Genomic DNA, 70,994 nt, shown 5'->3' on the forward strand with positions numbered 1-70,994 from the left:
CTATGTTAAATTCATAAACTTTGCTTTTTGGATTAAATGTCACTTTAACGTTGGTATTTAATTTAACAGTATTGTTATCTTCTCGTGTGATCCGTGTGTTTTTAGTATAAATTGTTAGTTATCCTGTAGCAACGCACATTCACGCTACATAGTATTAAATGGATATCAAGACCAAACTATCATTACTATTGACGATCTGACGGACAGATCGAAATAGCAAACTATGTGTGGCTGCCCTCACTTGTCGAACAGCACTTCCATGTCCTCCAAGCTCCGGCCCTTGGTCTCCGGCAGCCTCGTGTACACAAACACAAACGCAGCCGCCGTCACCGCAGCGTAGAGGAAGAAGCACCCAGGCATGGTGATCCCGTCGGCGAGCGAGATGAACGTCATGCTCACCACTGCGCCCGTGAGCTTGTTCACCGCCATGGCCAGGCTCGAGGCCTGTGCGCGGAGCCGCAGCGGCAAGGCCTCCGCGCTGTAAGCCGACACCACCGACCCGTACCCGATGGAGTACGTGGCCACGACGGCCAGTGCCGACGCCAGGCACGCCGCGGCCGTGGCTGGTGACGGCGACGTCGTGTTCGTGCCTACGTACAGCGTCATGGCAAGGGCGGCCGCGGTCACGGCGACGCCCGCGGTGCTGGCGAGGAGGAGCGGGCGCCGGCCGAGGCGGTCGGTGAAGAGCATGCCCACGAGGATGAAGCACGTCTTGACCGCTCCGATGGCCACGGTGGCGCCGAGGACGGCGGACTTGGACGTCATGCCGACCGCCTTGAAAACCAGCGGGCTGTAGAGGAGGATGGCGTCGACGCCGGACGCCATCACGAAGAACTGCAGCCCGAGAACGCACGTGAGGATCCGCCGCACGCTTGTCGATGGCCGGACGAGGAGCTGCTTCCAGACACCAGCACCGCCGCCGCCGTGGCGTGCGGCAGCGGGTGGTGGTGGCTCGGCGTCAGCGAGCGCTCGCTTTATCTCCCCGAGCCGGAGGTCGGCGTCGGCCGGGGCATCCGACGTGCGCAGGAGCACCGCGCGCGCGTCGCTGTGGCGGCCACGTATCACGAGCCACCGCGGCGACTCCGGCATGATGAGGAGCACCCCGGCGGCGATGAACACGGGCGGGATGACGCCGACCCCGAACATGACGCGCCACCCGAGGTGCACCGGCAGGCCGGAGAAGGCGTAGTTGGACACGTAGCTGAGCAGGATGCCGACGTTGATGAACATCTGCACGTTGATGCACGTCTTTTCATTAATTAAAGACGACGAAAACGAGCTTTTTTAATCAACCAGCATGATGTATGCTGTATTCAAAATGCAGACGTCAAGCATGGATGACAGGACGCCGCGCGTGGACGCCGGCGATATCTCGGCGTTGTACACGGGGGCGACGACGCGGGCGAACCCGGAGCCGACGCTGGTGACGAAGCGCGCCGCCATGAGCGCGCCGAAGCTGGTTCCCAGCGACATGGCGAGCGCGCCGGCCATGAGGAAGGCGTTGGCGAGCACGAGGGTGCGGCGGCGGCCCAGCTGGTCGGCCACCCACCCGGCGGCGAGGATGGACGCGAGCATGAACACGTTCATCGACCCCGACAGCACCTCGACCTCCCCGTCGGTGAGCCCCACGTCCTCCCGCATGAACAGCTCCGCGCCGCTCATCAGCGTCAGGTCTGGAAAACACGTAGGGATCGGAAGCATGAGGTAGCATCTCTTCGTGATGTAGTAAAAACTTGCAGCAACGACGTACGTACTGTAGCCATGTAGCATGGTGGTGACGGAGGCGAGCGTGGCGCAGATGAAGGCGAACCAGTTCCTGCGCGGTGTACCTGCTGGCGGTGGCGGCGACGAGAGGAGCAGGGGCGCCTCAGTGGCATCGGCGCTGCTGACAGCCTGAGCCATGGCGGCCGCGTAGCTCCTCTGCTTTGATACTTGGTAGTTAGTACAAGGTGGTGTTGTGATTGTATGTGGTCACTAGCAGCTCGGTCGGTGATATGGGCTACGTTCACTTCGCTCAAAAAAAAAAATTCGAAATATTACTCTGATTGTTTTATCATGAAAAAAAATTATTTTAATTAAAAAAATAAACTGAAAATGATGGATTTCGAGAGAAGCGAACATATAGCTTGATAAACGGACATGAGAAAATGCCAATAATACTCAGCAGCAGTGAGCAGTGAGTGGGGGGGCCTTGAAAGGGACGGCTGCACCAATACAACGTTCAGCGCCACGTGCTGCGCCAATACAACGTTCAGCGCCACGTGCTTATGCAGCTAGCTAGTATGCTCTCTGATGTTGACCACAGGCCTGCAAATAAAGCGACTATTTTAAAACCGGTGTGACGGGTGTCCCGGCGTGGCTCCGAGCGCGTGGCTGCTGGGTGCGGACGCTGGGCACGGGTTTGCCGGACCGCCGGATCTCCGAGGACTTCTCGCGTCTAAGGATGGCAACCGGTATTATCGGAACGTTCTCTTCCCCGCTATGAAAAATTCATTTTGTTTCCGTCCCCGTTAACTGTCTTGGGTATAGATTTTTACCCATCTCCATACCCGTCGGGCATCGGTCGGGTAACATATACCCGACGGGTACTGCATACCCGATAAACAGGGACACTTGGGGTCGTAGCTTTACAATCGAAGACGTTTCTTCTTTACTCGGATATAAGCGTCGGAGCCTCGGAGATGCCGAGGAGAAGGAGCGAGGTTGCGAGGAGGACGAGCAAAGGTGCCAGAGAGACCGAACTGAGGAAGCGAGGGGCACGAGCGCTCGTGAGGCAGGCGTGCTTGTGCTGCTAGCGGAGATGGTGAGAAAAATTGAACTAGGGTTCCTAGAACACATAAACTATATATGATTGTTCAGATTTGGATCAAAGTACCTATGTTGAGCTTCTTTGGGCCTAATACTCGCATGACAACTTAAATAGTCGGGTTCCCCAACGGGTAAATGAGACGGATAAACATGGAACGTTCCTATACCCTCTATACCTGTCGGGGATGGATTCTTGTCCATTTAGATGCCCGAGGGTAAAGATATGATCCCATCCCCGTCCTCTGATGGATCAAATACCCGTCGAGTATCGGGTATCGGGGCCCCATTGCCATCTTTACTCGCGTCTATGCGGGAGGTGAGAGGTTGGGGAGAGGACGAGGAGAGAGAAAATAATGAAGGGGAGGGGAGGAGAAATAATGGGTCACGGTGGGCTGGGTAACGGATAAGGTAAGAAAAAAAAGAAAAAAATAAGGGCATTAATGACTTTTTTACTCTTTTGCGTATCCGGAGAAGCTGTTTTTGTTAAACGGTGCTAAAAGTTAAACGGTGCTAAAAAAACGGCTTCAACTCTCTAAGAGAATTTGCTCCTTTATAATAGCTGTTTTTGAAGGAGATGGAGTCCTGCCAAACGGACCCTATATTATATAACACACTGTTCTATAGAGGCCAGGGCCGGATCCAACATGAATGCAGAGGTGTCCGAGCCCCTGCTCCCTAGGGCCAAGTGGTAGCCTCTTCTCCATTTTTTCTGCCATGGATTTGAAGTTTTGAGTTGAAGAAAGGTGTGGGAGGTCGAAGAAAGAAGTTGTTTATCTAGTACCTTTATCTCTGGCCCCTACTAATTTGTTACTCTGGATCCAGCCCTACAAGCCTAATGCATCGATCTAGCAAAAACTGCATATGGAGGAACCTGAAATCAACTATGCATACAGTGCGACTAGCTAGTTAGACTCAGGAGTCAACTGCAAAAGGAAAAGTTCCACTCCCTCCGTCACAAATTATAAGATATTTTAACTTTTCTAGATACATAAAGTCATATATCTAGAAAAGCCAAAACGTCTTATAATTTGGAATGGAGGGAGTATTTAACATCTCATTACTAATTTCCATAGTCTGATTTCTCCATAAACTACAAAAACCAGTGATCTCCTTACTCCCTCAACTATTTAATACCATGCAAAGTACAACCCTCGGTGGTTTTGATGTTGGTGTAATGTAGAAAATTAAATCTCTGTTTGACATCCCTCAACTTTGTTTCAATGATCTTGAAGGTGTTTTGGATGTCATACTTTCTTGGGGTAGTGAACTCCGCAATACAGTATTGAACATCTAAGGGAGTAAAGATATTTGGTCTTGTGATTGATGGAACCAAATTGCACTTAGTCAATTCTAATGAAGGTTAAGCAAACTTTTTCAATTGCAAAACTGTCTTATGCATGGGGGAATTTGGGTCATAGGCTAAAGCGAGGCCGCTATCTGACGTGAGAGCATTGTTAAGTACTAGCGTGAGATTTTTTTTCTCCTTCCTCACATCACATCGTCTTTTTCCTCTACTCATCTTCCCCAACTGCCCTCACCTCGCTGCCTTGACTGCTACCCAGATTGCTAGTAGTAAACTCGCTGCAAGCCCACCACTGACACTGCAACCCCACCCATATTCCCCATCATCGCCCAGCTCGTCCACCACCCCCGCAACCAATGATAAGCACACCGCCAGTCACTCGCCCAACCCCCGTAATTAATATCGTTGCCGGCCTAATCAACTCTCGACACGTGTTCGCGCATTGCTAAGGTGTGCTGACGCACGCGCACCAAACAAGATTTTGAGGCTAAAGCCCCTATCAGCCTTTGAGCCCGTTCTGAAATTTTGGCACAGGGAGCATCCTTCGTTTTTCCAGCACAAAGAGGCTAGAAGCACCACACACAACACAATGGAATAACCAAATTCTCCTGGTCCCTCCGCCACAACCCACCACAATACACCATTATGCTTGCCTATTGCCTCCCACACTCTTGTGTCATGCTCGGTGTTGAACAATCAAGGCACTAAAGATACTTGGTTCTAGGATTGGGAAACAAAATTAGAGTCGGTCAATATTTGAAAATGGACTTTTTTCCAATGCAAAGCTGTTTAGGATCATGATGTTGGAATTCGGGCCAAGCCAAGCTACGCTAAGGGATTAGGCTTTGAGCCCATTTCACAATTCTGCAAATGGAGGAGTAAAATGCACCAACAGTCCCTAAACATGGTAGAGTGTGTCATCTAGGTCCCCAAACTCCTAAAATACATATCCAGGTCCTTGAACTTGGCACATGGTATGTCATAGGTCCAAACAAGTCCAGACTAGACCCATTTGCTGATGTGGCGGTCCACGCTGGCACCAGCGACGCCATAACAACCCCTAAACTTGGTAGTGTGCCATTTAGATCCTTAAACTTTTAAAATGCACATCCGCATATATGAACTAGGCCCACGCTACGCCATAGGCTCGGTATGCATATTTGTCTTAGTGTCAATATGAATATCCGTATTCGTATTCGATTTTAATCTGTATACTAAGTCGATATTGTTGGGGGAACATCCTCCACGTGGCACCCCACCCTCGCCTTAGCCAGGGCAGGACCCTTGCATGCTTCTGGCATCACAGCACCACTGGTCGGAGGTACGCCTTGCCGCTGCCAATGAACCCTCGCTCGGGGCTTGAATGCCATCCTCGGCCTGGGAGACGTGGGCACCCAGACCCCTTCATCGCCTCACCCCGTGCTGCCTCGCAAAAGCCCCCTACGAGGGATGCCTTTACTCTTTGGCTTTGCAGGACTGAGTACCGCCCGCGAGGCCTAGCCGGCTAGAGAGAACCCTCACAATGTCTGTTCGGTCGTCGTTTGATGGAGAACAGAGAATCGTGGTCCCTTCAAGTGGAGCTCCAGATGGCGTTAGGAGAGTGGTTGGAGGCAAAGGGTCAAAAGACCATAGCCCCCCCTATCCATGTAAGAAGACCCCTAGTTTGTCTAGGGGCTACTGTAATTTTCTTTTGTCCATAGGTATGGCATATAAATACCCTGGAGACGTTACTGTAACGGATGATTAATTAATGGCCGTTTACTCTTGATTTGATTTGGTTGTGACCCGTCGTCCGTGTCGTGTACCTTTATTTCCACGTCACGCTCTCCCTTCCTACCTTCCTGTGGGACACGCTCGACCTCCTCCACTTCCCAAACCAACCATAGTTGACGCCATATCCCAGCGAGGGTAGGGGTAGAGCGAAGCCCCTATAGTTGACGCCATCGGTGGGGACCCCACCTGCCCACCATATCACTTTCCAAACCAACCATTGCTGGCAGCCTCGCAGACTCTACCGCCAGTTCAACATCCGCCGCCGTGGGGCAGGCCGGCCGGCCGACCAAACTGCACCACCTCCGCTGGGGGAAGCACCAACTGCGGACACGGAAATCCTGGGATGGATGGCCGTGGATCAGAGAAGCAGCATGCGACGATGGAAAGGAGCGGTGCCTCAGTGCCATCGGCGCTGCCGACAGAGCAGCCTGTGCCATGGCGCGCGGCGGCGTACATATAGCTCCTCGGCTTGGTTACGTACGTTTCTCTTTGGCACCAACGACTTTGCCGTCCAGTTTGGATACTTAGTACAAGGTCGTTTTTGTGATTGTGATCACTAGCAGCTCGGTCGGTGATATAGAGTAGTATTGGCAAATTATATGCCTTGATGAAAGGGACATGAGAAAATACCAATAATACTCACAGAAGTGGACATGACAAAATAATTGCTGGTGTTGGAACAGTGCAGCTCAACAGCGTTCAGCGCCACACACATGCTTATGCAGCTGGTATGCTCTTCAGTTCACTGCGCCCGTTCCTGTGCCATCCGCAGCCTGATGGTGCGCCCGTTCGATGCTTAAGGAACGGCTGGGCCAATAGTAATTGTCGACCGTACCTGATAAAAGAACAAAGCGATTTACTCCTAATAATTTCTTCGGTCGCGGACGTCAGTGTAGCCTTCTAGAGTTGTCTTAAATTATTTATTATTTATACTCCTAATAATTTTTTTTCAGTACATCTCTATATTAATATCCTTTTCTCGTTTTTTTTGTGCACCGTACTTTTCTCATTTATTCCTTAATTATTAATTTATGTGTCTAGAGCTAAAACGATAAATATTACGAGACGGAGGGAGTATTGTGTTATTTAGCTTTGTTATTAAATAGTAATTGTGTTATTTTGTTTTTTTTAATATGTAGAAAAATTAGTTCTAGTCCAATGATATGGCCTATAGGGAATTAATTGCTAGTTCAATGATAAAGTGTATATACATACGCAAATGTAGTATTTATAACAGGGCAGTGGTGGAGGAAAGCATAGGACTAATTGGACTATGACTTTAGGTATTGCTTCATGTTTTCTATAGTATAACACAGTAACACACTATTCTAGGCCAGGGGCACATCCCACGTGAGTGCAGGGGGTGCCCGACATAGCCTCTCATCCATTTTTGCTGCCATGGATTGAAGTTTGGAGTCGAAGAAAGGTGTTGGAGGTCGAAGAAAGAACTGTTTGTCTGGTACCCTTTGTATCTACAGCCGGTTCGGCAGCCTGTATCTGGCTTATCAGCCAATAAAAAATATTTTTCTCTCACACCAAACCAGCCAGCAGTACTTTTAGCCATGGCTTATAAGCCAATCCAGCCGAAACGAACTGGCTGCTAGCCCCCCACCCGGGTCCCCTACATGCCTAATGCATCTTGCAAACTCTGCATGTGTAGTGACCCTATGCGTTGGGCTAGTCTAGCTCCGCTACTGCAATCACCAGAAACACAAAAGTATACCTAAACCGGAAAAGAGCTATGCAGAGTAGCACTAGCTCGTTAGACTATTAACAAATTTCTTGAAGATCCAGGAGTTAGCTGTAAAAGGAAAAGTTCTATTAAACATCCCATAACTAATTTCCATAGTTTTATTGCTTCATCAATTGCAAAAACCAGATCTCCTTACTCCCTTAACTATTTAATACCATGCAAATCACAACCCCCATTGGTTTTGATGCTGGTGTAGTGTAGAAAACTAAATCTCTGTATTTGACATCCCTCAACTTTGTTTGTTTCAACGATCTTCAAGGTGTTTTCGACATCATAGTTTCATGGGTAGTGAACTCCGCAATATGACATACTTTCTCTCCCTCTTATGTTTGTTGTGCTAGGATGACCCACTAGAGAGAGTGAGTTACATTGGTGGGAAAAATATCATCTATTTAGCACAAATGTTGACGTAAGATTATTAAAAAAATATTTCACACATATCTAATCATTTTATTCCTCTGTTACATTGTACAAAAACAAGCAACAAGTCGCTGTCACAAACGACAGTCTTTTCTACCACTAAATACAAAAAAAAAAAAATGAAACATTAAATCAAGTCATTAGGTACAGTGGATCTAGAGCACTAGTACTCAATGAAATGACACCAGTAGTATCAGGAACGCAATGATAAGCTAACCTAACAGTATATATGTAACACATCCTACGGAACCACCTCCAAATTATAAAGTGATGATTTGCTCGGTATTAAATAGTCAAGTAAGCATTATTCTAAGGTTAAGGGAGAAAAGTTGACCATGGTAATGTTAAGAAAGGTGAAATCCATCTTTCTCACCTAAAACCACCGAGGGCTGTGATTTGCATGGTATTGAACATATAAGGGAGTAAAGATATTTGGTTTTGTGATGGACAAAACAAAATTGGACTTAGTCAACCCTCACCTCGCCGGCCTCCACCGCCACCCAGGTTGCCAGCGAACTTGCTGACAGCCCCCACCACTGCCACTGCAGCCCCGCCCATCTGTCCCGTTGCCGTCCACCTCGTCCACCACCACCGGGCCAGCGACGAGCACGCCACCATGCCGGTTCGCCCATCTCTCACTCCACCCACGTACTCACCATCCTACCCTAATCTTGTTTCTAGCCGAATCAACTCTTGATACGTGTCCGCGCGTTGCTTTAGTGTGCCGGCGCACACGCACCAAAACAAGGATTTGGCGCTAAAGCACCTATCAGCATTTAAGCCCGTTTTGCAATTTTTGCATAGGGAGCATCCTTCAGTTTTCCAGCACAAAGAGGCTGGAAGAACCACGCACAACACAATGGGAGAAAGAACAAAATTCTCCTGGTCCCTCGGCCACCACCCACCATAATACACGTTATGCTTGTTTCCCACACTTTACAGCTAAGGGAGTAAAGTTATTTGGTTTTCCGATTGGGGGAACAAAATCAGACTCCATCCATATCTGAAGAAGGTTAAATGGGATTTTTTTTCCAATGCGAAATTGTGTTTTTTTTTGTCTTAGGATCAGGATGTTGGAATTCGGGCCGAGCCAAGCTGGGCTAAGGGCTCTATCAGCCTTTCAGCCCGTTTTGCAATTTTTTTTAAACCATATTTTTTTAAACCACCCGTTTTGCAATTTGGTAAAGGGAACCGCAACGTTTGTTTTTTCAGCAAATCAGCACAATTGCACAATCAAGCTGCCACTTGGCCACGCACCCGCCGCCCTATGTGATGGAAGCACCACGCACCCCACCATGGAAGATTGGACGGAGAACCAAATTCTCCTGGTCCCTCCGCCGCCCGTGACAACAATAGAGCGTTCTGCTTGCTTCTCCCACTCTCTTACCGGCGGCGACGCTGAGGAAGCACCTTAACAGATCAGCCACGCACGGCCTCCCGCCAGCCATGGCTCACGACGGCAGTGAAGACGGCCACGCCGCGCCGCTGCTCACGCCACGCCCGGAGTCGGCCGTGCCCCGGTGGTGGAAGTGGAACATGTACCCTTTCGCCTGCGCCACGCTGGCCTCCATGACCACCGTCCTCATGGGCTACAGTTCGTTCGTCGTCCTACTACTGTCCCATCTTCATCTTCAACCTCTAGCTAGTTAGCAGATGCAAGGATCTACACCATATAGGTGACGTGGGGACTGTTTCTTTTCTACCCTTGCAGATCTCGCGGTGATGAGTGGCGCGGAGCTGTTCATCAGGGAGGACCTGGGCCTCACCGACGCGCAGACCGAGGTGCTCACGGGCTCCATGAACCTGTACATGCTCGTGCCCATCCTCGCCGCCGGATGGGCGGCCGACCTGCTGGGCCGCCGCGGCACGCTCCTGCTCGCCAGCGCCTTCCTCGTGGCCGGAGCGCTCTCCATGTCACTCGGCCGCAGCTACGCCGCGCTCATGGCCGCCCGCTTCGTCACCAGCGTCGGCGTCGGGCTCTCCCTCGTCGTCGCGCCGGTGTACAACGCCGAGATCTCGCCGGCATCGACGCGCGGCGTCCTGTCCTCTTTGCTTGATGTCAGTATTCTCTATTCTGTGCATGGACGCACACCTTCTAGTTCTGCCCATGATTTCGAAGCTTTATTATTAGTTTGCATTGATGGATGTGCTCTGCTCGTGGCATGCAGATCTTTATCAACGTCGGCATCCTTCTCGGCTACGTGTCGAACTACGCGTTCGCTGACCTGCCGGTGCACCTCGGCTGGCGCGTCATGTACGCCGCGGGAGTGCTGCCACCGGTGCTCCTCGCCGCGGGGGTGCTGGCCATGCCAGAGTCACCACGGTGGCTCGCGATGCGCGGGCGCTACGCGCACGCACGCGCCGTGCTGTCGCGCACCTCGGACACCCCGGCCGAGGCTGACCTCCGCCTGGAGGAGATCAAGCGTGCCGTCAGCGTCACCGTCGTGCCACGATCCAGAGACGACAGTGGCGCATGGACGGAGCTGCTCGTCCGGCCATCGGCATTCGTGCGACGAATCCTCATCTGCGTCGTCGGGCTGCAGTTCTTCCAGGAAGCGTCGGGCATCGAGGCTGTCGTGCTGTACAGCCCGCTGGTGTTCAAGCGCGCCGGCATGTCTTCGTCGGACCGGGCCGCCCTGGGCGCCACGGTCGCCGTCGGAGCGGTCAAGACGCTCTCCATCCTCGTGGCCACGTCCCTCTCCGACCGCCTCGGCCGGCGCCCGCTACTGCTTGCCAGCACCGGCGGCGTGGCCGTGGCGATGGCATCCCTGGCCGCGTCGCTCCGTCTCGGCGCGACGTCGGCGTGCCTCGCGTCCATGCTGGCCTTCGTCGTGGCGTTCTCTGTCGGGTTCGGGCCGTTGGTTCCGGCGTACGGGGCGGAGATCCTGCCGCTGCGGCTGCGCGCGCAGGGCACGAGCGTGGGCACGGCGGTCGGGCGGCTGGTGTGCGCGGCGGTGAGCATGACGTTCATTTCGCTCGCCGGTGCCATCACCATGCCTGGGTGCTTCTTGCTGTATGCCGGCGTGGCGGCGGCTGCGTTTGTGTTTGTGTACACGCGGCTGCCGGAGACGAGGGGCCGGAGCCTGGAGGACATGGAGGTGCTCTTCGCCAAGTGAGGCATGGGTGTGGGGTGTGCTCTGTCCGTGCCAGCGCGGCGAAACGCGAAGAATGGATTGGTTATTCTGGTTGCATTGGTTTGTCCGGTAGCTTTTGAAAATGCATGCCATGTATAGTGACTACTGCAGTGCTAACATGGGTGCTGTCGAGGTAAAGGTGCTACATGCACAGGATTTAGGCTCCAGATCTAAGAGTATAAACTTGATCGGCATTACAACACCAACTTTGTGTTAACACCAGCCAAGAGTCTAAAGTTCAAAGAATGTTAGAGTGCATCCGTGTATTAAATATGGTTCTAAGTATCTATTTGGATCACTTAAAACTAAAGTTTAGATAGACTAAAACTTAGTTAGACAAAAGTTTAGGAGACCAAAGTTTAACAAGTGTTGTTTGGTTACACGGACTAAAAGACTCTATCTATGTATCTATCTATATCCATATCTGTCCCTGCAACTAAAAAACTTCTAAAGTCCTCGTCAACCCGACAGCACGAAGGGGTCCTCGGTCGAGCGGTTCCCGGGTTATACGAAAGTTTTTCCCTCATCGCGTGCTACCCTAGTTATACGAAAGTTTTTCACACCAGCAGATGGCCCTCCGTGCTCTCACACATGCTCACGTCAATCCCCATCCGTCCCTGAAATCAGGCCGGCAATGACGCAACGCTCTTGCCATATAACATGTCGACCAAGATCCATTCCTTACTTACATGGAGGCCCTAAACTATCTCGCCACATCTTCAACCGAAGCACCCGCCGGGAGGACATAGCAGAAGCGGTGAGGCGGTGGCAACTCCTCTCGTGCAGCGATCTGATGGTGAACGTTCACCAACATGTAGAACATCTGGCGGCACTCTGACACAATGGGGTTCGGGCCCATGCCGACTCAGATCTGCTAGGCGAGGACCTCCATGTTGGCTCCCAAGAGCCAAGAGGCCCAGCAGAGGGTATGACGCTGGGGACTCGTTGTCCTTCGACGGAGACTCCTCGAGGGGGTGAAGTTCGTCGTTGTAGTCAGTGACGTAGCCCAAGCTCCCAAAGCTGAGAACACGCTCAAATATCTAGCGCACCAGCTGTCTTGGGTTCGTAACTGTGGCAAGCATTGTGATTGTTCATCGGAAGTCGGTGTGTGGGTCTGTAGTGGCTCGGACTCTCAAAACATGGAAGGGACACAGCTTGATTTATCCTGGTTCGGGCTTCTGAGCTCTAAGTCCAGCATTATAGTGACCTTCCATGTTTTGAGAGATTGGTAGGGGATCGCTCAGTGCTATCTTAGAGTTCGTTGCTATTCTTTCTCGGGCCCTTCTCAAGTGAATTGGGTCCGACCCCCTCTACAGGGAGTCGTGCCTCCTCTTATATTCTAAGGAGGACATGATGTATAAGTCGGTTTGGTTCTAGTATATGGTCTATGCAGTGGGTGGATGAGTCCTCTGTTGTGGCGTTGCTGGACGTCACTTTGTCGCGTAGGGAGGAGCTGACAGCACTGCAACCGCCTCCTAATGCTGCTACCTCCGTTCTAGCGCTTGACCGTCAGGGGCTGGCTGCTGCGGCTGAGCTTCCCCCAGGTCAGCCTTCTTGAGGCTTTCTTGGCCTGCAAGGAGCTTCCGCCTAAAGGGGCTGATGAGCGGGCCGGGGCCCTTTGCCCCTAGAGTTGGTAGAGTCCCTTATCTTGTTATGTCACGCCCGTTGCGTGACCTTGCCAAGAGAGCTGTGGACAGGTCCTCGTGCCCGTCTAATAGGCAGATGGTGTCGTACTCTGTACCTGCCAGGTTCCGGGTGCCTGACCGGTCTGAGTCGGATGCCGTCCTGTGGCTTGGGGCGCTGGTTGTCGCCTAGGCTCTGGCTTGAGTATGCGCTCGGTGGAAGTTGGGCTGGGGCTACCATCGCTCGGCAACCCGGGGCCGTTGGCCGAACCCCCGAGCCATGAGTGGTGGTCGTGGGGGCACTCAGGGTCGCCCTGACTCCCCCCAGAGGGTGCGTGCAAGCGTACCCGATGGTGGGTATAGCCCCCGAGCGATCCGTGGGATCGGTCGAGGGGTCCATCCGTTGATTTCTTCTTACTGGTACTTAACATACCCCTACGTCAGTCGGCATGCTTGTTTCGATAAACGACAAAAATATAGACACATTGTCTTTTTACTATGTCATAAAATAAGCTCTAGTAGAGGCTCTACTCAGGACCTCAAAACAAAATTTGAAGGCAGATCTAGAAGGGTCGCTACTCAAACACCTAAAAGTAAGACCGTCTCCAACAACCGCGACCTAAAATACAAGACACATTCGTCCTTTGGGTAGCGTTACAGACAAAGGGTTCAATACCTATTTTTGGTCTTCTCCAACAACAAGACCCAAAAGACAACCCTTTCTACAAATATGTCTCCAGGAGAGAGGATACTCAGATTTAGGTTATGCCTCTCCTGACACCTAAAATGGGTCTTCCATATAGGTACTCTGTTAGAAGCTATAGGTATTGTGTTAGAGACCTATTTTGGGTTTGGGTTCCGCAATGGGTCTCCTGTTGGAGACATACTAAGGAAGCCACTCAAATCCTCCTTCTCGACCCCATTCCAAAGGACTCTCTTACAGCCCATACTTTTCAATTGTGTTGGTTCCCCACGGATTCCACATGTGCACCCGCATGAAACATGCCAATGCCTCCCATCTGTTCACTGCATCCTCCTCTGCCTCCACTGATTTTGATCACTAGACATTGGATCCATACTTCCCCGCCAACTGAAAAGGAACACAGCTTTTAGGAAGTCTATATAGACGACGTTACTTGTACTATAAATTGTGGAGGTCCCATACTAACTTGAAAATGATAACCATTGTATTACCTCTATTAGAGCTTCTTTGATCTCGTTCTCATAGTAAGAATCTGAATTCTATGTAGTGAATGTAGATTCTTGATTTTTTTGTGAGGATTGTTTGGATTTCATACTAGTTTTGTATTAAGTCAAACATTTATATCTTTGACCATCGATTTAAAAAAAAACTATATAGATTCATAACATAAGATTTATATTTTAGATTCACCGAGAAATACTTTCATAATTTATAAATTACATATAGTGAATCTATAAGAAATTTTAAAAATGGATAGTCAACGATAGTAATTTTTGACTTAGGACAAAGGTAAGGTAACATGTAAAAACAAAGTGAGCAAGTAGTGTCATTTACTATCATCGCATAGTAAAAATCTCTAAATAGTATGCGTGCGTAGTAGACTGTTTGGATCTCATTCTGTTTTTCCCACCTCTTTCTTATTTCTCTTATGAGATCCAACCAAAGCCTTACATACTTCAATGTAAACAAACCAATGAACGTGGCCCTCTTTTCAACTGCTGCACTGTTATTAAAGAAAACGAAGCTATGCTCAATCCTTGTGTTTACACCAGATTTTGGAAAGGAAAGCGCGGGAACTCGGAGCTCCCCAAGAAAGCCGCATTATCTGAGCAACCGACCGATTCAGATCAGTTCTGGGATTGGATGGTTCGGATCTACAGTCAGAATCGGCTAACAGGCGATGACGTCATCAGTACCGACTTAGGGCGGTATCAACTGAAGCAAAGAACATGTCAGACTCTATAGAAAGGAAAGAGTAGAGTCCAAGTTATCTTTAATTTTGGGATGTTTTCTATTATTCTAAGTTTTGTAATAGGTCTTATTCGACTAGGACTCGTGTTTAGGCCTTGGGTATAAATATGGTACCCTGGTTATTGTAAAAATCATTACACAGATCAATACAATCTTTCCGGCTTTCGCCATTGCATTAGAAGTAGGAGTACTGTAGATCTCGACGAGTTCTTGAACAGGCAGGGCTGCATCAGTTAGGTCCGACCTCTGGTTTGTTTGTAAGTACCGTCACAACTTATATCTATTCTTGTACGACTGTATCGTTTGATCCCCACTGCAAGTCTTAGTATAAGTTAATTATCGATTTATCTTGATTAAGCAAAGCTGTATCCTTGTGACCTCACTGCTCAATCTAGATTAAATCACCGGTTATCGAATTATTAAAGATTGGTAAGGCTTCCTTACTGTTTTTAATAGATTCACCGGTTATCGGTATTGTTATCATTGGTATTTTACTAATTATGGCAATATCACCAATTTACCTGATCAAGATCAAGATAGATCGGCATCATATCACTTTAATTGGTCGGCTTGTTGCTGTATTGTGCTTAGACTCTATTTTGACGATCAATTCTGCTCGATCGGCCGTTCTATCTTGATCTTGATCCAACATAGCACACGTTCAAGACGTGTTCAATTTTAAATAGGCTCATTGACTAATGAAATCCGGTATATCGTTCTTTACTACAGCTGCATCGCTTCGATCCTCGCTGGTAGGACTTTAGATTTGAAATTTTTGGTCAATGGATCTATTTAACGATTGAATATGATGTTGTTCGATTGCTATGCACGCATTGGCTATTAAGCCGATTATAGCACACTCTCATGATTTGGTTGAAGTATGGATAGATCTATCAACTTTTAAGCTTTAATATGCTATCTTTATCACAACTGTATCGCCTCGAACCTCACTGATAATGATAATAGGTAAAATCTAATTTGTTTATAGATCTAATTGTATTAAACAGTCGATTGTTTATGTGTTATACCTTCAATTCTTCTGTATCGGCTATACAACCGATAGCATTCAATTTGATTATACCATGAACATGTTGGATATTGACTCTTTAGTCGATAGCCCTTATTCAATGGCTCATTAGCCATACATTGGAACTATCTGGAGCAACACCGACATATTCCACCTTAAATTACTGATCATCTTTCTTTTACTTGTCAATTGTAGGGTCAAATTGACTGGCACGCCGACGGTCACGAAACCGACTCATCCTGCATTTGAAGCCAAGCGGATCCGCAGATCTCTCGGCTTCTTTGAGTGTGTTTTTTGTGTCAACACACTTTTTGGCATGCTCAGTGGGACAACAATCGTCATGACTCAACATAATCCGAGTATTCTCAATGTGCGTTATGAAGATTTGCCAGAGAAGGATAAGGACATCATTAACAAGGCAATGGAGGAATTCCAAGACAAGTGTTTGCTATCCTACACTAGGATGCGTGACAACGTTTTTGCATAAGTCTCCATTACTAAGGGTGTTACTTCATGGGCAGACGGATACATATGAAGCAACTGAGAGACAATTTTTTGTTGAAACCATCCACAAAATTACCCATGAGGCGCTTAAGAATCATAATGAGATTTTCCTGAATACATTCCAAAACATTATGAAAGAAGTATTTTATGGAGCACCAGTTGATCAAATGGGACCAGTATATTTCAACATACCATCCTCATCGGCTCAAGGGACTAATATGGCTAGTACAAGTCAACCGCCGAATGGAGGACATGCGCAGCATTCACCTAATGGTTCTGATGGTCAACCAACTCAACATCCTTGTAGTCAATCTCAGTAGCACTCAGTGCAACAGCCGATGGTGTCACCTGCACCTCAAGGTGGCCAGGCAACAACATTCAATACTTCAAATCATATTCCGCCATCGGCTCAAAAATAGCTCCTTCTATTCAGAGGATCGCCAGGAATATTGATCCAAATCATTTCAATCAGCGCCTCCAGGGAGCAACACAGCATAGGACTCAGCAGGATGATTACCCACATGGATTTCATGATATTTCTGATGCTAGTACTTATGACATGTTACCACATCCAGGGTATCAGGGTACTCAGAATTATAATGGTAATAATCAAGCAAATTAGAATCAGCAAGGACAATCAGCTCCAGTTGTGAATCCTGATGATTTGTTGAATAGGATAACCGATATGATGCAGAATCAATTTGGTCTAAAGCTTAAAAATCAAACTGGCACGTATCAGTGTCCATATCTAGAATGGTTCGATAGGGTAGTTCTTCCTTCACGCTATAGGATCCCAGATTTTTCTAAATCCTCGGGACAAGATGGAACATCAACCATGGAGCATGTCAGCTGCTTCATTGTTCAGTTGGGAGAAGCATCTATTGAAGACGCACACAAAGTTCGGTTCTTTCCTCTATCTTTGTCTAGAGCGGCCTTTACTTGGTTTTCATCATTGAAGCCAAATTCTATTGGATATTGGGCCGATTTGGAAAAAAAATTCATGCGTATTTCTATACTGGGACAGGGAAAAGAAGATTACTGATCTAACGAATATGAGGCAGAGAGGCAATGATTCATGTTCCGAATTTATGCAGAGGTTTAGAGAGACCAGGAGCTTGTGTTATTCATTGAATCTGTCTGATGGCCAATTGGCTGAATTGGTCCTTCAAGGGTTGTTGCTGCATTCAAGGAGAAATTTGTTGGGTAGGAATTTGAAAACTTGGCTCAGTTAGTCCAGAGGGTAACAACTTATGAGTACCAATTGCAGAGAACACGTAGAGAAAATAAATATCCAAGAGGTGTTGCAACAGCCGATTCTTATAATTCATACTCTGATGATGAGGGAGAGGCAGAGGTTGATGCTGCTGAATGGAAGTGGAGTAGGAAGCCTATGTCTTGTCCTTAGGTGAAGGTAACTGAAGGTAACTATGATTTTGATGTTACCAAGGCTGACAAATTTTTTGATCTATTATTGGAAAAAGGGCAACTGCAGCTGTCTGCAAATCATAAAATCCCTTTGGCCGAGGAACTTAAGAAGAAAAAGTATTGCAAGTTCCATGACACCATGTCCCATCACACTAATGACTGCAGGGTTTTTCGATAGCACATTCAGAAGGCTATTCAGCAAGGGAAAATCTAATATGAATCGGCTAAAAAGCCGATGAATATAGATGGGCATCCTTTTCCTGCAGGGACAAATATGGTAGAAACCAATTTTTCTAAGGGAAAGGCTAAAGTCTTAACATCGGTTAAAGCAAAGGAAGATAGAACGGTTGACCCAAGAGTTCAAATGACGGCTGATAAATATAGAAAAGCCAAGCAGCAATGTGATCAGCAAAAGAGTCAACATGAATAGGGTGAAACATCAAAGGCTGGTGCTATGCGTCCTCGTGTCAGATCGTGGATCTTATTAAACAAGTGGCAACGGTAGCAAGAGAAGGATTATTAGCGTTGGCTTGAAGAGGAAGAATAGAGGTGCCGATATGAAGAAGGAAGATATGAAAGAGAACAAGCTAAGTCACATTGGAATTGTCCTTTCTTTAGTCATTATTGGAGTGAAGGTTTGAAATTGCCTACTAGGAATAATTGTCCTGAATGCAGTGATCAATACTGGGAATATAAGCAATCTCAAACCAACCGCCGATCTATCCATAACCATTTGGGTTATCAACATAGTAATATGGATCGACGTCTAAAAAATGAGAGATCATGATCGGCTAGGTAAGCGTGTCGTTGATCAAAACTAGGCCGATTATAAAGAAGATGAAGAAAAGGAGTATGTTTGGCAAGATAGTCAGTGGTGCCCAGGTGGTCTGACAAGAGGTCAGAAGAGAATGGTACAACGCTTGAGGAGCATGGAAATAGAAAGAGAGCAAGCTCAGAAATCCAGCAAACCTCAAGTGTGGCGTGCCAAGCAAACAACCGATAAGAGTAGTCCATCGGCTGATATTCATATGGCTTTTCTCTTACCAGCAAAATTCAAGGCTCCTATAAACCAAGAATATGAAGATTCTGATGAAGAGGGGATTGAAGAGGCAGTAGCATAGTTAACCCTACAAGCACAACAAGCCATATTTGATAAACCAGATAAGCACCGACATTTGAAGGCTTTGTACATGAAAGGATTTGTTGATGGAAAGCCGATGACCAAGATGTTATTTGATGGGGGCGTTGTTGTTAATTTGATGCCATACACTACCTTCCGAAAGCTTGGGAAGAGCCCTGGAGATTTAATTGAGACTGATATGATGCTCAAAGATTTTGGTGGCAATGCATCTAAGACCAGAGGGCATTGAATGTTGAATTGATGATCGGAAGTAAGACCTTGCTTACTACTTTCTTTGTCATTGATGGAAAAGGTTCATATAGCTTACTCCTTGGTCAAGACTGGATCCATGTCAATTGTTGTATTCCATTGACTATGCATCAATGTCTCATTCAATGGCATGGTGATAATGTTGAGGTGGTTGAGGCTGACACGTCCGTGAGTGTGGTAACAGCCGATCCAGCTTATTGGGAGTTAGAAGACTGAATGTTTTTCTGGTAGAGTTTGGGAATGAGGCTCTATTCAGATCAACAATGAGAGTCAACAGCCGATCCAAGCAATCGGCTCTGAGAGTATATTTTAATGGATTCCCCAATTGATGAAACAGAGGGAAAATTAGGGCAAGGTTTTACGTCGGTTGATGAATTAGAAGAAGTTGACATTGGTCCTAGAGATAGACCTAGGCCGACATATGTAAGTGCTAAATTAGATCCTGAGTATAAACAAGAATTAATAGATCTTTTAAAGGAATATAATGATTGTTTTTCTTGTGAATATTATGAGATGCCTGGTTTAAGCCGATCGATTGTTGAACATCGGCTACCTATTAAATCTGGATATCAGCCATTTAAACAAGCACCAAGAAGATTTAAGCCTAAGATGCTAGACGAAATCAAGAAGGAGATTACAAGATTATTTGAAGCTAAGTTTATTCAACCATGTTGATATGTAGAATGAATTTCAAATATAATCCATGTATACAAGAAAAATGGAAAATTAAGGGTTTGCATTGACTTCAGAGACTTGAATAAGGCTACATCGATGGATGGTTATCCTATGCCGATTGGAGATTTGTTAGTAGATGCTGTGGCAGGCCACAAAGTTATTAGCTTAATGGATGGTAATGTAGGATATAATCAGATTTTTATGGCCATGGAAGACATAGCTAAAACTATTTTCAGATGTCCTGGTGCCATCGGTTTATATGAGTGGGTTGTTATGACTTTTGGCTTAATAAATGCTGGTGCTACTTATCAATGAGCAATGAATTATATCTTTTATAAGTTGATCGATAGAATAGTTAAAATATACATTGATGATGTGGTGGTGAAATCCAAAGGCTACAAAGAACACTTGGCTGACTTACGGGAGACCTTAGAGTGCACAAGAAAACATGGTTTGAAGATGAATCCTAACAAATGTGCCTTTGGGGTGTCAGCTGGGCAATTTTTGGGTTTCATGGTTCATGAAAGAGGAATTGAAGTCGGGCAGAAAAGCATGAAGGCTATTGATGAAGCCGTTCCTCAGAAAGACAAAACAGAATTGCAGTCCTTGATCGGCAAAATAAATTTTATCAGAAGATTTATTTCCAATTTATCAGAGAAGATTCTTCCTTTTTCTCCTTTATTAAAGTTGAAAGCCGATCAAGAATTCAAATGGGGTGACTCACAACAAAAGGCATTTGAGGAAATCAAGGAGTATATGAAGTTCCCACCTGTGTTAATTCCTCCACAACGTGGCAAGCCTTTTAAGTTGTACGTGTCGGTCGATAGCCATACGATTAGATCGGCCCTGATGCAAGAGTTTGAAGGAAAAGTATGAGTAATTTTTTATCTAAGCAGAAGGCTTTTGGATCCAGAGACTAGGTATTCTACTGTTGAAAAGTTATGCTTATGCCAATATTTTCTTGCACCAAGTTGCGACATTATTTGTTATCGGCTGAGTGCACAGTTGTATCTAAAGCTGATATGATCAAACATATGTTATCAATGTCGATATTAAATGGGAGGATTGGAAAGTGGATCCTTGCATTATCAGGATTTGATTTGAGGTTTGAATCGGCTAAAGCAATTAAAGGATAAGTAATGACCGATTTTGTAACTCAACACCATAAGCCAAGGATAGGCTATTTGGAGCCAATGCCATGGACATTATTCTTCGATGGTTCATCTTGCAAACAAGAAGGTGACATTGGTATTGTTATTATTTCACCTTAGGGGGCAAGTTTTGAATTTGCTTTTCCTATTAAACCAATGGCCACTAATAATCAAGCTAAATATGAAGCTATGCTTAAATGACTTCAACTTCTTTAGAAAGTAAAGGCCTATACGAGTGCAAAGATGATATTCTAAAGGGTTATTATGATAAATGTCAGGGTTTACTTGATGAATTTCCCTTTGTTGATATCAAGCATATTCCTAGAGCTCAGAAGCAAGAGGCCAATCGACTGGCGCAGAGTGCTTCTGGCTATCGGCTAATCCATGAAATTCTTAACAATGAGGCTATTGCTGATGTTTGGAGGCTTGAAATAGCTAATTACCTTAGAAATCCGCCACAGAGAGTTTCAAGGAAACTGAGGTACAAATCAACTAAATATGTGTTACTTGATGATAAATTATATTATAAAACAGTCGACAGAGTTTTGCTCAAGTGTTTGAATCAAGAGGAAGCAAAGGTCCTAATGGGAGAAGTCCATGAAAGAGTTTGTGGGGCTCATCAATTAGCTTATAAGATGAAGTGGATCATTCGTAGAACTAGGTATTTTTGGCCGACAATGTTGGAGGACTGTTTTGAATATTACAAAGGATGCCAAGATTGTCAGAGATTTGGTAATGTTAAAAAATCACCAGCATCGGCTATGAATCCAATTATCAAGCCATGGCCGTTTAGAGGATAGGGTATTGATCTAATCGGCCAGATTTTTCCACCATCCAGCAATGGGCATAAATTCATATTGGTAGTAACCGATTACTTTACTAAATGGGTTGAAGCAGTCCCATTAAGAATGGTGACATCCAAGAATATGATTGATTTTGTTAAAGAACACATCGTTTATCGGTTCGGAATTCCTCAGACTATCACTGTTGATCAGGGAATGATGTTTACTTCTTAAGAATTTAGGGATTTTGCCACCAGTATCGGGATTAAGTTATTAAATTCTTCTCCATATTATGCTCAAGCTAATGGATAGGTAGAAGCATCTAATCAGATTTTAATCAAGTTAATCAAAAAGAAGATTGAAGAACAACCAAGGAAATGGTACTTAACACTCAATGACGCATTATGGGCATATAGGATGGCTTGTCATGGGTCAACTAAATCTTCGCCTTATGAGTTAGTATATGGGCATGAAGCTGTTCTTCCCTGGGAGATTAAGACTGGATCAAGAAGTGTGGCATTACAAGATGATTTGACAGCCGATGACTATAAAAGTCTTATGATGGATAATTTGGAGGATCTGAATTGTCATTGGCTATGTGCTCTTGAAAATATTGAAGCTAATATATTGAGAGTTGCCAAGTATTACAACAAGAAAGTTATGTCCAAACAATTCCATGAAGGTGAGTTAGTTTGGAAAGTTAAATTGCCGATTGGGACTAAAGACGCCAAGTATGGCAAATGATCACCTAATTGGGAGGGTCCCTATCGGATAAGTCATTGTGCACCTAGTAACGCTTACATTTTGGACATTAGAGGGAGAAGAATTCGATAGAGCGCTTAATGGTAAATTCTTAAAGAAGGACTACCCAAGCATGTGGGTTGGTGCTTGATAACCGATTGCTTTGTCATCGGCTATACTAGCCGATATCAAGGGATATCGCCTCTAGAACAAAATTTGCTCAACGGGGCATAGCCGATATGATATGCATCGCCTTTAGAGCAAAAACAAATAGAACAAACATCTATAATTTGCATGAGGTCAATCTAAAGGAGTTCTTGGATATAAACATCAAATTCATTCATTGAAACTTCCTAAAGATACAAACTAAGGGCCGAGGAACATTTTGTTCACAGCGGCCTCGGCTTGGGTTACATTAGCGATGGCCTCTGCAGCCTCCTCAAAGTCTTCAACTAACTTTTTGAGGTCTTCTGGTGTGTTGGCCACCGGGAAATCGGGTTCTAGGTGATGGAGTTCATGCCCGGAACGGACTTGGGCTGCAGCCAGGGCAACTACAACACCATGGTGAATGCCATGAAGGGCGATTTCCATGGCATGGGCTGGAATGTCTTGTAGGTGGTCTTCAAGCAAGGTACCTCTGGCATTGATAGCTGTAGAAGCTCCATTCACCACCAGCTGCAGGGTCTCCAACTACGCCACCAGATCTGATAGATAAAAAGAGAAGACTATCAAGAAGAAATTGTTGGAGTAAAATCACAACAAAATGAGATTTTCTTGAGGAGGATCTTACTGGCCACACTGGCATCGACTTTAGCTAGTCTTGCTCAGACAGCGCTGCTTTCTCCTTCCATGGTGGCAAGAGCAGTTTGGGAGGCATTGAGGCAAAACTCCAGCCATCCAATCTCGCGGGTTGCGTCAGAGTACAGATCTCGGACCTCGTTTCTTTCATGGAGAAAACATCGAGCATCATCTCCATTATAGGAATCAGAGGAGTCGGAAGAGGACCCCGCCGATGTTGTCGAGCAAGCATCACGTGCGACGTTGGATGATCTACCAGCTCCTGCCAAAAGTTGGAGAGCAGTAGCATGGGAGATGACTCTACATATTCAAAAGGATTAGCCGATTGGCCGAAGAATGATGAAACCCTACTCACACTTATCCTTGGCGGTGGAGACGCTGGCGCATCGGCAGGTTCTCTTCAAGAGTCGCTTCGGCAGGGCACTTACTGTGATCCATCTTCTTAGCTCGAAAGAGATTTAGATCTGAGAAAGAAGAGGAAGAGGAAGTTTGCATAGAAAAAGAAGCGTCTTCAATAGCAAAGGCTAGTGCTTTCTCTCATTTCGACATTGGGCTTTATTTACAACCATAGGATGGAACGGTGGTAGATGTCTCGGGGCATGTGAAAGGAATTCCAATTGATGGAAGGAGAAACGCCACACAGGAGATCGACGAGGCCATGCCTGAACAAATGGGAATACAACAAATACAATGATTCCAGGATTGGAATTATTGTGTCCACATTTTGGTATGGCAGCCCAATATTAAAAGATTCATTTTTAAGGCCGAAGCATTTATGGAATCGGCTAAAACCAAAGTGAATCGGCTAGTCCAAATCAGCTAATAAGTTATGATGGCATTACTAGGCCGAGTTTGGATTTTGCTGATTGAAACCTACGTCCGAGGCTTACTGACTAGTTAAACTGATCGGCACCTATCTTCACTGGTCGAATTGCCAATTAAACTGGCCGGCACCTAAATTCATTGATTGGATTACCAGTTAAACTGGTCAGATTGCTAGATTAACTGGTCAGCTCCAGGTTAGACTGCTCAGACTTGATCAAGATGGCGTTGCTGAGCAGATACAAGGTGCTCAAAGACCAACTGTGTGTAACCCCGGGTACCACAATTGGATTGAAGAGAGATCAATGATACAAAGCTGATGATTACAACATAGTCTTTCATACAAAGGAAGTTACATCAGCTGAAAAATTAATACATCAACAAAAAGCACGCCAACATCCCCTTGAAGAGCATGTTGTCATTTTCTTAAAACCATCATGCCCCAGAAGAGTACACTGGCTCATCATCTGAACCCAACGTGAAGTGCCGAAATACAATATGGGAAAACCTCAAGGTAACCCAAGTGTGGGAAAACCTCAAGGTGACCCGAGTTTCTGGGCTCAGATGGGATAAAAGGGGAAGGTGTCCACAACATTTGAATCCTTACAAACATTAGAGCGGCCTTATACCGAAGACGAGAAGATTCAAGTGGCGTCACAAAATTTCTTCTAGTTACGGCGGCTAATTTCCTTGCTTGATAAGGTACTAGTGTCGATGCGGGACCCATAGGATACCCCGCAAGGGAGAGAGAAGATCTAGTCCAACTAGGATTCTTCCCATGTGATCTTAGTAGTAGTACTATTCAGTAATCCTACTAGGATCTCTCATTATAAACCGACTAGGACTCTAGCCTCCTGACTATACAAAGGAGGGCAGGGCTCCTAGGGAAACAGACAACAGAACAACAATTGTACAACACAACACTTTACAATCAATCCAACGCAAAGGCTAATGCCAACTGGACGTAGGGCTGTTACTCGATCAACGATCGAGGGCATGAACCAGGATAAGTCAACTGTCTCTTGTTTTACCGTCGAGTTCTGCATACGCTGAAGCCCGAACAAACTGCCCCGGGTACCCCCATGGCAGGCTATCGGTGGTGAAACATCGATACCTGGCGCGTCAGGTTGGGGACTTCGGTAAATTCACGCTCGAGAGCTCGACGGACCTCAATTCCACCATGATTTTGGTCGACAATGGAATCCATCTACTACGTCGGAAAAAAAAAGAAAATTCTGGAGGATCGACGTTTCTAGCGGGATCGAGTCACGGCATCGCTGTTCGACCGTAATGCGTCGAAAGAGTCCCGACACAACTCATCGCAAAGGTCGGCATCTTTCGGGTGTGGAGTCAAAGCCTGACGCCGCGTAATAATAATAAAAAAGCCTGACGCCGCACCCAGCACGGCGCCCGCACAGGAGTCTACTCCGATCCGGCAAGCTTGTCGTATGAAGTCAAGCAGGTCCAACGTCTCCAGCACAACTCCGCACGTCGCAATGAGCTCCGGCTTGCTCGATCATCATCAAGATCTACAGCTACATGCAAATCCGACATGGAGCGGCGGCAGAAATCATCCGGTGACTTGCCACAACCGACGATCGCGAGGACTACCAGTTAATAAACAAAGAGATGCTCAGATGCATAATTCTCAACACCATCTATGATGATGCAAGGAAGCAAGCTATTGGCGACGTACGCACATACACATCGTCACGACAAGCATACACGTGCATGCTTATGCGAAGACGATCGTGAGCAAGCAAACAAGAAACCGACATCATCTACAGGACCGTAATCATCGACGAGTTCTGTGATCGAGTTCGACACTGCCTTCACGCCGAGTTCGACTACATCAGAGCCTAACTCCGACTGCAATGTCCATGCACGCTGTGGGTCTCGAACCAGCACTCATCCGTCGTCATCCCAAGGTGGCACCCGGACAGAACGCCACGTTCGCATCATCGACACGCTGATTCTTCCACGCGGCCGTCAATCAAGCTAAGTCATGGTTTAATATTTTTTCAAATATTCTTTAATTATCATATATCTCCGGATATTATCCATATGCCTCCGTGGCTCTACTACAGTTGCATCCCCGACTACTAAAGTCTTCTCTTAACGACTGTTAATTTACCTAGGTTGCTGAGGCCTTAATCCATGAGGCCTACTCACCGGAAAGGTACGAGAGGTGTTTAAACGTAATAGGCTACCTACCTAGAGAAATTACATAGCCTAGTAAGAGCAAGATGCAAAAAAATTTAATATGCATTTTATAATGTCTTCTCTTAACGGTTGTTAATTTACTCGGGTTGCTGAGGCTTTAATCCGTGAAGCCTACTCGCCGAAAAGGTGCGAGAGGTGTTTAAACGTAACAGGCTACCTACCTAGGGAAATTACATAGCCTAATAAGAGCAAGACGCGAAAAAATTTAATATGCATTTTATAATACGAGGACATACTTCCAACTTGATATCTTGTATATCAATTATTACATATTTTCGTATGATTACTTTGCAGGGAAACATTTTCTGGACCACGTCATCAAATAAGGAGCTCGCCCACCACTAGTTGCCTTACTTGGCAAGATCCTACATATCCTCAGAAGAGGTTTTCAGTTCTTTGAACAACTTAGATTCAAGACCCTCCAACTTTTTATTCCAAATAGCAAGAGGCTCGGGGGCTACACTCAGTGAGTGCACTTTTTCTTCAAAAAAGCGCACATCACTCTCAAAAAAGCACACACCACCCGAAGATCCCAAGAAGCGCTACATGGTTTCACTCAAGAAAGCACTCGGGCGACGCTTGTTCCTGCTCGACAAGACCTGGAGGAACAAGACACGGCTTTCGGGTTCAACCATGAAGTGCTCGGGGGCTTGTCGATACGGGACCCACAGGATACCCCACAAGGAAGAGAGAAGATCTAGTTTGATTAGGATTCCTCCCATGTAATCCTAGTAGTAATACTACCCTGTAAACCGACTAGGACTCTAGCCTCCTGACTATATAAAGGAGGGCGGAGTTCCTAGGGAGAAGGCAACACAACACTTTACAATCAATCCAACGCAAAGGCTAATGCCGACTGGACGTAGGGCTATTACTCGATCACGGCCGAGGGCCCGAACCAGGATAAGTCGACTGTCTCTTGCGTTAACTATCGAGTTCAGCATACGCCGAAGCCCGAACATACTGCCCCGGGTACCCCCATGGCAGGCTATCGGTGGTAAAGCATCACGGCTAGGCTCTGGAATGACTACGTGTCCCAAATTGCTACTTGGAAGGACAAACCGCCATCAGCTACACTGTTTTCTTCAAAGGACGGACGCAGTGCATCCATGGCGGAAATCAGCAGCACGGTAGGACAACATGGAGCAGAGAAGGCCGGCGGGCATCTGTCTACCCAAGACTGATGTGATGCTAGATATGGTGTTGATCTGCACCGGACAGTCTCAGGACAGGCGACGAAGATCAACCCAGAACTGCCAGATGAAGGAACGAAGCCCACATCACAAGACTTCCTCCAACTACCGCCATGTACATCCTGGTACAATGCTGTCGCGGGATTAGCCTACCTCTAATCTCTATCACAAGACTTCCTCCAGCTACGACAAGACACACAGGAACTACAAAATATGCCTGGGGGCTGCTCTACTTCACAAACTACCATGTTCATGACCACGAAGGTTTCGACAGAATGTCCAATGGATGAAAACAAGCACTCCGGGATAGTATTTATAGATCAAAGGAGCGGCGCACATGGACTAGGAGTACCAACGAAATAAGCCTAACAAAGGACACAGTGAAAAGACAGGACTCAATAATGGAAGACTCAGGCGAGAGGGAACAGTACTCGAAGACGGGCATATTCGGAAGAATATACCAGCACAATACAACCCATGAACAAAAGGCATTTACACTCAACCACCACCATACAACTACATCTGACAATAGCAGACTATCAAAGAATACGCCAAGACCTCGCATCCGAGTTCTTCCTGAACAAAACAACACGGATATACGCTCGAAGGCTGCATGCTGTGAAACTACTCGGATGATGGTTTAATCCAAGACTGAAGGGCTCCTTTGGAAAGATGCCGCAAAACTACTCAGATGATGACATAATCCAAGTCTCGGGGACTACTTCAGAACACAAATCTTCAAACAACATAAAGATTCAAGACCCTCCAACTTTTTGTTCCAAAATAGCAAGAGGCTCGGGGGCTACACTCAGTGAGTGTACTTTTTCTTCGAAAAAGCGCACGTCACCAAAAGACTTCCTCAACGCAGACCACTTCAAGACATTACGACAAAAAGAACCCGGAACGAGCCATATTCGAGTTCTTTTTGATAAAACTTCAACGAACAATCAGAGCAACTTCAAGACAAGATCCTCCAGCTCCTTGTTCTAAATAGCAAGAGGCTCGGGGGCCACAACCAGATGGATGTACTTTTTCTTCAAAAAGCACTCACCACTCAAAGATCCCAAGAAGCGCTACAAGGTTTCACTCCAGAAAGCACTCGGATGACGTTAGTTCCTACTCAACAAGACCTGAAGGAGCAAAACGAGACTTTCAGAGCTCAACCATGAAGTGCTCGGGGGCTTGTCGATGCGGGACCCACAGGATACCCCGCAAGGGAGAGAGAAGATCTAGTCGAACTAGGATTCTTCCCATGTGATCTTAGTAGTAGTACTATTCAGTAATCCTACTAGGATCTCTCATTGTAAACCGACTAGGACTCTGGCCTCCTGACTATATAAAGGAGGGCAGGGCTCCTGGGGAAACAGACAACAGAACAACAATTGTACAACACAACACTTTACAATCAATCCAACACAAAGGCTAACGCCGACTGGACGTAGGGCTATTACTCGATCAACGATCGAGGGCCTGAACCAGGATAAGTCGACTATCTCTTGCGTTAACCATCGAGTTCAGCATACGCCGAAGCCCGAACATACTGCCCCGGGTACCCCCGTGGCAGGCTATCGATGCTTTACCACCGATAGCCACAACTAGATGGATGTACTTTTTCTTCAAAAAGCACTCACCACTCGAAGATCCCAAGAAGCGCTACAAGGTTTCACTCCAGAAAGCACTCGGATGACGTTAGTTCCTACTGAACAAGACCTGAAGGAGCAAGACGAGACTTTCAGAGCTCAACCATGAAGTGCTCGAGGCTTGTCGATGCGGGACCCACAGGATACCCCGCAAGGGAGAGAGAAGATCTAGTCAAACTAGGATTCTTCCCATGTGATCTTAGTAGTAGTACTATTCAGTAATCCTACTAGGATCTCTCATTGTAAACCAACTAGGACTCTGGCCTCCTGACTATATAAAGGAGGGCAGGGCTCCTGGGGAAACAGACAACAGAACAACAATTGTACAACACAACACTTTACAATCAATCCAACGCAAAGGCTAACGCCGACTGGACGTAGGGCTATTACTCGATCAACGATCGAGGGCCTAAACCAGGATAAGTCGACTGTCTCTTGCGTTAACCGTCGAGTTCAGCATACGCCGAAGCCTGAACATACTGCCCCGGGTACCCCCATGGCAGGCTATCGGTGGTAAAGCATCGACAACTAGAATGGACAACACTTTCACCGTAATCACAAGAGTTCTTCTAGTTACAGAAGGATTTCATAAGCAAAGTGTTGACCATGGAGGATCCACTATTTCTAGAGCTACTTGGCAAATTGAAGATAAGAGAAGCATTGTGGAGACTTGAGTCCTTTTCCTAAGGCCGATGGGGTATTTATATCCGTCGCATGAGTAAAACACTGAGGGAACTAGTATACTCGTGAATCCACAGTACGCTCGTGAACTCTAGAAGTAAGGATGGTGACAAAGGAAAATAGTATACTTGTGAAACCCTAAAGAGTAAAAGACAGCAGCTCAGAGTGGCAGTGCCTCCATCGATATGACAGAAAGGGGTATCAAATCCTAAGCACCCGTGACAATACAGGACAAAATGTCTATTGAGATACTGAGTTACTCCAATTACAGACATACGTTTTTACAAATTAAGGGCATTTTGAATTGTCTTTAGGGCCTTCAGACGGATGTCATCGACTTCTGCAATCTGCCAATTGTCTTCTTTTGCTGATCCTAGGATAGTCTTCAGTTTACCGCGGATGATCTTAGCTTCTTGAACCTTGATAGTCATCTCCTTTTGCTTCTGCTTGATTGCATCAGGGAGTTGAGCTAGGTTGGACTCCTTAAGATTAATGGCAGTATTAACCTCCTCCAACTCTTTGATCAGCTGAGCCTGCTTAACTTTGAGAAGGCTGAGTTCTTCTTCAATCTTTGGAGAGGATTTAGAAAGATTGTCAATTACTTGCCTTAGTTCTTCGACCTCTTACTTATTGGTTTCCTTATGGTTATTCCAATCTTGTTGGGCTTCACGATCGGCTAAGCATCTCTGTGCTCTAGTAACTTTGGACGCTTGGCCTTCAATGTAAGATATGGAGGACAGAGCATGAAAGAGGTCTGAGCTTGACTTATCTTTGACGGTCAGGAAGATTTTGCGGATCGGCTCTGCGTCTTGGACCAGATCGACTATGTTCCGTTCAAGATGAGGTAACATCTTTCATAGCCGATCTTTCACTTCATCGGCTAAGACAGTCTTCTCTTGATAAGAAGAGATAGCCGATGAGCTATCTTCCTCTCCTTATATATATTCCTCAACATTAAATGAGAAAGAAAGAGAAATCTGCAGCTATACGAACGAAAATTGATACTAGAAACTGGTCAGTCCAGACATATATGAGATAATCATTAAAAGATGAAGTACCTTCTCTGACTGGGTATCATGGTAAAGAGAAGGAACAGCCGATGATGTGCTAATAGTTTCTTCGATAATTCGTTGAATTGGCTCCGAAGCTTCAAGATTGTCCTCGATGGATGGCTCATGAAATTCGGATGACCCAAGGTTTTTGTCTGGAATAGCAAATAAGGTCAGACACAGCCAGATTCAGAAAAATGATATAAAATTGTAAGGTAGAAGTCTTACCACCAGCGGTTTGATGAGCACTTTGTTCATCAGGGTTTTCATCGGCCGCTCTCTTTTGACTCAACCCCAGAGGATTGGCAGTTTGGGTATCCGCATCCCCAATATCTTCGTCTCCTAAGTCAATGATCGGCTGGATGGCAAAAATAAGAGCCAATTTAGTCAGACTATTCTTCAAGCTTGAACTAAGTAAGGAAAAGGGTGATAAACACCAGAGTGGTCGATGGATTTGAAAGCTCTTGCTCTTGTCCAGATTCTTTTTCAGTCAGTGTCTCTTGATAATATTGTAAAAAAATTATGATATGAAGTTACCTAGGTATCATCAGCCGATTGATCGAGAGGACTCTGTTTCTCTGTTGTTTCCTTAGTCCTCGGCTCATTAACAGTGGCAGTTGGAGAAGTTGTTGGATGTGATTTGTCGGTTGGTTCTTCAACGATTGGTTCTTTAAGTGGATTAGCCGATGATGATCCAACAACTAATGATCCAAACGCCTGGGACAACAGATTTGTAGCTAAAATAGCCGGTTGGATAGTAGCAGTCGATAGCTACAAGGGTAATTTGATAAAATGAGCATGAGAACTCATGATCTTCAAGAATATAAAGTGAGATTACCTAAGGAGCCGAAGATGGTCTGGTCCTACGTGTCCTCTTCGGAGAGATGGGCTTCAGTGGTAAGCCTCCAGATGCTTTGCGCTTGGTATATTGTGGTGTTGGACCCACGAGGACGGCCAGAGTTTTCATTACCACTTTCAAAGAAGGAGCATTTGATCCTATCCTCGGAGTCAGGCACCAAACAACATATTGGCTTCGGGGTCCTGCAAAAATTTGAGAGTAAATAAGGTGGATAAAAGGAGTCACAATTCAGCTATTTTGAAAAAAGCAAGTTACCTCGCCATCAGATTCAAATTTGGTATTTAACGCCAAGCAATAGGGGTGAGCTGGGTTGCAGAAGAGATGAGAATGCCACTCTTGCCACCAAGCATCAAACAGAGTCGAAGAGAAAGCACCTTTCTTCCATTATGTCAGGGCTACTAGAGGAAAGACTGATTCTATTTGAAAGACTGTTGATCTCTATCGGGTTGCTAATGCCCTCTCTCGGCTTCAGTTTGTTGGCAAAGAAGAGTTGGGGAGGTAGTTGCCCAAAACCAAACTGACAAGCCATGAATGATGGATTGTAGAATTCATAAGTGGGAAAGTTAGCAGGAGATTGAGCCCCAGCTCCTATCTTGCATCGACCATGTCAGAATTCAACTGGAAGTGCACAGGGCTTGACCAAACAATTGAAGATCAATGAAGATATTTCATGTTTACACGCTGAATCAAATTGAAATTTGTATGAGAATTCAAATTCATTGTCTTCATCATCATAAGGTAGCCAAAGCAAGATTTCTTCAGAGAATCCTCTATAAAACCTCTTGAAGGAATGGCCAATATCAAGTTCAATTGAAATTGCCGATGCTGCCTCACCATAAGAAGTACATCGGTGGGTTTTCTCTTCATGATCTGCAGCATAGTCAGAGGATGGAAATTTTAAATCTCTGAGATTGGGGGTTACAGTCTTGTGCAGATAGAGGTTCAACCATAATTGAATCAACCACCAAGGGCCACTGATTGTGTCGATCGACTCATTCTTTAGCAGTTGTACTAATACTTGGTGCATCAAGTGATAGGCTGATCCCAGCAAGTGCTTTCTAAGAGGAATATCAGAACCAGCTGCTAAGCATTTGGCCAAGAACTAATAGTTGGTGGTTGGTCCACATGAAGACCTACATAAGATGAATCTCTCCAGCCACATGTTCAGAAAAGCTACAAGTTCTTTCTCATCGATAGCAAAACAAGTCCTATGTGTTTCTTGATATAACCACTCCAACCACCACAATCCATCATATTGTGGAGCTTCTTAGATCTTTTATTGATAAATTCATAAGGAGAAACTGAACCTGTGACTCTGAGGCCAGAAAGGATGAAAATATCGGCTAAAGTAATTGTCATCGGTCCATGACCGAAAAGGAAAGCATTGATAGCATCAGACCAAAAGTAAGAAGCCGAGATCAAAGGAGGTTCATTTCTTTCCATAGCAGATAAGGAAAGCGTTAGACACCGACTCAGATCGGTAGATTCCCAGTCGCAAATTTCTTACTTGATACCCGACAGAACCAATCTCTCCATCCTTTCACTATGTTTGGCCAAGTCCTAAAGGTTTTGCTCTAAGATGACCGATCCATTACAGATTGCTTGAAAGGAAGGCGTTGAGTTTCCAAGTTAATAAAATCAATCGGGTTAGGATCGCCCATAGGTCCCAAATAGTAAGCATGAGCAACATGGGCTGATGGAATCAAAACATCATCCCTTAGTCCCTAAGAAGCAAAGAAAGAAGATGAGTCTAAGGATGATGTAGAGTGACGAGAAAAACAAAGAAAAGTCGGATTCCATACCTCTGGTACATGATCGACGGTTGCCATTTGAGCAGAGAAAGAAGTTTAAGATTAGATCTAGATCTGGCGGACGAAACCCAGCGACGGCCTTCACGGAGGGGCGTCGGTCCTAATGATGTAGACGCAAGCACGAACCTAGGATACGAGAAGCAACAGCACGCCAAGAGCTTTAATTTGTTGGGATTCGAGTTCGCCGGTGGCGGCTACAGTGGCTAGAATATTTCGAGAAGAAGAAAGAAAACAAGATGGCCGAGTAAAGAAGAAGAAGTTATTGTTGAGTTATTATATAGAATTCGACCCAAGAGGAGTCACGCGTTGGATCCAGAATGAACGGTTGAAGACACGGCGAAGAAAATAAATGCAAGTGATAAAATTTTGGAATAAAATCATTTTATCCCAAAATTGGGGGGGCATGTGTTTACACCAAATTTTGGAAAGAAAAGCGCGGGAACTCCGAGCTCCCCAAGAAGGCCGCATTATCTGAGGAACTGACCGATTTAGATCAGTTTTGGGATAGGATGGTTCGGATCTATAGTCGGAATCGGCTAACGGGCGATGACATCATCATTACCGACTTAGGGCGGTATCAACTGAAGCAAAGAATGGGTCAGACTCTATAGAAAGGAAAGAGTAGAGTCCAAGTTATCTTTAATTTTGGGATGTTTTCTTTTATTCTAGGTTTTATAATAGGTCTTATTCGACTAGGACTCGTGTTTAGGCCTTGGGTATAAATATTGTTCCCCGGTTATTGTAAAAATCATAAAACAGATCAATACAATCTTTCCGGCTTTCACCATTGCATTAGGAGTAGGAGTACTATAGATGCGAGTTCTTCAACAGGCAGGGCTGCATCGGTTAGATCTGACCTCTGGTTTGTTTGTAAGTACCGTCACGACTTATATCTATTCTTGTACGGCTGTATCGTTTGATCCCCACTGCAAGTCTTAGTATAAGTTAGTTATTGATTTATCATGATTAAGCAAAGCTGTATCCTTGTGACCTCACTGCTCAATCTAGATTAAATCACCAGTTATTGAATCTATTAAAGATTGGCAAGGCTTCATTACTGTTTTTAATAGATTCGCAAGTTATCGGTATTGTTATCATTGGTATTTTTACTAATTATGGCAATATCACCAATTTACTGATTAAGATCAAGATAGATCGGCATCATATCACTTTAATTGGTCGGCTTGTTGCTGTATCGCGCTTAGACTCTGTTTTGACGATCAATTCTACTAGATCGGCTGTTCTATCTTGATCTCAATCGAACATAGCACGCGTTCAAGACGTGTTCAATTATAAATAGGCTCATTGACTAATGAAATCTGATATATCGTTTTTTACTACAGCTGCATCGCTTCGATCCTCACGGGTAGGACTTTAGATTGGAAATTTTTGGTCAATGGATCTATTTAACGATTGAATATGATCTCGTTCGTTTGCTATGCACGCATCGGCTATTTAGCCGATTGCCCATGCTCATACGCTTATAGCACGCTCTCATGATTCTGTTGAAGTATGGATAGATCTATCGACTTTTAAGCTTTAATCTGCTATCTTTATCACAGCTGTATCGCCTCGAACCTCACTGATAATGATAATATGTGAAATCTGATTTGTTTGTAGATCTAATTGTATTAGACAATCGATTGTTTACGTGCTATACCTTCGATTCTTCTATATCGGCTATACACCCGATAGCATTCAATTTGATTATACCGAACATGTTGGATATCGACTCTTTAGTCGATAGCCCTTATTCAACGGCTCTTTAGCCATACATTGGAACTGTCCGGAGCAACACCGACATGTTCCACCTTAAATTGCTCATTATCTTTCTTTTACTTGTTAATTGTAAGGTCAAATTGACTGGCACGCCGACGGTCTCGAAACCGACTCATCCTCCGTTTGAAGCCATGCGGATCTGCAGATCCCTCGGCTTCTTTGAGTGTGTTTTTTGCGTCAACACCGTGTAACTTATTTTTTATTTCTTGTCCTGTATTTAAGAACTCCAAATCCAATATAAAATTTAAAAAAAGTTTTGAACAACACTTCTCTGAAATTTCCATTCACTAGAAGCCCTTTTTGCCAGCCGCAATCACATCACAATCATTAGTATCTTATCTTATGTAAAAGTTATGAATTATTCTAAAGCATGCATGTTGAAGCCTATCTATTGGTTGGATTATGATTTATGAACTTGGCAAGACATGAATATGACCAGCTGCACTGCGACTGCAGCACACTCCGATGATAGAGATGTTGGAGTAGAAGATATTGCACAATAACCCTTGTAATCACTTGGCGAAGAGAACGCCTATGTCATCCAAGCTCCGGCCTTTGGTCTCCGGCAGCCGCACGTAGACGAACACCGCCGATGCCACCGCCGTGCTGGCATACAGGAAGAAGCACCCGGCCATGGTGATGCTGTTGCCAAGCGAGATGAACGTCATGCTGATGATGCTGCACGTGACGCGGTTCGCCGGGATGCCGAGGCTCATGCCCTGCGCGCGCAGCTGCAGCGGCAGGATCTCCGCGCTGTAGGTCGGCGCCAGCGGGCCGAGGCCGATGGAGAACGCGGTGACGAACGCAAGCACCGACGAGACGCACGCCGCCGCCACCGCGGGTGTCGGTGTCGTCTCGCCAGCGCCGGCGCCGAAGCACAGCGCGATCCCTAGCGACGTGAGCGTGACGGCAATGCCAGTGGCGCTGGCGAGGAGGAGCGGGCGGCGGCCGAGGCGGTCAGACAGGAACGTGGCCACGAAGATGGAGAGCGTCTTGACCAGTCCGACGGCGACGGTGGCGGCGAGGACGGTGCCAGTCGACGAGCGAGATCCCCGCCTTCTTGAACACCAGCGGGGTGTAGAGGACGATGGCGTCGATGCCGGACGCCTGCTGGAAGGAGTAGAGCACGAGGACGTTGGAGAGGATCCGCCGCACCATCGGCAACGGCCGCACGAACAGCTCCACGGTGAACGAGGGGAGCAGCGGCTTGGCGATGGCATCGCCGGCGCCATGGTGCTCCGTGTCCGTGGTGCCCATGGCTTGGTTTCTTGGCTTGGCGCTGGTGAGGACGACTGAGATAGCGGCTGAACTGAATATATCGGATTCCAGTGTGTGTCACTGTGAGCTCTGATGATGGAGAATTATTTGAGATGCATAGTGTTGCATCAGGAAAGTAAAGGGGATCAAATCAAAGTGTTTGCACCTTGCAAAGAAGCATATGAACAAGGTCCTCGCTATGAAAGAGGACAATCATACAAAGCCATGGGATTCCGTGGTAGGGGAACGTGATTAGCACCGGGTTACCTTTTTGTTTGCCCACGCCACTAGGTTATGTGAATTAATGACAGTGATTATCACCTAACACGTACGACATGAGGGGCCCTTGCTGACATGAATGCCACTAGCTCGACTCAGCTCGCTCTGCTCCGGCGTGCATGCCTGCGTGTTGTCGAAGCTGAAGGTGGGGAGTGAGTGACGACGGGAAGAAGACGACGCTCCGGGAAGCGGATCGGAGTTCGCAGACAGTGAAAGATATAAGCTTTCAGACGAGGGATGGAAAAGGCCATACTGGCCTTCAATGGTGCCCGAGCAGCGTCACCTTCACATGGCGCAGCGCAGATGTGACTTGTACTGCATCTCTTGTGGGACGATATTTGGCCATGTCACCTGCCGAGGATTTTTTCTACTGTTACTATTTTTTTAACTTTTATTTTAAAAATAGTCTCGCTTATTTTGTATTTTCAATTTTAACTCTTTTGGTAGCGCCAACGTGCATTTTGTCGCATCACATGCGTTGTGCAGCAAGATCTGCCATGGTGGGCAACAGTTTTCACGTGCAAAACCTTGTCATGCTACTCGCGTTTGTATGACAGCATTGTTTTGTCGCGTCAATAGAAATGACATAACAAAACTCAATCTTAGAAAAGTCATATCTTTCCGATACGACGTCGGATAAAGATGATTTTTATATGAAAATTGTATATCTCGATGAGATTAACAAGTTTCTTGTTTTGAGTTTTTCATTTGAGGTCATTTAAATGCTCGAATAAATAATATAAATTTCAGCAGCATAATAATCGTATAATAGCGCTTGTCGCATTAGAAAAATAATGTCTTTCTTGTATGATGTCAAATGAAGATACTTTTTATGTCAAAGTTGTAGCTCTCAATGAGATCTTCAACTTTATAGTTTTGAGTATTTATATTTGAGGTGGTTAAGATGCTCGAGAAAATAATATAAAGTTTCAGCAGCATATTAATCGTATATCGGGGCTTGTCGCCTCATGAACATTATATCTTTCTCGTACTAGATACATGCCCGTGCGTTGCACTGAGGTCATGATTTTTGACTGAACCTCCGTAATGGGATGTGAACACGTGAGCTGTGAACACGTGAGCTCCAAGGATTTTGTATCAGACACGGAAATGTGGATCCGATCTTCGTATCGGAACTGGATAGGAAGCAGACACATGAGCTCCGAGTGAGGGATGATTCGTATCGGACACGGGCGTGTTATCATGGATCGAGACTTTGGTATCACCTGGTAGATGATGACGTTAGAGTCTTTTTAGGTATAGAGATATATGGTGTCAAATGGGTTTTTATATTTTTATATTAAAGTTGTAGCTATGGATGAGATCAACTAGTTTTTAGTTTTGAGGTTTTTTCATTTGAGAGAGTTAAGATACTTAAAAAATAATATAAATTTTAAGGAACATATTAATGAATTAGCATTCTCTACACTACCAAAATGGTGGACTTCTCCTAGTATTTTTTAAGTAGTAATAAAACACTACCGCTAGTCATAGCATATGGGAATCTCACTAGGAGGCATTTAGTAGGGAAATTTATAAGTCCAAAATTCTGGTTGTGCTAGTAGTCTCCCACAACCCTATCTTGGTCACTCAATCTTTAGAGAATTGCTAATTCAGTGTGGGCTGTTATATGGTGGCATTAGTGAAGGGTATGTTGCTAGCACTTGCAATAAAGAAATATTGCCCGATTGATGCTATCACTTACGAAATGCAATAGTAGCAGCAATGAGAATATTTCTTACCAGTGGTCAGCGTGGCTGATATTTATGCCAGTGCGTTCTCTGCAACATCATTTGTGCTGCCAAGGGTTTCTATTATCAAATTCAAAGCATCTACATGTCCAAGTTCAGGAAGGCATGGAGTCATCTATAAGACAGGAAAGGGCTCACGGTTGCTACCAAGCATAGTTCAATTCTATCATCTCATGATCGAGGACCCGTGACGAATACAAGCTTGGGGCAAGCTGTTGCTTAAGCGAGAGAAAAATGTTAGGGGCATGGTCGACTATTAGTATTAGCTAATGGGTTTCAGACTCGGGCATTTGTGCCTTTGACTGGTTGGGCTTGGCCTGTATGGAATGATATATCTACCTTTGGCTACAGAGGATAGGCATGAGAATATTGTAACAAACTCATACTATTTGTCAAAGAAAAAACAAACTCATAATCCTGTCCTAGTTATTCCTCTCGAGTTCATCTTCTCCCTCCAGACTCCTTCAATTCCCTTGCTACTTCTCTAGATGCATCGTTAGGACTCCCTGCTGCATTACTGCTCTATTCTCTGATTCTATTCCCTTCCCCTTTGCTTGTGCTGTTGCTAACACCATGGATCCACACTCTCAGACTACTCCTTTCCCCTTTGTCTTTCCTCTTGCTGCTTTCCTTCACAGGCCTGTTGACTCTTCGTCTCCCGTGTCGCACCCATCATGGGCGTGCTGAACAATTATTTCATTTGAGGGCAACTGCTGAACAGGTTATTTAAAAGCCAAAAAGATGGCCAGCTCCTCGAGCGGAGCCACCCTCCACGTCGCCCGAAATCTTCGCACGGCCAGCTCCTCGAGCGGAGCCACCCTCCACGTCGCCCGAAATCTTCGCACACGTTAGATCTTGTGATGGACGGTCCAGATTGTTTGTTTGAAGCCGATTCCGCTTGAAGCGCCTTCTCGCGCTTCTTGTTCGCTCCTTTGGCTCCTACCCTGCTTATCGGCTTCTCGTTCGAAATCAGAAAACCAAATACATACTCCGGCTTCTATTTCGTCTTCTAGATTCTCCTTCCCGATAGTTCTTTGTTCTTCCCGACCCCGACGCTCTCCCGCCCCGTAGCGCCTCCACCCCTGCCGCCGCCTCCGCCCCTTCCTACCTCCTTTTCCCTCTCCCTCTCTCCCGGCGTCGTGGCGTGCCTGCCGGGGCCGGGCGCCGCCCCGCGCGGTGCGCTGCCTGGGCGACGGCCCTGCCGGTTTGGTGCGCGGCGGCGCGCGTCAAACCCGGTGGCGGCGGTCCCCCGCCACGGCGCGGTGCTACCAAACACCGCCGGTGCCCGCCAGCGTGCCTGCCCCACGGCACTGGCTGCTCTCGCCGGTCCGCGTCTGCTCCACGAAACCCTAACTGTACTGCGAACTGCTCTTGGAGTTTGAGGGATTGATTCCATTCATTCAAGAACACAGGTGCTTGCTCCTAATCTCCGTCCCCATCTCTCTATCTATTATGCACTGATGAACATATTAATATATTCATTCCTTTTGTTGCAAGGGGAACACGTACTATTCAGGTGTGTGCATGGTGTTTGGCCAGCGGACATTGTGGCCATTTCCCCCTTTTTTTGATATCTTTTTTAAGATTGCCGCTGATCTGGGTTTGCCACTGATCTAGGTCTTCGCCAGTTATTCCGCGCTGCAATCGGGTGTTCTGAGATGCGACCTCGACAGGTAATGATTTTAGCTATTTTTGACTCCGATGTTTTAGGTTACGAATGTAAAAAAGTATTGCCTCTAAATTACAATTTATAGCGTGCTACAAGAAAATTTTTGTTTAGTTTTGATGCACCTCCTTACACAGAACGACAGTTAATACCTTGCATTGGTTAAAATCAGCATATAGTTCTATAGAACTTTTCCAAAGTTCATAGGTTTTAATTGATTACAGTCTCTTGTTAGTCTTCGTGATTGCAATCTCTTTTTAGTTCTCACTTTTTGCTGCTGCACTGTGAACTGCTATTGGAGTTTGAGGGATTGATTCCATTCGTTCAAGAAGACAGGTGCTTGCTCCTAATCTCCGTCCCCATCTCTCTATCTATTATGCACTGATGAACATATCAATACATTCGTTCCTTTTGTTGCAAGGGGAACACGTACTGGCCAGCGGACGTTGTGGGCATTTCCCCCTTTTTTTTATATCTTTTTTAGATTGGCACTGATCTGGGTTTGCCACTGATCTAGGTCGTCGCCTGGTATTCTGAGCTGCAATCGGGTGTTCTGAGATGCGGCCTCGACAGGTAATGATTTTAGCTTTTTTTGGCTCGGATGTTTTAGGTTACAAATGTAAACAAGTATTGCCTCTAAATTACTATTTATAACGTGCTACAAGAATTTTTTTGTTTAGTTTCGATGCACCTCCTTACGTACAAACAATAGATAGTTCCAGTCAAAGAGATACAACATGACAGTTAAAACCTTGCGTTGGTTAAAATCAGCATAGTGTTATATAGAACTTTTCCAAAGTTCTTAGGTTTTAATTGATTCCAGTCTCTTGTTAGTCTTCATGATTGCAATCTCTTTTTAGTTCTCACTTTTTAGGGTAAAAAAATATTCGTTTCTTCTGTGCAGGAAACCAACAACATTTTGGGTGTGAACTACCTATGCCAAAAAGCTTAACTGTTGAGGTACGTAGTATCTTATTTGTGTGATAACGATTGATTATGGCAATAATCTCATTTGTGATACCTTCTGCTTGGTGTATCTACATCCTTTTATAGACCTCTCATTGCTTTATATTGGTACCTACATGTGTAAATATCCTAGGTTCAGTGAAGGAGGGAGGGTACTAACCTGATTTGACACTTTGAACCTATGGCTGCATCTTTTTGCTCCAACAAACCAGATGTAGGCTGCGGGAGGATTGACAGAATAATAATTGCTGATCGCCTTTGTCGGTGGATGGATCAATTTCCAATTCCTTCTTCCTTGGCAATGCTTCCGCGGTTCTGTTGTTCTTTTTTCTTTCTTTTTTTCTTACCTGGTTACCTTGCAATCAGTAAGGAGACGCCAGGCTGTTGTCCTCCCTTAGCATTCATTCCTCGATTATTTTTCTCACTTTCTGTGATCCTTTGATTCAAGTTCTTCTGTTTAATTCTTCTTTTCCTCTTTGGTCTGCGGTGGGATATTTACCTATTCTTGCCAGAAAAAAGGGTTCCTTTCCAAAGCCACTCTGCTGTTCCATGCTTGCCAACTAAATTTTACCATGCCACTCCACTCTGCTCTCCCTCGATCCGTCCTGGTTTACTCCCCCTCTCTTTCTCTCCCTCTCTCCTGATCTGGTATTCTCATCCTTTTCTCCCACCGATCTACATGGTTACTGTGAATTTTTGTTGTTCTGTAAGTCCTGATCTGCTCGGTTCGGTTATGACAGAGATCTGAGCACATGAGCATGTCACTGATATTTGTTTCACACCATGTGCACTGCAATGCTGATGTTTTGGGTTCATTGTTTGCATTTCAGCCATGTGCAGTCATGAGTACGAAGTTAGGACTGTTGTTACGTTTAGAGTTGAGGGAATGGGCTACTACTATGATGATTGCACTGTAAATTATGTTTATTTGTGTTCCATGTAATGATCATGGTTTTCCTTTGCACAGATTACATCTTCTTGGTTTTTACATGCCTGAGGCAATGCTCATGACCTATGATCATTCTTCCTCTTACATCTTTTTACTATGTTGACAACTTAGGCAATGACCATGGCCACTGTTGGTACAGTTTTTGCCGTCTCTTTCAGCCTGTCCCATGATAGCTGAGGCAATGGTCAATTGGTTGCCTGTGTTTTCTTGCAATCATTCCTGCCTGATCTGTTTTGCTTAGTTTGGACACACCAATGAGAGATACCACTGATTGCCTATTTAGTCACATACTATGCGGCTGCAATTTGCTCTTAAGTATGAGATCTGAGGTTGTGTTGCCATTGCCTGTGATGATTTATTCCTTTGCCTGTTCGTTACCTGTGATCATTGCCTGTGATGTCAGATTATATAATGTCGTTTCTGAGCACATGCCCTATTCCCAAGGATTACATTAACATACACTTTGGTTGTAGGCGGTCACTTTTGGTTCTCCTGTTTCTCTGTTTTTTTGGGTATGAATTTTGTGCTTTCTTGTGCTCTACTTGCTTTTATCTTGGTCCAGTTAATGTTTCCATTGATATTTTTTGGGAACATCGACGACGCTTGCCTGCTGCTTAGTAAGAAGAAAGCTCATGCACCTTTTTCCAACCAGTGTTGCAGTTGCACTAATAATTGCAATGTTTTCTTCAGACCAGTAGGCTGTATATTTGTTGGATATGTAATTTCGAGCATCCTATTGCCATATCTTCCTTTAGTATGCGTGAGATTAATTTTAGGTGCTATGGGCACAGATGAAAGTCACTGATCTCCAGGTACAAACTTCAGTTTCTATCTTCATTCATGACATGCCTAAAATTTCTTTTCTGCATATTGCACGATCTCCATGTGTTTTAGGTAAACAGAGCAATTCATGCTTATATGGGTATCCTACTCATAGCATGGTCTTACTGTTACTATGATCCTAACTCTTATATATTGTTCATATTTGTTAATAGTGGAATTTTTCTATCTTGGTCAGGAGTATGGAACATGCTGCTACAGCAACAGAGAAAGGTTCCGCTGTTTGTACAGGTTGGCTTAATGTAGTCAATTATGATATTCTATTTTGTTTCGGTTTTCGTACTATTGCCATGAATAATATGCTTCGCTCATGACTGTTACTGCATTAAATTTATTTAACAAGAACAATGGCCTCACCAACTGCTGAAATTGTGTATAGTTCGTCCAAACCATATGCCTACATATGGGGGAATGATTTTATTTACCTGTCCAAATAGTGTTAACTTGATTGACATAGTTCATTTGGTTTATTTCCCTGCACATCAAAGCCTCTCAACTGGTTCACTCTTTCGTTTCAGAAAAAGTGAGTTACACTGTCATCGGCTAAGGACTGGGATCCAATAGGAGTTAGTTTTTTTAGGGGACTGAAAAAAGGAAGTGCCTACTGTTCTTTGTATCTACCAATACATGCATTTTACTTTCTTAAATCTGACATATATGCCCGTTCCAATTTAGGTTTCCTAATTTGTTAATCTTTTTTTTCCTTCCCTCTAGCAGGGTCCTTTTGGATTCTCAGACAGGACAAGTTTTGCATCATTGCAGCCTTTTTTTACACAGCTCAGGTTGGTGCTCATTTTTAAGATTGGACTTTCCTGCCTTTCAACTGTTATTCTGGCCTCTCTTATCTGTGCACTCCATAATCATAACAGGCCACTTTTCCTTTTCCCTTCTTGTCATGTCTAGACTGAAACCATGTATGTATGCTTCCTTGCAGGACCCAGCAACCATGCAAGATCAATTTCAGCATAATGAGCTGAGGGCATTCTCAGGTGAGGCCATTCTCAGCATGTGGCTTAATGCATCATGTATACACAGTGCGCAATTCCATTTGCCAAAATTTTTTTTGGTATCTCCTGCCGTCTACCTGCGAGCTTCTTTTCACAATGATCAGATTCAATCCTTGACACCACTTGAGCTTTTCTATTGGATGAAATTTTATGTTGCGACAAGACCGTTTATATTGACCATCACTGTTTCTTATTCGTGCTGTACCATACCTATGCTTCTATGATGCATGGATTTTTTCCCCTCGTCAAACTAATGGTGGATATTATTCCATGCACCTGAATAATGATATTGTCGATGTTCTGAATACACCCTCATGAGGTGGACATCTTAGTTTTTCCTTTAGCCTTGCCTCTGCCTACACTGCTCAAATTTTATGCTTGTGGTAGCTGCTATGTTCTGCCCATCTGAAATGTAATTATAGAATCACATTTGGGCTATCCTAGCTAAGGATAAAAACAGTCGGAAATGGTATTACAATATAGAAAACGGAAGCGGTCGGTTCGGGATATTTCTACATTTTAGCAATTAAAGAGTACAAAAAATGGTTGAAAATGGTTGTGAAACCAATTGAAAATGACAAATTTTTATGTTTGGCGAAATTCAGAAACGGTATCATAATATAGAAAATGGTATCATAATATAGAAAACGAAAGCGGTCGGTTCGGAATATTTCTGTACCGTTTTCATCCATGAACCTAGCTTTCTCTAGGTTGTAGTTGTTATGGCTACTGTGAGAATGCAATCGTTGCCCATCTTTCGTTCAGGTAACTCTTAGAGCTGTTTTGGCTTCGTGTAAAAGGCGGTTGTCAATTAGGGTCTCTTAGAGCTGTTTCTAGGTTTAATTTACAATCTCTTCCAAGCAACTTTTCAGTTAAGAAATGATTCTATGCTCCACTTTCGCATGATACGGCCTACTTAAATACGTAATTTCCTTCCTGCCAGACTGTTGTGTTCTGAAAACTTATATATTCTCAGCAGGAAATTTGGAGACATCTTTGATGCTGATCATTTTATAAGTTATTTGAGGGACAATGTGCGGATCATCTGAGATATCCTTGACTGGTTCATACAGAAGAGCTCTTTTGCAATAAAGGTGTTTTTTTTAACTCTGTTTTGGTTACCTGAAGCTTTCGTAAAATGCTATTACAACATGCGAGAAATTGTTGGCAATGAAGGGTGCATTCATATTTAGCTACTTTATAGTGCTGTACAAATAACCATGAAACCCGTTTCGAAGCCCCTTGATTGTATAATAGCCAGGGCATTGCACTCTTATCTATTGTTAGTTAGAACTGTCCAATGCTGTCGTAAGCTTATCTGCTCGCCTTCAGGCCTGGTTACCGTATAATATCCAGGCTATCAGGCTTCCATCTACAATTTGTTAGTTACAGCCAGCTGGATCGGCTCCTAGGGTACACTGTAAACTACCAGTGCCACTGCCATATGCCTGCACCATTGTATTACTACGCAAATGACCGTGCCTACGACATGTGCATGATACACTAATTATTCTGACCATAGTCCTTTAACCTCGCGCGCGAGGGCGCGCGCCCTTTACTAGTTTATAGTAAGTATGCACCATTCTAGAGACGTCAGACTCTCTGCAGATATATGAAAATCACCAGCAATTGTCTATTGCAAAGAAAGACCCGACCCATGGTGCTACTGCTACGCCTAAGAATTTTTCATGGCAGTGACCCGTTCCTCTCCATCAGGCATTTATTTATGCCTTGATGTATCACCACGAACTTACCATTGGCACACACGCATGCATGATTGCTGCTCATACATCATACAGCTATATATAGCTGCAAGAACCGAGCGTCTGATCTTGCCATTGCAGCTGCAGACAGACCAGATCAGCAAAGGCAAAGTTCCCGGTAGTCATTCGCACAGCTGCCTGAAAAGGAAACTAAAACCAATCGCTGAACCTTTGCCAAGGTTGAAGAAGATCAATGGCGGTGTACGCATCATCCGAGTTCAGCCGGGTGTTCTCAGCGCTGGACCGCGGCGGCGACGGCAAGCTGTCGGCGGCCGAGCTGCGCCTCTGCATGAAGGAGGCGCTGGGCGAGGACGTGTCGGCCGAGGAGGCGGACCGCCTGGTGGCGTCGCCGGACGCTGACGGCGACGGGCTGCTGAGCCAGGAGGAGCTCCTGGGGCTAGCGCTGGCGGGGACGGCGGCGCCGGAGGAGGAGGTCGGCAAGCGGCGGCGGGTGCTCAGGGAGGCGTTCGGGATGTACGCCATCGAAAGCAAAGGGTGCATCACGCCGGTGAGCCTGAAGCGGATGGTAAGGCTCGGCTCGCACCAGGACGTTGATGAGTGCAGGGCCATGATCTGCAGGTTTGATCTCGATGGCGATGGGGTGCTCAGCTTTGAGGAATTCAAGATCATGATGGATTCATAGCGTAGCAGATTGTATTGAGTGTGATTTATTTATTGGTGCTTGCTTTGTTTAGTGTGTCCTAATTCAAATGTCAACTACTAATACTAGTTTCTGTGTCAAATCATGTATGAAAAACGAGATTGTTTGCTTGTATATGCCCATTTTTTTTTAAATTCTGTCTCCTTTTTTTTATCGGTAATACTGCAGTGCAGTCCGTCCGGATGGATGGACGCCACGTCCCAAAGAAAATGTCTCCACTCCGCCCCGCGCGCTCGCCAGAAGCTCCGCTCCCCTTACGTCACCACCAGCGGCAACTACCTCTGCTTCCTCCTCCCTAGGCCCTCGCCCGCCTCCACAGCGCCAGGCTTCGCCACTCGAGTCACACCTCCCTCCCACCCCTGCCCTCATCACTGGTGCCGGCGTCCTCCTTATCACATCCTCCTATGGCGGGAGGCGGCGAAGCCCATGGTGCTCTTCGCTCCACTGCCTCCTAGCCCTGATCTGCCCATCGAGGCGGTTATCGAGTTCCTCAGCATGCCTGACATGGTGGTTGCCTCCCACTAGAGTGTCTCACTTGACATTTTGTAAACGTATGTTTCAAGTGTTTCAGATGTTTCAGAGGTATGTTGCAAATTTTCATATGGATGTTGCAAAAGTAGACCGAGATGTTGCATATGTTGCAATGGCTATACATCTATGTTGCAAACGTCTATTCCAAATGTTTTATCTATTTTTTTCAGACTAAGTTGCAAGTGTGTTTATCTGGATGTTGCATATGTTTTACAGATATGTTGCAAGTATTTCATCCTGATGTTGCATATGCTTGCAGTGGCTTTCAAGTGTTTCTCAGGTGTTTTGTAAGTGTTGCAGACATATGTTACAAGTGTTTCATCTGTTTTGAACGCTTGTTGCAAGTGTTTCATCTGGATGTTGCAAAAACATATCGGGTGTTGCACATATTGTAATGTACGTGAGAAGCGGAAAGGGTGCGAGCTATGCGGCTTGAGCGACGTCCGGGCGGCACAGGCCCCACGTGGGTGCGAGAAACGCAGGCCGAGCATACAAGACCATATATGCATAGAAAACAACATATTATGTTAGTCTTCTAATCCAAAATAAAGGAAGAAAAATGCCATCCATCGAGGCGTTTGAAAAGAAATAGGCTAGGGAGGAAAAAAATTCACCCAAGGTGTGATGTAGACAGATCTTGACATACCAAATAGATATACAATCAAGGCATATTTTTTTAGTAGATGAGTTAATGGATCAAACTAATCTGCTATATTCTAGATGCATGTGTTTTTTTTTCTATATAAACTTGGTTAAAGTCAAAGCCGATACCAATATGTTGTCAGCCGACTTTACATCTGCATAACTCTACCATTGGCCTGGTTTGCAGAAGACAATATGGCAAATAAAAAAAATCTGAATTGCCAGTTATTTTTCCTAGGAACTGGGAAGAGCATTAGAACACGGTAATTTTTTTTTTTTTGAAATCAAGAACACGGTAATTAAGTAATGGCATCATGTGAAAAACTTGACCTAGCTAGCTAAGCAGCGTTGGAAATGGATAATGATAGTTTCTTTCCGGTTGTTGGCAACCGTTACTAAAATGGCCTCATTCAGCTGCCTAAACAAGACTAATAAACAGAATCCACCTGTTTTATCCTAGCAAGTAGATGACTAGTTTGACCAATAACATTTCGTTCTCCAAAAAGGAGCCTGCCTGCTGTTCGATCTGTTCCATGCATGCCTGTCAACAGCAACAGCAACTGATGAGCAACAAGTTCAGTCGTCCTTGCCGGCACACGGATCAGGCATGCGCATCTATAAATTCCATGCGTGAACGTGAACTCCTCACCAGTCATCGATCGCACCAGTCGGCAGTTGCAGTTACAGAGACATCTAGCTTATTACTAGCACCTTTTTTTAGATAAAAGCAAAATAATCTGGCCCAATCTAGCTTACTAGTAGTCGCTAAATTGCAGTAACTTATAAGCAAGTACTATATATTTAAGGTTTATATATTCTGTTGAATTGGCTTTGCAGATTCAATTTCAAACTGAAAGAATACATAAGGGAGCAAACAACTCGACATCTCTGCACACACCTTGGATTCCAACCTTATTAGAAAGTATGCAAAACAGACTTTACTAGAAAGCTTATTAAATCAAACAAGCAGCAAACGATATTCACAACAATAACAGCAGATAGACCAGTGTTAAGCATGCCAATGTTGGCCAGCAGGCCGAGTGCCCGAGTGTAGCTAGCACTGTCTAGGAGTGAGTATTCTGTTAGGTGTTGGCAGGTTGTGGTCCTTTCTTCCAGAAGAAGAGCAGCAAAACGAAGGCAAGAACAGGGAAGAGAAGCAGGGCGACATCCTTGGACGTGCACCAGTCCCGAGCGCTGCCTGCCGCGTAGGCTCCCAGGAGGGCGAGCAAGTCCAGCAGCATGGCCGTGTGCATGGGCCAAAGAGGCTTGTTGCTTTTGCTTCCAAGTATCATCCGCGAAAGCAGCAGGGCGATGACGGTGATCGAAGCCATGAAGGAAGTGGAGTTGCTGTAGAAGAAAGCGTTGTACCGATGCCTGTCGACGTCGTAGAGGACCGGGTTGCCGGCGTCGTGCCCGGCGCCGTCCTCCCTCCACGGGCCACCCGGTGGTTTCAGGCCCGTCAGGTAGGTGACGCTGGCAGCCAGTATCCCTACCAGCATTAGGTACTTGGCCATCATCACGTCTGAAGACTGACCATGTGTCGTTTCAGTCGTCGTCGCTGAGGACTGGTTCTTGCTACCTTCTGCTTCACCTTTAGGCGGCTCCTTGTTTTGCTGCTGACCATGGCGGATGATGGCCACATAGACTACGATTGCGAAGACCGCAATAACCAATGCCAGGTCAACAATGGAGGTTCCCAGATGCAGGGAGCTTCCGGCAGCGTAGGCACCGATGAGGGCGAACATGCCGGCCACCATGCAGACAAAGAGCGCGTAGCACTTGATGCCCGGCCCATACAGGGTCGGGTTGAGGAGGAGCACGATGAGCGCCACGGACGCCATGAAGCTCGCCGCGTTGCAGTAGAAGAAGGCCTTGTAACGGCGAGGGTACTTGTCCAGGAGCACCGGGAAGCCGGCGCGGCGCCCGTTCTCCCACAGGCCGCCCGGCGGCGTCAAGCCAGCCTGATAGGTGAGGGTTGCCGCCAAGATTGCGAGGAGCAGCAGCACCTCGCGCTTCTTATCCATCACATCCTCCTCCTCCTTCTTAGCTTCCTCACCGCCGCCCTTATTGCTGCCGGGGTGGTGGTGGTCTAGCGTGAAGAACACGACGTGGATCACCACGTAGACAAGGACGCCGCCGGCGATGGCGAGCGTATAGATGGAGGTGCTCGTGTCCCTGCTGCTCCCGGCGGCGTACGCGCCTATAAGGCCGAACAGGTCCAGGATCATGGCCGCCTCCAGCGCGTGCCCTCTCACGAGGCGCTCGCTCTGCAGCATCACCATGATGACGAGGGACGCCACGAACGCCGCCGAGTTGAAGTAGAAGAAGACCCTGTACCGCCCGGGATGGGTCGTCTGGAGGATCGGGTCTCCGACGATGTGGCCCTCCCTGTTGTCAGCCCAGACGCCGCCAGGTGGATCCACTCCTGCTTGGTAAGCGACCGTCGCCGCAAGAGTGGCAAGCAACTGAATGACTTCACGAGGCTTCTCCAGATCATTGCGTTCTCCACTGCCTGTTGACCTACATATATTTCACAAATAGTAGATGACTAAAAAATTGCAAACTAGAATACATTTGGTGACAAAATGATATTAATGAAAAAATCTAAAAAAAATTAGAAACGCTTGGCGATTAATTTGGTACATAACTTGAACTATCATTGCCATTGTATTGGTTTCATTTTTTAAAAAAACTACACACCCTTTCCATTATGAAAAATCTTCAACTAAACCATCAAACAAAGCCATTATGAAAAATAGCATAAAATAACCCCTAAATATTTTTACATAGATTGCCCACCTATGTGCTGTGTGCTACCATGAATACCAAATATATACACATGCATGTATAAGAGATAAATACATAACTTTATAGTTTTGCAATCATGAAAAATGCCCCCTTACCAAATCACATACCAATGGCACTATGTATGCAGTTACATTATATAAAATTTGTAAATTTAGAATAAAAACATTAAAGAACATCTACATTGGTAGTTTGATTCTGATCACTCTATCCTTAATTATAAAACTACAATACACATAATCCTTTCATAGAGGAAGTTTAGAATATTAAGAATCATGTTACATGCTGAAAATAACAATTTATGCCATTGTAATAACTTGAAGTATATTATATATATATATATATATATATATATATATATATATATATATATATATATATATATATATATATATATATATGATCTATACTTTATGTTTAATAAAAGCATCAAAGGAGAATTTGCGATAGAAGGTAACAATAATAAGCAATGTAGCTTTAACTTGTGGATCAAAAGATTTGAGGAATTAACAATTTATCCCAAATCTAGTTTTATGTCGTCATGAGACTTAATTTACAAACAAGAGCTGACATAGCTTAAGCAAAACCTTCGAATAAACAAGTATCTAATACACGCACGAAAAGGTCCAATACAACGAGTGAACTATGAATATAGATGGAAAAATATATAGAATAACTGCTGAATTTGTCATAATGGTATTGAGACTCCAGATCATTATTTTAGAAACGAACAAATACAAACAACAAAAATAAGCATTTTTGACTAGTTCTAGGCTCTAAACTTGTTCACAAACTTTTAATACACGTATATCTCCTGAGATTTTAACCAGTGTAGGAGCCTGGTTAATGATGTAATAATCTTAAAATTCTTAGGCAGCTAGCTTTTGTTAAAGAAGTTATATCAGCAAGTTTGAATTGTTAAAGCAAGATGTTTAGTTTGAATCTCTTAATGCACACTTGCCAAAGGAAATTTCAACTTGAAAAGTAAACTACGCTTTGCAAAGATAAAGATGAGTATTGCATAGTGCATCTGCATACCCGCTACCAAAGCTGAAGTGATGTTGCAGATTGATGGCAAGAAACCGTTGTAGAAAGATGCAGCCAAGAACTGGGACAATTAGGGCTAGAACATAGCCGGTGTGCTTGCTGTCCCTGCAGCTCCCAGCGGCGTAGGCGCCGGCGAGGCCCAAGATCCCCGTGATGATGAGCCCACACAGCGGAACCTTGACAGCCTTGAGGTCCACCTTCTCGTAGGCGGTGAAGGTGATAGCCAGCAGCGACGTGACGAAGGCGGCGGTGTTGCTGAAGAAGAAGAACTTGTAGCGGATCGGATGGAAGCCCTGCAGCACGGGGTTGCCGGCGGTGTGGTGACCTTCCTCTGTGCTCCGCCAGAAGCCACCCGGTGGGTTCAGCCCGGCCACGTACGCGATGGTGGCCACGAAGATGGCGAGCACCAGCAGGATCTCGTGCTTGGACTGCTCGTGGTCGTGGTCGTGGTTGTCGCCCGGCGACCGCGTTGCGGTTGCCGCCTTGTCTTGTTTAAATATCATGCAGGGGACGACGAAGCTGATGCAAGCAAAGGTGGCGCCGACCAGCCCGGCGGCGCAGACCGTGGTGAACCTGTCGTGGCTGCCTCCGGCAGCGTAGGCGCCCATGAGGCTGAGCAGGTCCACCACCATGACCGCCCGCGTGAGATTGAGCAGCCAGCCCTGGTCGCCCCTGTGCAGGAGGAGGAGCAGGAGGCTGACGACGAGCGACGCCGCGAAGGAGATGGCGTTGAAGCAGTAGAAGACGATGTAGCGGATGTAGTTGGTCTCCCGGAGAATGGAGTCGCCGGCCAAGTGCCGCGACGACGTGTCGGTGTCGTCCTCCAGCCAGGAACCCCCCGGCGGGTTGAGCCCCGCCGCGTAGGTCACCGTCGCCACCAGGGTGGCCAGCAGCAGCAGGTACTTCTTCAGCTGGTACTCCGCCGATGTCGATGTCGATGCCGATGCCGACGTCGATGTCGATGCACCGATGTCCATTGGCGATATCGATGGAGGTGGCGGGTTCTTCTTCCCTGCTTTACCCGACTCCTCATCGTTCTGATCCGCCATTGTTCTGCTGGGTGAAGTGAAGCTTTTGAGTGACGTACACACCCATGGGCTTGGCTCGATCTACGCATTATATATATAGAGCTGATCGATCGAATAGCTGACATGGCACGCACAACATCTTGCGCCGATGTCTGTATGCATGCGTGTGTCCCAATAATGGCATTACTTGATCAAGTCATCTAGGCTTTATGCTTTACTCCCTCCGTCCCAGAATATCTATCGTTCTCGCTTCCTGAGAAATAACTTTAACAAAATATATATTAAAAAATATTATTATTTATGATACATAATTAGCATCATTGGAAAGATCTTTGAATCTAGTTTTTTAACAAATTTATTTGGAGACACAAATGTTGCACATATTTTGTATAAATTGAGTCAAAGTCGTGGCACGGACACAAAAAACGATAGATAAATTGGGACCGAGGGAGTATGCCCTTATTAGCATATCATGCGCTAGTCTCATGCAAGTGACGATTGTCAGCACGACAGGTTTCGATCCCTCTTGTCTCGTGCACACTTTGTGTTGAGGGGTTGAGCAACACTAGTACAGAGATGGCCTTTACTCTCGGTGGGGAACCCCCTCTAGTCCCGGTTCCCCACCCGGGAGCAAGCATCCGGGACTAAAGGGGGGTCCTTTAGTCCCGGGTCAGGAACCGGGACTAAAGGTGCCTCCTGACATGCCATGAGGCCAGCACCCTTTAGTCCCGGTTGGTAATATTTTTTTCTTTTTTTCTTTTATTTTCATTTTTTTGTTTTCTTTTCAAAATAGGTTTTCGAAGTCGTATTGTACGCTGCTAATAATACATTTATACGCGCGTATAGTATGTTTCGGTTCAAGCACAATGAATGTATTAAATGACACAATTCAAGCATAGAACTATATATATATATATATATATATATATATATATATATATATATATATATATATATATATATATATATATATATATATATATATATATAGGGAGAGGCTATTCAGTAGCCGGCTACAAAATAAGTTATTCTGTAGCCACCTCCATTTACTATAATTTTATATACTAATTTACCATAATGTCAATACATATTTACGATAGTTGGGTTACTATAACACATGGGAATATTTACCATAACGTTATATTAAACCACTTAGTAAGGAGTTACTATAATCTCGTAAATTAACATAGTAATTATCATAACTCAAAGTGGCTACAGAATAAGTTATTCTGTAGCCAGCTACAGGATAGTAGTTCTATATATATATATATATATATATCATGCATCATATATATATTTACATGCATGCATGCATATGTGTATTTTATATTATATTATTTCATGTGCATATATTACAAAAGATTGCATTACAGTTGTTGTGATATAACAAGTTTCCTCTCATCCTCTAGCTTGGCTTCCATGGCAGTGTTGGGTCGAAGTAGAACTCGCCCTTGGAATTAATGACCCGGTCATTAAAAAATCTGGCTATATACTCTTGAATTGCTTTGATCTGGTCTTGTCGTATGACCTTTTCCTCCAACCATCGAGCCTACAGGTTTGAATTAAAGGAAAATAAATTAATATATGTACATACATACATACATATATATATATAAAGACATAGTAACACAATCAATAATAATAATTAAATGAATATATAGTGTATTTTTAACGTACTTTGAGACTCTCTGTAGGAGTTCTTTGGGAGACCTCCTTAATAAACTTGCAAACATAGTAACCACAGTAGTTGTTCCCCTGTTCCTGCCTCAGACACCACTTTACGAGAAAAAGATTTATCATCCAATCTGGTGATCCGGTGAAAGCTATATGTTTAATTAATAAAGATGATGCGATTTATGAGACTTACTTTCAAAGGGATTACATTCAGTGGCGCTTTGCATTTTCCCATGTGTTGCTTCTCAATAAAGGTTTTTCAAACACTGCCCAATAAAAAATTTGCCACGTCATCAGATATAGTTAATCATCATGTTTGTGTGTATATATAGTTGCTAGAGATACCAAAATTACCTCTGGATAATATCTATCATATCTTGGTAGTCTTGTTGTGGTTTTCTCATCGAGTCATAGATTATCAAGTGACTTTTCACCAGATCAATGTCCATCAATATCCAGTGATTGCTGCATGTGTTTATAGGATATAACGCATAACACTCATTAATTAACTAGAATCAACATATGAGCCATTAAGGATGATCGACATTATTAACACTCACTTGAAGTTGTAGGGAAAGAGTATATCCTTCTTGTGGCGTTGGTTCACTAAGAAGTTCATGAGGTTACTCTCTGACTCAGACTTCCAATTAGGCTTTGGAGTAACTGGGTCTTTGAATACTATATGGGGATCAACAAAACCAATTTCATTATAGCCTTTCTTTCTGCGCTCTGTCATTGTAAATCTGCATATATATAGTACTTGTTAGGATAATTTATATGCATATACACACATATGATGTGTTTAATAATAGATCGAAAGAATTATTACTTACAGGCAATAGCAGCTAATGATAACTTTGTCCAGAGAGGTCAAGTGGCATAGTTGATGAAATTCTGCATGTTCTTTGTTTCTGAGCAGACGTTTCAAGCGTGGTATTATAGGAGCATACCACATAACCTTGGTAGGGATTTTCTTCCGCGGACATTTGCCCTCAACATCACCAGGGTCATCTCGCCTGATCTTATACCGCGATGCATGTCATACCGGGCATGCATCCAATTTCTCGTACTCTTTGCCACGGTAGAGGATGCAGTCATTAGGACATGCATGTGTCTTCTCGATTTCTAGCCCCATAGGACAGACAACTTGTTTTGCTTCGTAGGTAGTGGCGGACAATTCATTGTCCTTCGGAAGCATCTTCTTTTGGATTTTTAGTAACTCTCCAAATCCCTTGTCAGATACACCATTCTTTGCCTTCCATTGCAGCAATTCTAGTGTGGTTCCCAACTTTTTCTGCCCTGCATCACAAGTTGGGTACAATAATTTCTTGTGATCTTCTAGCATCCGCTCGAACTTGATCTTCTCCTTTTCACTTTCACATTCTCTTTGTGCGTCACGAATGACCTGACAAAGATCATCAGCAGGCTCATCTTCTGCGGCTACCTCTTCTTCAGCTTCTCCCATTGCAATATCATTGAAGCACGCACCATCGGGAATAATATCATTGTCGTCCCATTGTTCTTCTTCACCTTCTTCCATTACAACGCCTGTTTCTCCGTGCTTCGTCCAACAAATATAGTTTGGCATGAAACCCGACTTGAACAAGTGTGAATGAAGAGTCCTTGAGCAAGGATATTCCACCGTATTCTTACATATGGCACATGGGCAGCACATGAAACCGTCGTGTTTGTTTGCCTCGGCCGCACGTAACAAAGAATGCACGCCGTCAATGAACTCTTGGGAGCGGCGATCAGCATTGTACATCCAATGCCGACTCATCTGTATTACATGATATAAATACCATATTAAAACCTAGATCATAATTAATTATTTATACAACATGCGTGCCACCACAAAAGGTACAAATTTATGAAAGCATCGCTACAATGTAGACAATCCCAACTACCACTAAAAGAACTAAAGCTAAAATACATTTCAGGAGTACAAGGATTTCGCGACCAATCTCAACTAAAACAGACTGATCCCCTGATTGTGCAATATCTTTGGGCTTCTTCGGCTGTATCACTGCCTCATTAGCCGCCGTATCTGCCTGTTGTGCAAGATATTTTTGCATGAGTTCAACATACTCTTTCTCCCAGTAAAAGCCTGAACATCGTCCACTGCCATCCCACTGAAATTAAAACAAAAAATTAGAACTTTAATCACAACCATCATGAAAATAGGTATAAACTAACCATAATCATAAAATACGATAAAATAACTCACATTGCGATCCGGACACTTATAGAAGATACGACGATTATTGGGACCCTCCTTCTTCACTCGGTACTCCATCACAATCTTTGTCCCATCACGACACTTGCCGCATGGAATGAGAGGGAGGCCCGGCCTAAGTCGCTTTGGAAACCCATGAGAGGCCGAGGACCCGGAAGCAGTTGTCATCTACTCTCTATACTCATTTTTTAATACACTATAAATTTTTCATTTTATAAACAAATAAAATTAAGAAACTATAAAATTATCTATATCTCTAAACAATGAAATGTGCTATGCATGCTAAAAAAAACTCTAAACAATGTTGTGTCGTTGGCATTTTTCATGGCCGTGGCCATGGTCATTGTGTTCTCGTCTTTTACTGTGACAGGTAAGTAATTCACATGATATTTCCGCAGGTTAATAGAGGAATGGGAGTGTAAACACATAATAATCGTTTATTGTTTATATTTATATATATACTACGTTTGGGTACGGTGATTGACAGACTACTGCGACGATATCGGGACGTGTGAATAAATAACCATCCATACTAATTGACCTTGCTTATGTGATCATCTCGGCAAGCATTTCTCCACCGGACGGCACCGTACTTGGCCACGGAAGAGGTCCGATTCTACGAGGAAGGGAACACGGTCTTCCACGACCGTTGCCGCTCTCCCTCGTAGAATTAAAGCTCCTCCTTGACGTCCGTTACCGCTCGGCAGAGAACATGCTCACCGAGCTGAACACGGTCCGTAAGTTCAACTAGTATGAATTTTCTACAATTTTCTAACTAGTCGTCATAAGCTACCGCGCAAAAAGAAGGAAACGACGAGACACCGGGCCGCGCCCATGCTCCACCGAGCTCGATGGCTCAGCACAAAATCGCATTACAAGATTGCCGGCACGAGGGCTCGCCACATGCATCCATCCGATTACAAAAGGTTGGAGCAATTAATCCATCATAAACGAATTATATATGGTGGCGGTGGTGGCTTACATCCAAGGTGTCAAACGCGAGGTCCAGCTCCTGCAGCCAAAAAAACATGTTAGAGACTTAGACTTTACTGAAAAACATGTTACAAAAATATGCACCAATTGCCCGGCCTAAGTTGCTTTGGAAACCCATGAGAGGCCGAGGACCCGGAAGCAGTTGTCATTTACTCTCTATACTCATTTTTTAATACACTATAAATTTCTCATTTTATAAACAAATAAAATTAAAAAAACTCTAAAATTCTCTATATCTCTAAACAATGAAGTGTGCTATGCATGCTACAAATAAACGGTGAATACTAGTTTTTAATAGCTGCTTTAACCTTCCTTCATGTAAATATGCAAGCTTGAAGTGATTTTGAGCTCAAATTGCTTACAAATGAAAAAAAACAACAATAAAGAACCATATATATATAGTGAACAAAATGAGATAAGACAATGGTGAAACATGAGAGTATGAAGTTGGTAACCTTTAGAACCAAAGAATCGACGGAGGAATCGAAGAAATTGATGGAGGAATCGAAGAATGGACAGAGAAAGAGTAAGAACACTGCTTAAATTTGAACTGAAGCTCTCGGACGGGCTCGGGGAGGAAGAAGACGGCCAGCAGGATTTATAGGGGGACCTTTCGTCCCGGTTGGTGGCTCCAACCGGGACTAAAGGTTACTTTGCAGTCCGGGCCACGCCACTAGCCGGGACCAAAGTTTTACTCCCGGTTGGAGCCACCAACCGGGAGTAAAGGTCGACCTTTAGTCCCGGTTGGTGGCTCCAACCGGGACTAAAGGTCCCCTGCCACAACGGCCTGGCGCAGGAGCCGTTGGGCAGGGACCTTTAGTCCCGGTTGGAGCCACCAACCGGGACTAAAGATCCCTCTAGTCCCGGGCGCAATATTTCCCGGAACTAGAGCCTGGTTTGGCTCTCGGATCAAAGATCTGTTCTCTACTCGTGCAAAGATTAAACAAATAAAAAGAGTAGTGCCATTCTGTGTATTGTGTGCATGCATCTGCTATCCACATTTCAGGCATAGCTTGGATGGCTGAGTGGTCATTTTCTAATAAAGCTCCCGAGTCCCCACCGAGAAAGAAAAAGCATGCACGTTCCCCAAGCAACGTACGGGCACTGTGTGTGGAGCTACGCAAGGTACCTCTCCATCATTGCTCAAGGTATTCCCACGCAACAGCGAAAGTCGAAAGATCTGGGCACGGCAGGGTTCGGTTCCTCATGTAATCTATACTTGTTCTACTGGAGTTATGAATGCTGCGCGACTGAGTATTTGGGCTATAGATTTTTATGTACGTGTTGACACCCAAAAATATGTCAACTTAGAAAATGGGCTATTGCTATTTAGTTTCTAGCATTAAAAGGGTGTTCAAAAATATTTGGTGCGACAAAAGATGAAGAAATAAACAATAGAAGGAGGAGGACAGCGCCGGGCTCGGCCAAGCCTGCTGCTCTGCCCAAGTTGGCTTAGCCGACGCACCTAGTTGGCAAAGCCGACTGCCCAAGTGCCGGCCCGGCCACAACACCCAGGGTTCATAGGCGACTCCAAGCTGGCTAAGCCGATTTTTCTGCTGAGTCCGAATCAGTTTGATTTCCAAATCGGTTTTTTGGACTTTTTTTCGACGTTAGAAACTTGAAGAATGTGTTTGGGATTGATTCCTACTTGGATAAGACCGCCCCTCTCTCTCTATGAGAGGATCATGGCTAAATGGTCATGTTGACCATCAAACACCGAAATCCAGACTAAATATCCCATGGGGTCCATTTTCCTTACAACGCGGAGGTGTAGCGAGGGGCGGAGCGGCGGCACCGTTGAAAGGAGACACTACCAGATTCAGGGTTATTCCTGACGGTTTTTTAAAACCTGTCAGGAACTACGATTAGTCTTGACGGTCTATGAAAACCGATGGGAGAAACTCAGAACATTCCTGTCGGTTTTGTGAAACCCACGGGAATTTAGGTAAACCGACAGGAATCCTAAAATCACTCCTGACGGCCAGTGTGAACCGACAGGAGTTCCCCTTCCCGCGGCTCAGGCGAAAAAAACTGGCTTCTTACACGTTCACTGCTCGGAGGCCCACCCCAAACCCATGTAAATATCTCAGTCCGGCCCACCCCAAACCCTAATAATCTACTCCCCAAAATTCCCCACTCGCTCCCCCATGCGCCGCCGCAGCGCTCGGCTCCGACTCCGCTCCCCTCGCGCCATTGTCTCCAGGCCCTCCGGCCACCCCTTCACCGCCGCCCTCAGGTGCTCCTCACCCACCCCCGCGACCATAGCCTCCCAGTCCTCCGTCCACCCCTGCGCCGCCGCCACCTGTGGCGCCTCCCATCTCTGCGCCGCCGGCCAAGGGCGCCTCGCGCGCCGCCCGCCGCCCTCGTGGCCTCCTCGTGCACCCCCACGACCATAGCCCCAAGCCCTCCACCCACCCCGCAGCAGCCGTGCCATGGACCTGTGAAGGCTGTGGCAAGCAGAGGAAGAGGTGGCCACCAGCCGACTTACGTGCCCACTTACGTTAAGGAAGGGTGCTGAAATATCGGCTCTACGCAGATCTGGCCCATAGCACCGTGGACGCGCCGGATCCAGCCATGGCGGCGGCAAAATCACCTCAGCACCGTGAGCGCGCTAGATCCGGCCTTGGCGGCGGTGGTATTGCTGGTAAGGATGCCTGGAGATCAGGTTTGCGCCCCACCTTGTGCTGAATCGAGCTCCTTAGATTGCTTGTTTCAAATTGGAGTCTGATTTGTCCTAAAAAGTGCTCGTTTTCATCCCTGTCAAAGGTGGGCATTTCTAGCTCTTGTTGCTGCTGACCTGCTTTTGTGTGATGTCAATTGTCGAAGATTTAGTCCAATTTTAGCTGGCTTAGCCATGAATGTAGGTGTTCTAGGGGCCATTGGAATGAGCTAATAGACTAATATTCCTAGTTACAGTTGCATTGATTGTTAAACATGCATGGATTCAGTTCATGAACTAATTTTTAAACTTGCAGCTTTCATTAATTGGGTAAGTACATGCTTATAATGTAAGTTATCTAGGATATTATTGCCATCAGAGCTGGTGGCTTTCTTGCTTCTAATGCATGGTTGCTTTGCTCTGATAACCTAGCGGCTGAAATGGCAGTTTCCAATTTGCAGGTATCTTAGTCATTGTCCGGGAGGATTAGGATTAGCTTGCTTGGAGGATAAGTTAGATTTCTTAGGGGCTAAGTCTCCTAAGACTATAAAGACAGGGGCTATGTAACCTTTCAATCTTAAGCAAGAGTAGAACAGGCCAAGGGCCTTCTATCCCCCTCCCCTCCCTTCTAAGCCTCGGTCTCCTCCCGTGCCTCTTCCTAGTGTCGCCGTCCCCTTCCTCTTGTCGACGCCTACACCCTCCCCAAACCCTAGCCACCGCCAAGAGCCCCCCTCCCTGTCGGGCTCTGACACTGGTATCTACAGACCCAATCGATCTGATGGCCACCACCACCATGTTCATCGACCGCGCCACCCCACAACATCATCGATCAATTGGCGAAACTGGGCGACAACTTCTTCGCCGGTAACACCAGCAGCAGCCCGCTGCTGCCCGATGCCGCCGCACCCTTGTTGCTCGCGGCACCCCGCAGCGACTATGCAACAAGCAGCGTCGCTGCCAGCCTTCCCTACAGCGGCCTCGCCACCAAGCTGATGGACAACGCCGCTCGCCTGAGCAACAAAGAGCATGCACGTTCCAAGGAGGACCTCGACATCCGCAACATGACCAATCGTTGGAAGATGATGTTTGACGAGTTCTTCGCTCGCCCTGACAATTCTCCACCAATAGAAGATCCACGTCAACCAGACATCCCCGCTCCGGAGATCACGCACAAAGGAGTTGGAGCAGACGTCTTCCCCAAGCCCTATCAACGATCAAGCAAAGCCGCAGCACGAGGACATGCTGCTTGGAGAAGGGGGAAGAGATGTCATACGTCTAATGGAGGGCCCAAGAGAGGGCCCAGGCCGGCTAGGTCTGGGCTGACCGCGCCACTAGGAGGGGGCCACGACCAGCGGAGGGGCGGCCACCCGCCGCGCCGCCGACATCCAGATCCGGGAGGATTATGATTAGCTTGCTTGGAGGATAAGTTAGATTGCTTAGGGGCTAAGTCTCCCAGGACTATAAAGGCAGGGGCTATGTAACCTTTCAATCTTAAGCAAGAGTAGAACAGGCCAAGGGCCTTCTATCCCCTTCCTCTCCCTTCTAAGCCTCGGTCTCCTCCCGTGCCTCTTCCTAGCGCCGCCGTCCCCTTCCTCCTGGGCGCGTGCGGCCCCTAGGGCGCGCTGGTGGAGGCGCCTGGTGCCCCTCCTTGGGCCCCTCTCGGCCCGTTAGCTCTAGGTTGGGAGGCCTCCATTGGGCGTATGACAGTCATATTGCTCTATACTATGATGTGAAATTTAGCAATGTTTGTTATGCCTTCTGTATGATGATTTTAGGCAGCATGGTCTAGTAGCACTACTGATTCTGTTGTGTATTTCATGGGTTTCCCTCTTTTTAGTTTCTTAGATAGCCTCATGCTGACTTTTTGTTTCTAGATCATGCTGACTTTATATAGCCTCACGCTGAATTTCAACTCACAAGTAAGGAAAAATTAAGACTGAATGGTTTAATGGTTTAACCTGTTGTCTGTTGCATTTGGATGTTCTGAAAAGCGGATATTTGTGTCTTCTTTTTCTTAATTTAGTGATTGGCTGAATAAACTAACAGCCATATTTGTCGTGTACAGATTGCAACTCAGCCAGTTTTGATATGGAGACAAGTTTAAAGCTTGCTTTGACAGGTAACATTTTAGATCATGCTTTTTTTTGTGTCATCAACTCATTTTAGAGCATGCATTTAGCTATATTGAGCTATTTGCTGCAGGAGCAGTAACACATAACAAATTGAAATAACCATATTGGTATGATGTAGAGTGGGACATGCCTCTTAACATTTTGTTTATTTTACATGCTTCTCTGAACCCATAATGTACTGTGATCACATTTACAATACACTGTTACCCAGTACTTTTAATTAGTGCAATTTGAGATTTCTTGAATTAGATTTTCCATATCCTCAATCCTCAATAGGTTTCCCTGATTTACTTTGCAAAACTAGATATCTTAATATCAGCTATTTAAGCCATGCCATGTGCACCAAACTAACAAACTGTATAATCTGGTCGATGGAATGCCAGCATTGTTCCCTACTATGGTAAAAGCTTTAAACATTTATCACAGTAATACACTTAATACTTGTTAGCTCTGTATCTTTTTTGTCTCATACTATGACACAGTACCAATCAATTTCTAAGATGTTATTAGTGATATTTCGGTTGATTTGATCTATTATTGTGATGTTACAGAACCATTCAAGAGTTTACATGGCGAAATTAGATATCTTAAATTTACTCTTATTAGTAGCTTGAAAAGTGATCACCTAACACTTGTACCTTGTATGAATATGAATCTTCTCTGAGTTGCATGTAAACCTGAACCTTGTCTAACTCTGAACATTTTCTGAAATTCATATGTTCATTAAAACCAGAACATGTGTTGTGTGATGCTCTGCTAGTTTGGTCTGTTCATTTGGTGTAACTTGTGGCTGCATGTCATTTTTATATTCGAGCAGATGTGCAATCCTAAAGTTCACAGACAGCCAAAATTATTTTAACCTATTTAAATTCTCTCTTCTTGTGCCCTTAGTTGTGATGTGTAGTCTTTCAGTGTTAGAACCACTCACCATTTTAAATTCCATCTCTTTGTAGGGTACTGAGTCATCCCATGCTGGAAATGCCGCTTCTAGTTCTCTTGAGAGCAATGGCATGAATGATAATGAAGACAACGCTAACATGGACTGAAATGGTCAAGTGACAGTAAAACCTCTTTCGTCCGGTGAATAGGTCTCTCCTTTGACTACTACACAAATTCTTTTGCACGGCGTTTACAAATGGGGCTCTGAGGCGGGTGCCCTGGTTGCCCGCCTCGGTTATTCGAGGTAGGGCAGTCGGGCTAGCAACCGCCACGGTTAATTATTAACCGAGGCGGTTGCCCTAACGTAACCTCCTCGGTTAATGGATTAACCGAGGCGGTCACCTTAAAAAAACTGCCTCGGTTAATGCCTATTAACCGAGGCGGTTGCCCTAACGCAACCGCCTCGGTTAGTAGGCCCGCCTCGAAAAAAAGGCCTGTAGCCCAGCTGGTCCATTAACTAAGCCACATATATAAGGCGTAATTAGGTTTTCACTCACACTTCAGTCTTCCCCTCCCCGCAACCTAGTGGCGCGCCGTTCCCTCCCGACGGCGCCCTCCACTCACTCCCTCCCTCCACCCTCTCTCCCGAGCACGCGGCGTGAACACCCTCTCCCTCCCCTCCTCCCTCTATCTCTCTCTCCCTCCCTCGTCGCACGGCACCGGAGAGGAGGCCAGTGCAAACCCGATGTCCGGCTGGGGGCGCCGCGCCCCTCCTCCCCTCCCTCCACGGCTCCACCACGGCGTGGATTCGGTGGGGATTAGCTCGCCGGTGGCAGATCCAGCCTCAAAGAAGTGCTCGTGCGGCAAATCCTGTGAGGAGGTGTGCTTCGGCGGCGGATCCGGCAGGGAGGAGCGCTCGGGCGGTGGATTCAGTGGGGAGTTCATTGGCGGTGGATCTGGCAGCGTGGCCACCGAGCACGGCGACCCATCCCTCTCCTCCATGCACGGCGACACCTCCCTCTCATCCGAGCAGTGGATTCGGCCACCGCCGAGCGGATCCGGCCACCACCGAGCGGATCTGGCCACCGGAGGCTGCCGGGGCATGGATCCTACCACGGACAACGGCGGCGCGTGGTACCGGGCTCAGTGGGCTACCGGGCTCAGTGGACTTTTTTTTATTTCCTGAAATTATTAACCATGGCGGGCTACATAACTCAACTGTCTCTGATAATAGCATTAACCGAGGTAGTTTTTGCAACCGCCTCGGTTAAGGCCATGATTAACTGTTACCTTTAGTCCGAGGAGGTTGCAAAAACCGCCTCGGTTAACCCTTTTTGCCCGCTATAGTTAAGATTTGTGTAGTAATGTTTTATGTTGGAGTGTGTTTGGTTAAACTCCAAACTTGCTGCTGTTGAAGAAAATTAACCTGTTTTCTGTAGTTAGAAATCTACTAGTATATATATGTCAGATAGTGAAAAGGCCTCTATTATGTAGTTGGCATGCAGCCAGCAGGTTTAAACTCTTTTTAGGAGATAGACTTGCTGCGTAAACTCTTGAACTAGCATGAAAAGTTTATATATGGTGTAGTTTAAACTTGTGAACCAGTTTGAAATCTACAATGTGAGTAAATTTGTTACTGTGATGGTTAATACATATGCTAGAATAATGTATAATGTATGTATTAAATGTATTTCTGGAACAAAAAGGATGGTTATGAGACAGATCCTGATAGATGATGCCACTATTCCTGTCGTGTTTTGCGTCAGGAATTGGAATTCAGACTCCTGTAGATTTTTTCCTGACGGTTCTGGTGACAGGAAATGGATGCTAATTCCGGTCGGCTTATAATTCCTGACGGGGATTCCTATCGGCCACCGTGTCAGTAGACAGGTTTGACTGGTCTACCCACAGCCGTCAGGAGTTGCCGTTAGGAGAGGTTTCCTGTCGGCCATCTGTCATGAATAACATGTCTTTCCTGTAGAGTTGTTCCTGACGGCCTTTAACTGAAACACTTTCTTGACAGTTTTCTGGCCATTCCCGGCAGTTTTTGGCTATCAGGAATTTCCCTGGCTCTGGTAGTGAGAGAAAGGAGGTAGGAGTGAGGTTCACTGTTCTAGCGACATAGCTGGACCGTGGGTTGATTTTGATAGCTTTGAGGGTCTTTTTTGCAAAACAGGTAGAGCCACGTGTCGGCGCGCAGAGAAGCCACCAATGCTCCGAATTCTATGGTGAGAGCAAGAAGCGGGGGTTTTTAATAAACCTAATAAACCTAGCTGTGGCCCCAACCTGCACCTGAATGACAAAGCTTCCTCCTCAAACTGTACGAGCACGGGGCCAATACTCTATAAGGCGGACGGACCATCCAAAGTTATCATTTAATTTCCACCCTTTGCTTATGGTACACGGTAGAGGTTTCAGTTCCTCATGTCATCTATACTTGCTTCTGGAGATTGTTTGGTTAGCTTTCCGTGGATGTACATCAGATTTTCTAGCGGATCCATTCTCATAATCACCCTCTGCCACGTGAAAGGATCAAGATGCTCAAGAGGGGTGAATTGGACTAATTCTAAATTTCTTTGCAATAATTAAACCCTATGGTTAGCCGAATTAACCCCTTGTGTCTAGAAAGTGTTTCTAATGTTCTATCGTACAAAAAGTCTTGCAACCTAAGTTCTAATCATACTCTAGCATGACAATTCTATGAATGTAAAGAAAAGTATTGAATTGCTCAAAATAAATGCTCAAAGTAAAGAGAGGAGGAATGCGGCGATGTTTTGCCGAGGTATCAGAGAGTCGCCACTCCCCACTAGTCCTCGTTGGAGCACCCGCGCAAGGGTGTAGCTCTCCCTTGATCCGCGCAAGGATCAAGTGTTCTCTACGGGTTGATTTTTTGACGCTCCGTCACGGTGAATCACCCACAACCGCTCATAACTTGAGTTGGGTCATCCACAAGCTCCGTCGGATGATCACCAAGCTTCCAATCACCACCAAGCCGTCTAGGTGATGGCGATCACCAAGAGTAACAAGCATGAACCCTCACTTGACCACGACAAGTCTAATGAGAAGGGTGGATGCACACTTTGCTACTCTTGATTTCACTAATGAGGTCTCACTCTTGGATTCTCAAATCTCAATTACCTCACTAGGATCTTGCTCTTCTTCGCACTCTCAAAGGTGTTTCTCAGCTGTTGGAATGAGCAAAAGTACCCCACACACGAATGAAGGAAGTATTTATAACATCAGCTGAAAAACAAACCGTTATGTGTCTCTGCGGGGTGACTGGACGCTTCGGTCATGTTGACCGGACGCTCCGGTCATTTCTCCCTGAACTCCAGTGTTTAAGTTGTGACCGAACGCTGGACAGTGTCCGGTCAGCACTGACCGAATGCGTCCGGTCACGATTTTCCCTCTCTGGAACCTTACTAGAGTCGACCGGACGCTGGGACTCAGCGTCCGGTCACTCACCTCTCAGCGTTCGGTCGCACCAGACGAAATCACCTTGGTCAAATGAACTGTCCGGACTCTATGTCAGCGTCTAGTCACACCGGAACCAGCGTCCGGTCAGTATTTGACCCTCCATTCACTTCCAGCTCTGAATCATACGTGAATGAAGTTTGCTCCATTGGATCTAAGGTCTATTTTGGAGCTACCTAGTGCTAGATTAAGCAAGTGTGCACCACACCTAACTCACTAGACTCATCTAGGTCAAGCTACCCGTCCATACCCCCCTTAATAGTACGATCAAAGAAAAAATAAAGTCCTAAACTACTCTAAGTGTCTCTCCAAGTCCAATCGACACTTAGAACTAGTCTATCCTTAACCTTGTCGTCCATCCTTTGAAAACCGAAATGATTTCCATCGTAGGGGCATGACAACCATGATTGCCCAATCAATCTCCATTACCATGACCTAACTTAATTGCCTCTGCAAAACACACGTTAGTTATAGTAATCTTGTATTGTCATTAATCACCGAAACCCAACTAGGGGCCTAGATGCTTTCAATCTCCCCCTTTTCAGTGATTGATGACAATACCACCTCGAGTATGTGAAAGAGATGAGGTTTTTAACATGCTTGGTTCATATAAGCTTTTGTCAATAAAAACAAAAGAGTTAGGCAAGCTTATATGACCCAAGTCAGCATAATGTACTCAAAAGATATGAAATAAGCATGAGTACAAGTAATAAAGCTCATTTGCATCGGAGTAAAATGCGGAAGCATAACAAATGAGCATAAAACAAGTGATATGACATAAATAATTGAAAGTAGAGTGCACACATGTCAAATATCACAATCACGTAGATATCACTATTACATAAATATAGTTTAATGCATGAAAGTAAACACACGACGAATGCATAATAGTGTATCACACATAAAAAGCCAAATATGATATAAGCTAATAGATAAACTCCCCCTAAATATGTCGCTCCCCCTAAGACTAACATACTAGATCACTCTCCCCCTTTGGCGTCAAACACCAAAACCTAAGGGTCGGTCGGTGGGGCTGCAGCGGACGAGTCGGGCGCTGAGGTACGAGGAGCGAGCTGGAACTGAGTGCCATCATCATCTAATCCCGAGCTCTGTGCTGTCTGACCATCTGTAGCTAAAAGCGACGCTGAAGCAGACTGGGTCGGATCAGGAACTGGTGTAGCCTAAGACTCTGCTGATATGATTGTAGCAGCCGGCTCTGATGATGCAACTGAGGAAGGGAGCGTCTCTGTAGTTCCGGTAATATGTGCAATTGTGGATGGACCTGGGACATGTAAATATGGCGGAGTAGGCTGCCCTGTCAACTCACTAAATGTCGCTCCAAGGCTCCTGTAGACTAAGGTATCTGGCACTAGCAGCGAGGACGTCTGAGCCGGTGTGAAGCCCGTCTGAAGAGGTGTGAACTGCGGGGCTAGCACTGGCGAGGCAAACCACTGGGACACCTGCTCTGTAGGTGAATCAAACTGTGCTAGTGGTTGTCCCTGACTCTAAAGCCCATTAGGCTATAATGCTGGAGTCATAGAAGTGGTGGCAGGCTGACCAATCTAGGGTGAAGGCTGTGGTGGTGGAGCCCCAATAGCTGTCACAACATGCTACATAAATTCAAGTAGCTGCTGCTGCATGAGGAGCTGCTGCTGAATCGCCTGCTACTGTCTAGAACTCATCCTGCCTGGTCTGAAACTGTGCAAATGTAGCAGCTGTCTTCTGGGCCTGGCGAGCCTGATCCTACCTCATTCGTTCAAGTATGGCAAGTAGAGCGGGGTCAGTCTGCGGTGTAGGAGGAGCTGAACTGGAGCTACTGACCTCATGATCATGTCATCGTGGAGGTATCTAAGGAATAGCTTGGTAGTCATCATCTGAGCTATCACTGGGGTCGGTCTCGACCATCCCCTCCTACTAAGCATCTCGCTGCTCCTCTATAGCTGCAATACCCCTGATGGTCTCATCCTGCTGGGCTGTAGACTCTGGCACATCGGGACGACAGCACGGCTGGCTAGGTGGCTTCACTACACTATGGCGGAGCATCTGAGTCATGTTGTATGCAGAGAGCTCTGTCGTAGCACCACTGTACTCAGCTAGCATCTCAGATGGCCTCACTATAACTACCCTGTGAATAAGAAAAGTGATCCAGTGGGCACAGGGCAATTGTCGGTGACCTCTGAACCCCTCAGCAATAGTATCCTCTATCTCTGATAGAAGGAGATTCTAAATATCAAATACCATCTGCTGCATTAGAGAGTTGAGAAGCCATAACTGTATGCGAGTCAAGCCCTCATGATACCCCATCCTCAGAAGCAGTGTCCTCCTCATGATGGCCTCAAGCACTCTAGCAGTAGGAGTGAGATCACTGGGTGTCCTGCTCGACTCTTCCCTGAATGGCTCTGTGAAGCAATGGCGAACCAAATCTGTAGGGGGCACCATACCATCATGAGGGCGTCTGGGAGGCGCTGTCTGTCCATATCAAACCTCATGTAGCCGGACCAATATGTTGTCAGCCGACTTTACATCTGCATAACTCTACCATTGGCCTGGTTTGCAGAAGACAATATGGCAAATAAAAAAAATCTGAATTGCCAGTTATTTTTCCTAGGAACTGGGAAGAGCATTAGAACACGGTAGTTTTTTTTTTTTTTTTTTTAAATCAAGAACACGGTAATTAAGTAATGGCATCATGTGAAAAACTTGACCTAGCTAGCTAAGCAGCGTTGGAAATGGATAATGATAGTTTCTTTCCGGTTGTTGGCAACCGTTACTAAAATGGCCTCATTCAGCTGCCTAAACAAGACTAATAAACAGAATCCACCTGTTTTATCCTAGCAAGTAGATGACTAGTTTGACCAATAACATTTCGTTCTCCAAAAAGGAGCCTGCCTGCTGTTCGATCTGTTCCATGCATGCCTGTCAACAGCAACAGCAACTGATGAGCAACAAGTTCAGTCGTCCTTGCCGGCACGGATCATGCATGCACATCTATAAATTCCATGCGTGAACGCGAACTCGAGTCACTAATCTAACATTAGCTACGCGTTTCGATTTCGATCGAGTCACAAATTAAGGTGTCTCCTTTGCCTAGTGAGCTCCTCACCGGTCATGGCACCAGTCGGCAGTTGCAGTTACAGAGACCTCTAGCTTACTAGCAGCGTTTTTTAGATAAAGAACAATAATCTGGCCTCTACATTCACGCTGAACGTATATATATAACCCAATCTAGCTTACTAGCAGTAGCACAGTCTCCGATCAATCTCTATTTACTTTCGCTAAATTACAGTAGCTTATCGGTAATGCTCTGGTCAGGACGTCCGTCCGTCCGTCCGGATGCACCCATGCAAAATATCTCGGCCAGCTCACGGAACAACACGACAGGTTGGTGGGCTTTTCCGTCCGCTCAAGAACGTTCCGGATGTAAGATATTTTTAAGCCCTATCACCCCCTGCCCTCTCTACTTCTCTGCCTTCCTGCCCGCACTTCACAAGGTTTCGTCTATCTTCTGCTCCTTTCTCCCCATCTATGTCTATCAAGATTTTTCGCAACTCCGCCACCATCCTGCACCGCGCCCCCATCGACCTCATGTGTCGTGGAAGGAGAGGACAGCGCCTGCGCCTGGGGGGGGCCTGGGGAGGTCTGCGCGTATGCTTGCGCCCCCATCCATGTCACCCGTCAGCAGGAAGGGGAGGCCTGCACCTGCATCTGGGTCGTGTACACGATGCCTGCGCCTATGCCTGCACCCCCATTCAATTGTTTCATCTGGATGTTAGAAAAATGGATTTGGGATGTTGCATATGTTGCAATCACAATATACGCATGTTGCAAGCCAATGTTTTAAAGTGTTTTAAGTGTTTTATTTGGATGTTGCTATGGCTATACACGTATGTTTTCAGTATATGTTTTAAGTGTTTCAAGTGTTTCAGAGTGTTTTATCTGGATGTTGCTTATGTTATAATGGCTATACATGTATGTTTCAAGCATTTCAGATGTTTCAGACTTATGTTGCAAGTATTTTATTTTGAATGTTGAGAAAGTAGATCCGGATATTACAATGGCTATACACGCATGTTTCAAGCGCATGTTGAAGTGTTTCATCTATTTTAGACTTATGTTGCAAGTGTTTAATTTGAATGTTTCAAAAGTAGATCTCGGGGTAGCACATGTTCCAATGCGCGTGGTGGTGGTGGTGTTGCTACGTGGGTGGTAGCTGCTGCTGTTGCGTTGGTCACCGTGCCGCCTGTTGGTGCTGGTACTGTGTGTGTATGCTTGCGCGCCAAATGCCATCGTGCGTCCATCGATCGTCTATATGTTGTCAGACGACTTTACATCTGCATAACTCTACCATTGATCTTGTTTGCAGAAGACAATATGGCAAATAAAAAAAATCTGAATTGCCGGTTATTTTTCCTAGGAACTGGGAAGAGCATCATAACAC

At 45.5% G+C, this 70,994-nt stretch overlaps 5 protein-coding genes and 1 long non-coding RNA gene across 6 annotated transcripts; 3 read left to right on the plus strand and 3 right to left on the minus strand.

The window, feature by feature from the left end:
- Positions 1-132: 132 nt before the first annotated feature.
- Positions 133-1,988, minus strand: LOC136482703 (polyol transporter 5-like). Its single transcript, XM_066479905.1, has 3 exons — positions 1,755-1,988; positions 1,327-1,673; positions 133-1,230 (listed from the first exon to the last, which is right to left on the minus strand). Exons 1-3 carry the CDS (start codon positions 1,900-1,902, stop codon positions 238-240), a joined length of 1,488 nt encoding a protein of 495 aa, XP_066336002.1. The 5' UTR covers positions 1,903-1,988; the 3' UTR covers positions 133-237.
- A 7,384-nt stretch (positions 1,989-9,372) lies between these two features.
- LOC136482704 (polyol transporter 5-like) lies at positions 9,373-11,469 on the plus strand. Its single transcript, XM_066479906.1, has 3 exons — positions 9,373-9,651; positions 9,769-10,115; positions 10,226-11,469. Exons 1-3 carry the CDS (start codon positions 9,504-9,506, stop codon positions 11,171-11,173), a joined length of 1,443 nt encoding a protein of 480 aa, XP_066336003.1. The 5' UTR covers positions 9,373-9,503; the 3' UTR covers positions 11,174-11,469.
- Positions 11,470-35,829: 24,360 nt separating this feature from the next.
- On the minus strand, positions 35,830-36,574 carry LOC136480619 (probable polyol transporter 6). The gene is made up of 2 exons (XM_066478112.1): positions 36,423-36,574; positions 35,830-36,376 (listed from the first exon to the last, which is right to left on the minus strand). Exons 1-2 carry the CDS (start codon positions 36,572-36,574, stop codon positions 35,830-35,832), a joined length of 699 nt encoding a protein of 232 aa, XP_066334209.1.
- Positions 36,575-40,785: 4,211 nt separating this feature from the next.
- Positions 40,786-43,801, plus strand: LOC136482705 (uncharacterized). The gene is made up of 3 exons (XR_010765170.1): positions 40,786-40,843; positions 41,175-43,238; positions 43,544-43,801. It is a non-coding gene; the product is annotated as an uncharacterized lncRNA (long non-coding RNA).
- A 2,187-nt stretch (positions 43,802-45,988) lies between these two features.
- On the plus strand, positions 45,989-46,438 carry LOC136482706 (putative calcium-binding protein CML19). The gene has a single exon (XM_066479907.1). It carries the CDS (start codon positions 45,989-45,991, stop codon positions 46,436-46,438), a length of 450 nt encoding a protein of 149 aa, XP_066336004.1.
- A 2,273-nt stretch (positions 46,439-48,711) lies between these two features.
- On the minus strand, positions 48,712-52,530 carry LOC136480620 (uncharacterized). Its single transcript, XM_066478113.1, has 2 exons — positions 51,473-52,530; positions 48,712-50,149 (listed from the first exon to the last, which is right to left on the minus strand). Exons 1-2 carry the CDS (start codon positions 52,528-52,530, stop codon positions 48,712-48,714), a joined length of 2,496 nt encoding a protein of 831 aa, XP_066334210.1.
- Between the last annotated feature and the right edge of the window lie 18,464 nt (positions 52,531-70,994).

Source organism: Miscanthus floridulus, chromosome 9 (assembly GCF_019320115.1).
Source record: "Miscanthus floridulus cultivar M001 chromosome 9, ASM1932011v1, whole genome shotgun sequence".
NCBI classification, from domain to species: Eukaryota; Viridiplantae; Streptophyta; class Magnoliopsida; order Poales; family Poaceae; genus Miscanthus; species Miscanthus floridulus.

What these genes read in the sequence shown, in the direction of transcription:
- LOC136482703 (XM_066479905.1), bottom strand. Translation starts at nt 1,902, where the DNA reads ATGGCTCAGGCTGTCAGCAGCGCCGATGCCACTGAGGCGCCCCTGCTC. An exon ending in CACCATGCTACATGGCTACA is followed by an intron (nt 1,674 to 1,754) that starts GTACGTACGTCG and finishes CGTGTTTTCCAG; the next exon opens with ACCTGACGCTGATGAGCGGC. An exon ending in TCCTGTCATCCATGCTTGAC is followed by an intron (nt 1,231 to 1,326) that starts GTCTGCATTTTG and finishes ATCAACGTGCAG; the next exon opens with ATGTTCATCAACGTCGGCAT.
- LOC136482704 (XM_066479906.1), top strand. Translation starts at nt 9,504, where the DNA reads ATGGCTCACGACGGCAGTGAAGACGGCCACGCCGCGCCGCTGCTCACG. An exon ending in CACCGTCCTCATGGGCTACA is followed by an intron (nt 9,652 to 9,768) that starts GTTCGTTCGTCG and finishes CTACCCTTGCAG; the next exon opens with ATCTCGCGGTGATGAGTGGC. An exon ending in TCCTGTCCTCTTTGCTTGAT is followed by an intron (nt 10,116 to 10,225) that starts GTCAGTATTCTC and finishes CGTGGCATGCAG; the next exon opens with ATCTTTATCAACGTCGGCAT.
- LOC136480619 (XM_066478112.1), bottom strand. Translation starts at nt 36,574, where the DNA reads ATGGGCACCACGGACACGGAGCACCATGGCGCCGGCGATGCCATCGCC. An exon ending in CTCTACTCCTTCCAGCAGGC is followed by an intron (nt 36,377 to 36,422) that starts GTCCGGCATCGA and finishes CTGGTGTTCAAG; the next exon opens with AAGGCGGGGATCTCGCTCGT.
- LOC136482706 (XM_066479907.1), top strand. Translation starts at nt 45,989, where the DNA reads ATGGCGGTGTACGCATCATCCGAGTTCAGCCGGGTGTTCTCAGCGCTG.
- LOC136480620 (XM_066478113.1), bottom strand. Translation starts at nt 52,530, where the DNA reads ATGGCGGATCAGAACGATGAGGAGTCGGGTAAAGCAGGGAAGAAGAAC. An exon ending in CACTTCAGCTTTGGTAGCGG is followed by an intron (nt 50,150 to 51,472) that starts GTATGCAGATGC and finishes AAATATATGTAG; the next exon opens with GTCAACAGGCAGTGGAGAAC.